The 72,089-nt window shown below is 37.7% G+C and overlaps 1 protein-coding gene across 1 annotated transcript; it reads left to right on the top strand.

The window, feature by feature from the left end:
• The first annotated feature begins 38,765 nt into the window (after positions 1–38,765).
• Positions 38,766–49,890, top strand: LOC107622415 (clathrin heavy chain 1). The gene is made up of 30 exons (XM_088508383.1): positions 38,766–39,145; positions 39,451–39,655; positions 40,881–40,969; positions 41,065–41,143; positions 41,265–41,392; positions 41,644–41,742; positions 41,867–41,975; positions 42,339–42,418; positions 42,494–42,721; positions 42,809–42,874; positions 43,327–43,443; positions 43,636–43,833; positions 43,993–44,109; positions 44,260–44,319; positions 44,463–44,549; positions 44,735–44,818; positions 44,927–45,061; positions 45,147–45,209; positions 45,290–45,394; positions 45,482–45,594; positions 45,714–45,966; positions 46,070–46,206; positions 46,283–46,561; positions 46,638–47,640; positions 47,805–48,290; positions 48,385–48,555; positions 48,646–48,831; positions 49,179–49,301; positions 49,401–49,511; positions 49,616–49,890. The coding sequence occupies exons 1-30, from the start codon at positions 39,098–39,100 to the stop codon at positions 49,763–49,765; spliced, it is 5,109 nt and encodes a 1,702-aa protein (XP_088364509.1). The 5' UTR covers positions 38,766–39,097; the 3' UTR covers positions 49,766–49,890.
• The last annotated feature ends 22,199 nt before the right edge of the window (positions 49,891–72,089 follow it).

Below are 72,089 nucleotides of genomic sequence, written 5' to 3'. Positions count from 1 at the left end.
GAGTTTTGTGAATTCAAAAGCAACAAAGTATCATGATCATAAACAAACAAGGCATTAAAGAAGATTTTAGCATGTGCATAAAAGTATTGGGAAGCTAGTATGTTTGATTGTTGCTTAATTGCATTAGATTTTATTTAATTGAAGTTTTCATCTAGCACGTTTTGTGAAATCTTTTAAAATCATGAAAACCTTGAAAGCAAATGCAAAATAAAGAAAGAAAAGAAAAAGGGAAAGAATGAGAAAGCTGAAGGCTCTGAGTACCAATGGAAATTTATTTGTTAAGTGCTTGTGGTGTTTATGTATCAAGCCAAATACTTGAAAACAAAACACTTAGAAGTCAAGGTTAGGCTCAAAGTGCAAAAGCACTCCCTCAAAGCTCAAGGCTCTGAGCATCAATGATTAGAGAATCAAGAAAAGAAAAGAAACAAATGAGCTTAATGAAGTCCTCTAATCAAATGCTTGTGGTGCTTATGTATCAAGTGGTAATACTTGAAAACAAAGCATTTAGAAGTCGTAGCTTTGTTATCAACTCATGGGGCAAAGCACCCATAAGGAGAAGCTAATAAAAAAATCAAAAGCTTGTTTCAAGGAAGAAATATAAGAGAAAGACTTCATAAATTGAGCTAGATGGAAGCATCAATCATTTACATTTCTTTTGTGATTGTAGCATGCTTAGAAAACTAGCTTACCATGAACATTGAGTTGCTATTCTTCTTACCTTGGATGGTCAATCTCTATTGCATGATTCTTTTCTTGCTTGGGGACAAGCAAGGTTTAAGTTTGGTGTTGTGATGACATGTCATCATGTCATGTTTTTCTATGCTTTTTCATACAAGAAATTTATGATTAGTACTTAAATATTGCATTCTTTGGTGCTTAAATGGTATATTTCTTTGATCTTTTGATTTGATAAACTTTGTAGGAAATAAGAAGAAAAAGAAGCAAAAAGAGCACAAAATAAGCTAAAAAGAAGAAAAGAGGAATTTTGGGCACACTTTGAAGTTGGAGCACACTTTGGAGGCTTAGGCCACGCTTCTAAAAGCGTGACCCATGACCAAATCAAGGAAGAGAAGCGTGGCCCAAAGGAAGAAAAGCGTGGCTCAAAACAAAGAGCAAGAGAGGACAAAAAAAGCTTGAGCTAAAGTTTGCCTCAAACTTTAGCTCAAACTTTTGGAGGAGCTTGACTACACCCTGGAGGGAGCAAAAGCTTGCGCCAACGTTTGCCTCAAGATTTTTGGCAAACGTTGGCGCCACACCAACACACCCAGGGGAGAAAAAGCTTGCGCCAACGTTTGCCTCAAGCTTTTTGGCAAACGTTGGCGCCACAAGGCATACAAGGGGTATACTTCCAACAAAAATAACTTGAGCTACAGAGCTCCAAATGAGGTGAATCAAAAAGCAATGGAAAGTAGGAATCGAGAGTTTTCCAAGCATATATGGCACTGCATGGTGGACACTAAAATTGAGGGAGAAAACTGCCCCGAAATGTGCATAAACGAACATGGTGGCAACTTGCAGTGAGGCCAACTGACCTCTGCACCTTCGACGGAGTATAACTCGAGCTGTGGAACTCCAAATGATGCGCTTCCAACGCATTGGAAAGTAGACATCCAGGGCTTTCCAATAATATATAATAGTATGGGGTGGACAATACGTTTGAACCTCCAAAACTGGCGTTTTCGACCACGTTTGAGGCAAACTTTACCTCAAACGTTGGGCACCAAAGCCAGCGACCCTGTCCTCTTCAAAGGTGCATAACTTGAGTTGTAGATGTCCAATTGAGGTGATTCCAATTGGGTTAGAAAGCTGACATTCAGAGCTTTCCAACCATATATAATAGTCTATAGTGGGCATAAAATTGGCAACGTTGACAAGAGGACAAATTAGCGCCACATATATGCACTAGGGGGCCAACGTTTGAGCAAAAGTTTGACCCCAAACTTTAGCTCAAACGTTGGTAGCAGCAAGAATGGGGCAGCTGGTGTAAAAATTTTGAGTAAAAGTTTGCCTCAAACTTTTACTCAAACTTTTACTCAAGCTTTTAAGATTCACAACCCGGTTCACATTGGTTCTCTCTCCAACTCCAAGAGCAATCAACAGAGACCATCTTCAACCCAATTCCATCAAGAGCAAGGGCCCAATTGACACCACTCAAAGGCACAAGAGATAGTTAGAATAGAAATTTCATTTTAATTATAATTTGTTTTGAATTTCATTTTCATTTTTGTAAAAATGCCTATAAATAGGTATCTGTTTCATTTTATAGAGAGGCGAGCTCCACTAGGGAGCATTAGGAATACAGAACTCTCTCTCTTTAGTTTTTCTTTTTGTTTTAAATCTTGGGTTGAGAATTGAAGAAATTCTGTTTCAATCTCACCTTGAGAATTCTCTCTGTTTTCTTCTTCTGCAAACTTTCAAGTGAATTGAGATTTGAATCAAAGTTCGTTTCATCGCTTTCATCTTTAATTTTCCTGCATCTTGTTTGCTAGCGGATCAAGGAAGGAATTGAGATCTAGACTTGTTTTCTAGTCTCATTGATTTCCTGAGATCTTCAACCTCTCATTTAGATTTTGCAATTGAGCTGCATTTCATTTTCTGTTCGGTTCCTCAATTCAATTTACATTAAACCTGCTGCATCTTTTACTTCTCTGTTTGATTGTTATTTACACTTCCGTGTTTGATTTCATGAATCCCAGTACCCAATTTCCTTTATTCTTCTTGCAATTTAACTTTTCAGTTACTTGATCTACTGCTTCCTTTTAATTTCCAGCACCTACTCCCCTTTAATTTCATGCAATTTACATTTCTTGCAATTTAAGATTCTTGCAATTTACATTTCTTGCCCCTTAAGTTACTTGCCAATTTACATTCTGCAACTTTAAATTCATTGTCCTTTACTTCCTGTTGGTTACAATTTCACCCAATCTCACTTAAATGATAGCTTGACTAAACTAATCACCCACTAAAGTTGCTTGATCCATCAATCCCTGTGGGATCGACCTCACTCCCGTGAGTTATTATTACTTGATGCGACTCGGTGCACTTGCCGGTTAGTTTTGTGTTGGATCGTTTTCCACACATCAAGTTTTTGGCGCCGTTATCGGGGATTGATTAGATTGACAATGATTAAGTGAGGTGGTGATCTAGATCAAGCACTTTTTCTTTATTTTTCTCTAATTTTGACTAACCCACTAACTGTTTGAATTTTTGCTTAAGCTAACTAAAACTTCATTCTAGCAGTAGATTGAAGTGTCACTTGTTTGAGTGTTTCTTATGTTCTGCTTGTATGTCAGGTACAAGAAGAACCACACCCACCTTTCATGAACAAGACGAAAGAACTCTCAGGAGGTTAAGAAGAGCTGAAAGAGGGAAAAATATTGTTGGAGAAGAGGAATTAGAAGAAGAATTCCAAGATATGGAGGAACATTCAACCAATCCACCTGGTGGAGCAGACAATAACAACAACAACCCACCCCAGAGGAGAGTTTTGGCCTCCTATACCTTTGCAAATGCTAGACATTGTGGAAGCAGCATTCTCACCCCTAATGTCAATGCAAATAACTTTGAATTGAAGCCACAACTCATTACATTGGTCCAAAACAACTGCTCGTTTGGGGAGGACCATTGGAGGATCCAAATCAACATCTATCTACCTTCTTAAGGATTTGTGACACTGTGGCTTAAAACTTTTCCTCAAGGAAGCATCACTAGCTGGGATGATTTGGTGACTAAATTTCTAGCCAAATTCTATCCACCTCAAAGAGTCATCAGGCTGAAAACTGAGGTGCAAACATTCACACAATTGGATGCTAAAAATCTGTATGAAACATAGGAGAGATACAAGGCTCTACTAAGGAAATTTCCACCAGAAATGTTCACTGAGTGGGACAAGCTACAGAACTTCTATGAAGGACTCACTCTAAAGGCTCAAGAATCACTTGACCACTCAGCTAGAGGATCATTGCAACTGATGAAAACAGCAGAAGAATCTCAAAATCTTATTGACATGGTGGCCAACAATCAATATTTCTTTGCTCACCAAAGAAATCGCCAACCATCACAGAGGAGAGGAGTAATGGAGCTAGAAGGAGTGGACTCAATCTTGGCTCAAAACAAGATGATGCAGCAGCAAATTCAACAACAATTTGAGCAAATGGCCAAGAGGATTGATAGCCTCCAAGTTGCAGCCGTTAACACAAGCCAACCATCATCCACATGGGGGCAAAATGAAGAAACTCAAGAAGAACAACAACAAGAGCAAGTACAGTATATGCACAACCAAGGACCAAATGAAGTGTATGGTGATATATACAATCCATCCTGGAAGAACCACCCAAACCTCAGATGGGGAGATAATCACACCCAAAACCAACAACCATGGCAGAGGAACTCGAACCAAAACAACCCAAGAAGCAACCAAAACCACAACCAGCAGTAAACTAACCAGAACCCCTACAGAAAACCTCAAAACAACTACCCCAACCCCAACCAGTACCAATCCAATAACCAACCCACCAACCAAAATGCCTACCATCCACCATACACATCTCATAACCCACCTCAAGTATCACCTGAATCTCAAAGACTCACTAACTTGGAGACCTTGATGGATAAAATGTTGAAACACCAGGAAATGACAACCAAGAACCATGAAGCCTCCATAAAGAGCCTAGAGAGGCAGATGGGGCAAATCTCCAAGCAGATCTCTATTGAGAGACCTTCAAGCTCTCTGCCGAGTGACACAATTCCAAATCCTAAGGAAGAATGCAAGGCAATACAAGTAAGGAGTGGGAGAACATTGATGAGCAATAATGACACTACAAAGAAGCAAGCAGAGAGCAGCAAAAGGCCAATAGAAGATGAGGAGCAAACAAAGGCAGATGAAACCAAGGATCAAGTTGTGATGCCAAACAAGAGCATTGAGAAACTCAAAGAGAAGGACAACCAACCACACGGTTCAAAAGAAGTAACTCAGGGACAGCAGCAAATAGGAAAGAGCATCACACCTCCACTGCCATATCCCCAGAGGTTCAACAAAGAAACTAAGGACCAACATTTTCATAAGTTCCTTGAGACTTTCAAAAAGCTGGAAATCAATATTCCCTTGGCTGAAGCACTTGAGCAAATGCCTCTGTATGCCAAGTTTTTGAAGGAGCTTATCAATAAGAAAAGAAGTTGGGATGAGAAAGAAACCATACTGCTTACTGAGGAATGCAGAGCCTTGATTCAAAAAGGGCTTCCTCCTAAGCTTGAGGACCCAGGGAGCTTTTTGCTACCTTGCACCATCGGGGAATTAACCATCACTAAAGCAATGTGCAATCTAGGAGCAAGTATCAACTTAATACCATCCTCCTTGGTAAAAAAGTTGCATATAGAGGAAGTTAAACCAGTACAGATATCTCTAGAGCTAGTAGATAAGTCAACGGTATACCCCAGGGGTATGATTGAAAACCTTCTGGTCAAGGTGGACAATTTCATATACCCTGCAGAATTTGTGGTTCTGGATTCAGATGGGGATGATGGTGATTCTATTATACTGGGAAGGCCATTCTTGGCCACTGCTAGAGCTATCATAGACATAGAGCAAGGAGAACTAACTCTCAGGATGCATGATAAGAGTGTCACTCTGAAGGTGTTACCAGAAGCACAGTTTGGTAATGAGAGGAAAAACTATATGGAACTTGACAAGGAAGAATCACAGTTAAAGGAAGAAAGCAACAAGGCGATTCACAACAACATCCCAAGGCAAAAGATTGTGCAAACTGATGAAGAAGTCCAAGAGAATATTGGAGTATTAGCCACTGAAAGAATGAAAGATCCCCAAGGAAAGCCTACGGCCAGAAAAGAAAGATCAACAAAAGAAAAGATGAAACGCAGAAACAAAACAAAAAGGGGTTGGAAGAACAGGAAGATTCCAACAGAGGGGCTTTCCAAAGGTGACAAAGTGCAACTGATATATCAACCGCTGGGAACAAGCCAACAGACTGATGACTATTACACTGTCAGCAACATACTCTCATTAGAGCATGCTGAAATTGAACACCAGAGAACAAAAAGGAGGATCACAGTCAGGGGAGACAAGTTGAGGCACTACAAGCACTAACCTCCATAAAAGAAAGCCCCAATGTCAAGCTAGTGACAATAAAAGAGCGCTTGTTGGGAGGCAACCCAACCTGAGGTAGTTTTCTTTTCATAGCTTTTTCAATAAAAATGTTGAATAATTAATATGTATTGCAAGGAGCTAAGTTTGGTGTTGCACACCAAAAAGTTAGGAGCTAACGTTGGCGCAAACTTTTGCTCTCCAGGGTATTGATTTGTGATGCCAAAAGTTTGCCAAAAAGTTTGAGGCAAACTTTTGCTCCAGCTTTTTGCCCCCTGGTTCATTTTCACTTATTCCAAAAGTTTGAGCGAAAGTTTGAGGCAAACTTTTGCTCAAACTTTTTGTCCTCTCTTCCTCCTAGCTATTCCTCCTTGCTTCAACCTTTCTCCAAGCTTTCTTCACCTATCATTAATCAACCAAACACATCAAAGCTATGCTCAAAATCATGAGATATTCATTCTTTCATAATATGTGACAATTATAGCATAAAACCTCATGAAATTGCATTAATTCATACATGGTTGATTAAATCAAAGGAAGCATGAAAATCTACCCAATTGGCTTGCTTATGGCTCAAGAAAGTGCATAATTCAATTGAAAACAAAAGAAAAAGGCTAGTGAAACTAGGCTAAGATGACTTGTCATCACAACACCAAACTTAAAGCTTGCTTGTCCCCAAGCAAGAAATGATTTATTGAGAAGAAAGAATGAAATGGAAGAGGATGTTCATGCTAGTAGAGTGTTATTGGTAGTTCATGGGGTTTTATGTGGATATGTAAACACTCACCTCTTATTGACTCTTAAGCCTAGAAAGTCTCCTTCAAGCTTCAAGTAACATACTGCTATGACCTCTCATTATTTCTTTATCCTTGGCTATTATTTTGTTCATAAGCTTTATTTGAGTGTCATGTGTAGCAAGTTCATTTCCTTTTCTTTATACTTGACACATTATTCACTATAGACACTTGGCTCACATTCCTTCTTAGAACATTGATGCCCAGCATCTCTTTGGGCTACTAAATGCCTTGTAGTTAGGTTGCTCTTGATAGTGGACTTTCAGCTGATGATCCCGGGTTAGTTAACCCAAGTCATCAAGTGTTGATGCACTCCAAAGAGCTTAATAATCCAAGCAGATCCTAATACAAAGACACCACAGGGATATGTTCTGAGGTTCAAGCTATTGGTGTCCAGCTTTGTTTCTTTTTGTTTTTCTTTTGTTCTGCCACTCTTTGGCTATTTCTTTTTCTCCCTTTTTTTTTCTTTCTCTTTTTGTTTTTCTTTCTAACCAAGGATTTTTATTTGATTGAGATTCATAGACAGTAGGCCACTTTCTACTTAGAGGGAGACATCCTAGTTCTCTTATTCACTAAAGTGAGCTATTATACAATCACACACACACACCACCACTTACTTTTATTGTACTTCTATCTAACAGAGAACTATCTCACTTCACATTCAAATATTTCTTTTATTGAATTGAAAATGCAGGGGACAAAGCATGCATTTTGTTCAGTGAAAGTAAACACACAAGCACACACATAGACTAGCTTACTTATTCTAAGAGTGATTCTACTTGTATTAGATGAACACTTTAACAAAACACAAGTCAAAACATTTTTCAACAGTAAGAGTTGAGTGTAAATACAACCTATTGGTTTGCAGTTCCTTTGTCCTTCCTTCTGTTGTGCCCTTTTGAGTTATGATGCATAGTGTCTTCAAATGGTGGTGAATTCCCTGCATAATTCTCAAAAGTTGCTTGCTTTTCAAGCCCTTAGATGACCAGTTAGTATGCATGAATTGATTGTGGCTTGTGGATTCAATTTGGTGTGGGAACACCAAACTTAATTTCTTGCCACTTTTCTGGATACAGCAGGTTAACTCTAGGCAAAATTTTGTGTCCTTGCTAAAGGTTATGAAGTTTTAAGACTAAAAAAAAAAGTTAAGTGGTTGAATAATCTGTTTGATTGCTTGGAACTAGTAGTGTGCAGGAAGTTAAAATGTGCTTTTGAATGAGGTTTTGGTGGAACACCAAACTTGGAATCCTCCATTCTCCCTTGAGTTGTTTTTGGTGTGCAACACCAAACTTAGCTCCTTGCAATACATATTAATTATTCAACATTTTTATTGAAAAAGCTATGAAAAGAAAACTACCTCAGGTTGGGTTGCCTCCCAACAAGCGCTCTTTTATTGTCACTAGCTTGACATTGGGGCTTTCTTTTATGGAGGTTGGTGCTTGTAGTGCCTCAACTTGTCTCCCCTGACTGTGATCCTCCTTTTTGTTCTCTGGTGTTCAATTTCAGCGTGCTCTAATGAGAGTATGTTGCTGACAGTGTAATAGTCATCAGTCTGTTGGCTTGTTCCCAGCGGTTGATATATCAGTTGCACTTTGTCACCTTTGGAAAGCCCCTCTGTTGGAATCTTCCTGTTCTTCCAACCCCTTTTTGTTTTGTTTCTGCGTTTCATCTTTTCTTTTGTTGATCTTTCTTTTCTGGCCGTAGGCTTACCTTGGGGATCTTTCATTCTTTCAGTGGCTAATACTCCAATATTCTCTTGGACTTCTTCATCAGTTTGCACAATCTTTTGCCTTGGGATGTTGTTGTGAATCGCCTTGTTGCTTTCTTCCTTTAACTGTGATTCTTCCTTGTCAAGTTCCATATAGTTTTTCTTCTCATTACCAAACTGTGCTTCTGGTAACACCTTCAGAGTGACACTCTTATCATGCATCCTGAGAGTTAGTTCTCCTTGCTTTATGTCTATGATAGCTCTAGCAGTGGCCAAGAATGGCCTTCCCAATATAATAGAATCACCATCATCCCCATCTGAATCCAGAACCACAAAATCTGCAGGGTATATGAAATTGTCCACCTTGACCAGAAGGTTTTCAATCATACCCCTAGGGTATACCGTTGACTTATCTACTAGCTCTAGAGATATCTGTACTGGTTTAACTTCCTCTATATGCAACTTTTTTACCAAGGAGGATGGTATTAAGTTGATACTTGCTCCTAGATCGCACATTGCTTTAGTGATGGTTAATTCCTCGATGGTGCAAGGAAGCAAAAAGCTCCCTGGGTCCTCAAGCTTAGGAGGAAGTCCTTTTTGAATCAAGGCTCTGCATTCCTCAGTAAGCAGTATGGTTTCTTTCTCATCCCAACTTCTTTTCTTATTGATAAGCTCCTTCAAAAACTTGGCATACAGAGGCATTTTCTCAAGTGCTTCAGCCAAGGGAATATTGATTTCCAGCTTTTTGAAAGTCTCAAGGAACTTATGAAAATGTTGGTCCTTAGTTTCTTTGTTGAACCTCTGGGGATATGGCAGTGGAGGTGTGATGCTCTTTCCTATTTGCTGCTGTCCCTGAGTTACTTCTTTTGAACCGTGTGGTTGGTTGTCCTTCTCTTTGAGTTTCTCAATGCTCTTGTTTGGCATCACAACTTGATCCTTGGTTTCATCTGCCTTTGTTTGCTCCTCATCTTCTATTGGCCTTTTGCTGCTCTCTGCTTGCTTCTTTGTAGTGTCATTATTGCTCATCAATGTTCTCCCACTCCTTACTTGTATTGCCTTGCATTCTTCCTTAGGATTTGGAATTGTGTCACTCGGCAGAGAGCTTGAAGGTCTCTCAATAGAGATCTGCTTGGAGATTTGCCCCATCTGCCTCTCTAGGCTCTTTATGGAGGCTTCATGGTTCTTGGTTGTCATTTCCTGGTGTTTCAACATTTTATCCATCAAGGTCTCCAAGTTAGTGAGTCTTTGAGATTCAGGTGATACTTGAGGTGGGTTATGAGATGTGGATGGTGGATGGTAGGCATTTTGGTTGGTGGGTTGGTTATTGGATTGGTACTGGTTGGGGTTGGGGTAGTTGTTTTGAGGTTTTCTGTAGGGAAACTGGTTAGTTTACTGCTGGTTGTGGTTTTGGTTGCTTCTTGGGTTGTTTTGGTTCGAGTTCCTCTGCCATGGTTGTTGGTTTTGGGTGTGATTATCTCCCCATCTGAGGTTTGGCTGGTTCTTCCAGGATGGATTGTATGTATCACCATACACTTCATTTGGTCCTTGGTTGTGCATATACTGTACTTGCTCTTGTTGTTGTTCTTCTTGAGTTTCTTCATTTTGCCCCCATGTGAATGATGGTTGGCTTGTGTTAACTGCTGCAACTTGGAGGCTATCAATCCTCTTGGCCATTTGCTCAAATTGTTGTTGAATTTGCTGCTGCATCATCTTGTTTTGAGCCAAGATTGAGTCCACTCCTTCTAGCTCCATTACTCCTCTCCTCTGTGATGGTTGTCGATTTCTTTGGTGAGCAAAGAAATATTGATTGTTGGCGACCATGTCAATAAGATTTTGAGCTTCTTCTGCTGTTTTCATCAGTTGCAATGATCCTCCAGCTGAGTGGTCAAGTGATTCTTGAGCCTTTAGAGTGAATCCTTCATAGAAGTTCTGTAGCTTGTCCCACTCAGTGAACATTTCTGGTGGACATTTCCTCAGCAGAGCCTTGTATCTCTCCCATGCTTCATACAGATTTTCAGCATCCAATTGTGTGAATGTTTGCACCTCAGTTTTCAGCCTGATAACTCTTTTGAGGTGGATAGAATTTGGCTAGAAATTTAGTCACCAAATCATCCCAGCTAGTGATGCTTCCTTGAGGAAAAGTCTCAAGCCATTGTGCGGCCTTGTCCCTTAATGAGAATGGGAACAGCAGAAGCTAGTAGGTCTCAGAATTCACGCCATTGGACTTGACAGTGTCACAAATCCTTAAGAAGGTTGATAGATGTTGATTTGGATCCTCTAATGGTCCTCCCCCAAACGAGCAGTTGTTTTGGACCAATGTAATGAGTTGTGGCTTCAATTCAAAGTTGTTTGCATTGACATTAGGGGTGAGAATGCTGCTTCCACAATGCCTAGCATTTGCAAAGGTGTAGGAGGCCAAAACTCTCCTCTGGGGTGGGTTATTGTTGTTATTGTCTGCTCCACCAGGTGGATTGGTTGAATGTTCCTCCATATCTTGGAATTCTTCTTCTAATTCCTCTTCTCCAACAATATTTTTCCCTCTTTCAGCTCTTCTTAACCTCCTGAGAGTTCTTTCGTCTTGTTCATGAAAAGTGGGTGTGGTTCTTCTTGTACCTGACATACACGCAGAACATAAGAAACACACAAACCAGTGACACTTCAATCTACTTGCTAGAATGAAGTTTTAGTTAGATTAAGCAAAAATTCAAACAGTTAGTGGGTTAGTTGAAAATTAGAGAAACAGAAAATAAAAATGCTAGATCTAGATCTCCACTTCACTTAATCATTGTCAATCTAATCAATCCCGGCAACGGCGCCAAAAACTTGATGAGTATTTTTGTGGAAAAACGAATTTCTCCAAAACACCCAAAACTAACCGGCAAGTGCACCGGGTCACATCAAGTAATAAAACTCATGGGAGTGAGGTCGATCCCACAGGGATTGATGGATCAAGCAACTTTAGTGGGTGATTAGTTTAGTCAAGCTATCACTTAAGTGAGATTGGGTGAAATTGTAACCAACAGGAAGTAAAGGACAATGAATTTAAAGTTTCAGAATGTAAATTGGCAAGTAACTTAAGGGGCAAGAAATGTAAATTGCAAGAATCTTAAATTGCAAGAAATGTAAATTGCATGAAATTAAAGGGGAGTAGGTGCTGGAAATTAAAAGGAAGCAGTAGATCAAGTAACTGAAAAGTTAAATTGCAAGAAGAATAAAGGAAATTGGGTACTGGGATTCATGAAATCAAACACGGAAGTGTAAATAACAATCAAATAGAGAAGTAAAAGATGCAGCAGGTTTAATGTAAATTGAATTGAGGAACCGAACAGAAAATGAAATGCTGCTCAATTGCAAAATCTAAATGAGAGGTTGAATATCTCAGAAAATCAATGAGACTAGAAAACAAGTCTAGATCTCAATTCCTTCCTTGATCCGCTAGCAAACAAGATGCAGGAAAATTAAAGATGAAAGCGATGAAACGAACTTTGATTCAAATCTCAATTCACTTGAAAGTTTGCAGAAGAAGAAAACAGAGAGAATTCTCAAGGTGAGATTGAAACAGAATTTCTTCAATTCTCAACCCAAGATTTAAAACAAAAAGAAAAACTAAAGAGAGAGAGTTCTGTATTCCTAATGCTCCCTAGTGGAGCTCGCCTCCCTAATAAAATGAAACAGATGCCTATTTATAGGCATTTTTACAAAAAATGAAAATGAAATTCAAAACAAATTACAATTAAAATGAAATTTCTATTCTAACTATCTCTTGTGCCTTTGAGTGGTGTCAATTGGGCCCTTGCTCTTGATGGAATTGGGTTGATAGAGGCCTTGGTTGATTGCTCTTGGAGTTGGAGAGAGAACCAATGTGAACCGGGTTGTGAATCTTAAAAGCTTGAGTAAAAGTACTTTTACTCAAACTTTTTACACCAGCTGCCCCATTCTTGCTGCTACCAACGTTTGAGCCAAAGTTTGGGGTCAAACTTTTGCTCAAACGTTGGCCCCCTAGTACATATATGTGGCACTAATTTGTCCTCTTGTCAACGTTGTCAATTTTATGCCCACTATAGACTATTATATATGGTTGGAAAGCTTTGAATGTCAGCTTTCTAACCCAATTGGAATCACCTCAATTGGACATCTACAACTCAAGTTATGCTCCTTTGAAGAGGACAGGGTTGCTGGCTTTGGTGCCCAATGTTTGAGGTAAAGTTTGCCTCAAACGTGGTTGAAAACGCCATTTTTGGAGGCTCAAACGTATTGTCCACCCCATACTATTATATATTGATGGAAATCCCTTGATGTCTACTTTCCAATGCCGTTGGGAGCACATCATTTGGAGCTCTACAGCTCGAGTTATACTCCGTCGAAGGTGTAGAGGTCAGTTGGCCTCACTGCAGGTTGCCACCATGTTCGTTTATGCTCATTGCGGGGCAGTTTTCTCCCTCAATTTTAGTGTCCACCATGCAGTGCCATATATGCTTGGAAAGCTCTCGATTCCTACTTTCCATTGCTTTTTGAATCACCTCATTTGGAGCTCTGTAGCTCAAGTTATTCTTGTTGGAAGTATACCCCTTGTATGCCTTGTGGCGCCAACGTTTGCCAAAAAGCTTGAGGCAAACGTTGGCGCAAGCTTTTCTCCCCTGGGTGTGTTGGTGTGGCGCCAACGTTTGCCAAAAAGTTTGAGGCAAACGTTGGCACAAACTTTTGCTCTCCAGGGTGTTGATTTGTGATGCCAAAAGTTTGCCAAAAAGTTTGAGGCAAACTTTTGCTCAAGCTTTTTGCCCAAAAGTTTGCACAAAAGTTTGAGGCAAACTTTTGGTGAAGCTTTTTGCTCCCTGGTTCGTTTTCACTTATTCCAAAAGTTTGAGCTAAAGTTTGAGGCAAACTTTTGCTCAAGCTTTTTGTTCTCTTTTCCTCCTAGCCATTCCTTCTTGCTTCAACCTTTCTCCAAGCTATCTTCACCTATCATTAATCAACCAAACACATCAAAGCTATGCTCAAAATCATGAGATATTTATTCTTTCATAATATATGACAATTATAGCATAAAACCTCATGAAATTCCATTAATTCATCTATGGTTGATTAAATCAAAGGAAACATGAAAATCTACCCAATTGGCTTGCTTATGGCTCAAGAAAGTGCATAAAACCTATTGAAAACAAATGAAAAAGCATAGAAAAACATGACATGGTGACATGTCATCACAACACCAAACTTAAACCTTGCTTGTCCCCAAGCAAGAAAAGAATCATGCAATAAAGATTGACAATCCAAGGCAAGAAGAATAGCAACTCAATGTTCATGGTAAGCTAGTTTTCTAAGCATGCTACAATCACAAAAGAAATGTAAATGATTGATGCTTCCATCTAGCGCAATTTATGAAATCTTTTTCTTATATTTCTTCCTTGAAACAAGCTTTTGATTTTCTTATTAGCTTCTCCTTTTGGGTGCTTTGCCACATGAGTTGATAACAAAGCTACGACTTCTAAATGCTTTGTTTTCAAGTATTACCACTTGATACATAAGCACCACAAGCATTTGATTAGAGGACTTTATTAAGCTCATTTTTCTTTTCTTTTCTTGACTTTCTAATCATTTATGCTCAGAGCCTTGAGCTTTGAGGGAGTGCTTTTGCACTTTGAGCCTAACCTTGACTTCTAAGTGTTTTGTTTTCAAGCATTTGGCTTGATACATAAACACCACAAGTACTTAACAAATGAATAGCCATTGGTACTCAGAGCCTTCAGCTTTCTCATTCTTTCCCTTTTTCTTTTCTTGCTTTATTTTGCATTTGCTTCTTCAAGGTTTTCATGATTTTAAAAGATTTCACAAAATGTTCTAGATGAAAACTTCAATTAAATAAAATCCAATGCAATTGAGCAACAATTAATCATACTAGCTTTCCAATACTTGTATGCACATGCTAAACTCTTCTTTAGTTCCTTGTTTGTTTATGATCATGATGCTTTACTGCTTTTGAATTCACAAAACTTAAGTTGGTAATCACAATGGCACGGCACCATGTTGCAATTTAAAAATCAAACTATGCCTTTTCATACACACATGCATACAGAGAAGGTAAAGACAATCATGCAGTTTATAGTGCTTGAAACAAATGAGAGGAAAAGGAACTTTACAACCTTGTAGTTCATCTTCTCTATTGTTGTCATTTTCCTCCCATTCTCCTCCTTCCCATACCAAACTCAGAATGCTTGCTCATCCTCAAGCAACTATTAGAACCGTAGCTATAGGGCTAAGATGGATCATGAATGTCTTACACAAGAAATGTTAGTAGTACATGTGTTTCAAGCAAGCAAAATTAAAGATAATAATCAAGGCACAAGAGACAGAGACATTGTGATTGCAAGCTTAAGAAGGTGAGCATAATACTTTGCATAAAGAATAAGTGGCACACCAAACTTAGTGTGACACTTTCACTTGGAATCAATGCAAGTATCCAGTAAAGATTTGAAGCAAATTGTGTTGCATAGCAACACCAAACTTAGAATGCAATCCTATGTCCATTTATTTGAATTAAAACCAAGCAAATGAAACTGTTCTTTATTAAATACAATCACTAAGCCAAGAATCTGTCATTAATAAAGCTCTCTTGGTGATGTATTAATAAACACAGCAAATAAGCAAACTAAAATGAAAGCATTAAAAACAAAGAATTAACTAAAGTAAACAGAATAACAAAATATCAAACCAAAAGAAAATTAACACTGCAAAGACATTATGATTATGCAGACAAGTGGTGTTGCTGAATGATTTGCATAGAAAAATAGGTGGCACACCAAACTTAGAATCTTGGTGTGTCACTTTCATTTTTGATTTGATACAATCATCCAAAAAGATTGAAAATAATTTGTTGCAAGGCAACACCAAACTTAGAATGTAACCATATGCCAATTTATTGAAATTTAAACAAAGCAAGGAAAGGAAATGTACCTACTGTCTACCTGTTCTTTACTTTCTTCCTCTTCTTCCAATTTGTTAAGAGAAATGACTTCAAAGGAGGAGAAGATTCAGCTATTACCCCCTGTCTTGGTCTCTCCTCAGCAAGCTTTCTTTTGTACATGGCTTGATTGAGCTTGCTTGCTATTGGTCCAGGGGTTGGATTGCTTGTGGTTGACCTCCTCTTGAATGTTGTCCTTGGTAGTTTAGTCACAATCCTCTTCTTGGTGCTTTTCTTAATTGCCTTCACTTCTTTGAATCTAAGTCTTTGGTAGTTTCTTGTATTGGTGGTTCCATGAACTCCTCCTTTATGTACTTCTCTGCCTCAGTTGAGTTTGGAATGACTTCTTCACTTTCTTGCTCCTCCACTTCCTCTTTTACACTCAAAATTTGTTTTAATAGCTCTTTTATGGAGGAGGTTTGTTGATCTTCCCAAGCTTTCTTCATCTCCTCTTCATACCTTTCAATCATGGATTCAAGTGTTGAGGTGTTTTGGTCCAGGGAAATTTGCGAGAGTTGTGATTCTTCATGTTCCTTTGTCATCTCAAGTGTAGTTTCATTTTTAACCACCTCATTCTTCATTAAAAATCCACTTGACTCAGTAGCCTCTTCCTCTTGTTTTTCCTCCTTCTTCATTGCACTTTCACTTGACATAAGGACCTTTTGTTCTTGTTTTTCCACTTCCTCTCCCACAGATTGATTTTTACTGTTTGATGGTTCTAAGTGTTTCCTTATGTTCTCCAGGTGCTCATTCGTCCTCTGACGGATGATTTCTTCCCTTTTCCAGGCTTTCATTGCCTCCTCCTCATTTTTTTGAACATGGACTCAAGTTCTGAAAGCCTTGAGTGGTTCATGGAAGTTTGTGTGGGTGGTGAGTTTTGAAAGGGGCTTTCGGTTGAAGTATGGTCAAGTGATGATATCTTTGGATGAATATCATATGGAGCACTAGAATTCCCTTCCCAGCCACCATTAGAATCATGACTTGCATCATTTTGTGGTGGAGGGAAATATCCCATATGATTTTCTTTCTCATCTTGTGGTTCTGAAGCATAGCTCCATGAATTGGAATGCCCAGAATTTGAAGTTTCTTGGTGATATTCCCAACCACCATTAGAGATTGGTGATGGTGGGTGATATCCCATAAAATTTTGTTTGACCATAAGATGAGTTGAACTCCATTTGTATTTTGTAAACATCAATGAAATTTGAAATTCATGTCATAGAGAAAGAATTTCTTAGTGAGGCAATAACTCAAACACCTTGGTTTCAACTTAGAACAGAGAACAAAAATAAAGAAAATGCTTGATCTAGACTTCTCACCCACTTAATCATTGTTGATCTAATCAATCCTCGGCAACGGCGCCAAAAACTTGATGAGTATTTTTGTGGAAAAACGAATTTCTCCAAAACACCCAAAACTAACCGGCAAGTGCACTAGGTCGCATCAAGTAATAATAACTCACGGGAGTGAGGTCGATCCCACAGGGATTGATGGATCAAGCAACTTTAGTGGGTGATTAGTTTAGTCAAGCTATCATTTAAGTGAGATTGGGTGAAATTGTAACCAACAGGAAGTAAAGGACAATGAATTTAAAGTTGCAGAATGTAAATTGGCAAGTAACTTAAAGAGCAAGAAAGTAAAATAGCTGAAACTTAAATTGCAAGAAATATAAATTGCATGAAAGTAAAGGGGACTGGGTGCAGGGAAATTAAATGAAAGCAGTAAATCAAAGCTTAGAACAATTGCAAGGAAATTAAAATTGCATGAAAAGTAAATTCAGATCACAGTGGCTCAAATGTAAAATGCAGAGGAACACACGTGCAGGAAAGTAAATGAGATTTGCAGCAGGCTTAATGTAAATTGAATTGAGGAACCGAACAGAAAATGAAATGCAGCTCAATTGCAAAATCTAAATGAGAGGTTGAAGATCTCAGGAAATCAATGAGACTAGAAAACAAGTCTAGATCTCAATTCCTTCCTTGATCCGCTAGCAGACAAGATGCAGGAAAATTAAAGATGAAAGCGATGAAACGAACTTTGATTCAAATCACAATTCACTTGAAAGTTTGCAGAAGAAGAAAACAAAGAGAATTCTCAAGGTGAGATTGAAATAGAATTTCTTCAATTCTCAACCCAAGATTCAAAACAAAAAGAAAAACTAAAGAGAGAGAGTTCTGTATTCCTAATGCTCCCTAGTGGAGCTCGCCCCCCCAAATAAAATGAAACAGATACCTATTTATAGGCATTTTTACAAAAATGAAATTCAAAACAAATTATAATTAAAATAAAATTTCTATTCTAACAATCTCTTGTGCCTTTGAGTGGTGTCAATTGGGCCCTTGCTCTTGATGGAATTGGGTTGATAGAGGCCTTGGTTGATTGCTCTTGGAGTTGGAGAGAGAACCAATGTGAACCGGGTTGTGAATCTTAAAAGCTTGAGTAAAAGTTTGAGTAAAAGTTTGAGGTAAACTTTTACTCAAACTTTTTACACCAGCTGCTCCATTCTTGCTGCTACCAACGTTTGAGCTAAAGTTTGGGTTGAAACTTTTGCTCAAACGTTGGCCCCCTTATGCACACTCATGGCGCTACTTTGTCCTCTTGTCAACGTTGTCAATTTTATGCCCACTATAAACTATTATATATGGTTGGAAAGCTCTAAATGTCAGCTTTCTAACCCAATTGGAATCACCTCAATTGGACATCTACAACTCAAGTTATGCTCCTTTGAATATGGAATTGGGTAAACTTGAGTCATTGAGTATGATGGAATTGGTGCATTGAGAACTCATGGTGATCAATTTGATACCCATTGATGCTAACCCACTACTAAGTTAATTAGTAGGTAGGTTAGGACTTAAGAGTTGATGTGATCAAACCTATTTGACGTACTTCAAGCTTAGGAGTAAATGTTACATACTCAAAGCTTTTGGAAAGTAGACTTAATAGGTTGGCCTCTCATAATTATCAATATTCGGTTTGTTGACAAGGATGGTGATCTCGATTACCTAAGTCTTAGCCAAGAGTTCTCTATTTTGCTTACTTTACTCACTTGCTTGATTTACTTTCTTGCCATCTCATGAACCAAAACCCCCCCCTTTTTACCCCTTCATAGCCAATAACTAAGCACTACATTGTTTCCTAGGGAGACGATCCGGAGTCTAAATACTTCGGTTAATTCTTATTGGGGTTTGTTCTTTGTGACAACCGATAATTTTTTGATAGTGAGAGTTGTTCGTTGGTTTGGAGGTATGTTTACAACGAAGTAATTCTTTTCTATAAGAAGAAATTCTAGACCATCGAGCAAACCTCGTTATCAGCGTGCCACACCTTCGATACCAAGTGGCACGCCATAGTGAAGGTTCCTCCTGGAGTGATGAGCTAGCGTGCCACGCCCCTTGGCTCAAGTGGCCCGCCCATAGTAGGTGATGGGTTAGGCGTGCCACGCCCAACCTGGTGTGCCACGCCCCTTAAGTGTCCTCCATTGTTGCTCTCTGGAACTTAGTACTAGCGTGCCATGCCCAGTCCCTGGCGTGCCATGCCATGTGAATGCTTGAGACTCCCTTCTGAATTTTAGTACTGGCGTGCCATGCCTAGCTCCTGGCGTGCCACGCCACTGCATTTTTTGTGACGTTTGCTCCAAGTGCCACGCCAGTTTCACACGACCAGCTTCTTTGTTGCTTTCTTCCCATTTTTTATGTCTTTTTCACCTGAAATTCAGCACAACTCATCTCAAAGCAATGTACCATAATATTCATCAAATAATGCATGAATTGCAATGATCAAATGAGATTTACGCTCTTTTATGGTCCTCTTTATACAAGAAAGAAGGGTAGATGATGCAAGTCATCAGAGGGGTTAATTTAGGGTTGCGCATTTTATACAAGTTGATAATGGCATTTTAAAACCACCAGAATCCAAAACAACCGCTGTTAATTACAAATTAATTACAGCAACAGTAAGAAATGACATAATATTCAAGTATTAGGACGTTTTTATAGAACCCCCATAATATTAATGCCATTTTATATCATTTTTTGTAGTGGAAAAGCTCAAAAATATGTCACTAGGTAAGTTTTCGATCCAATTCCACAATTCCAAAATCTTAATGCATGAAATAGGTGATGTAAATGAAGGGCAATCATAAACATGTATCATCACCTAACAAAAAAAATGCATTGATAATTCACAAATTGCCTCATCATAAATAATGAGATCAAATCACATGGTGGCCAAAACATGCAATTTAAAAGATTTAGAAAGCTTGAAGGCAGTGTACAAGTACTTGGTATGCTCAAAATTAAGCATTAAGAACTCAAAACCAAGTAACAAATTGTAACCTCAAAAAGAATCCAACAATAACTATTAACAAAAATGATGCCAAAATAACACCCTATAGTAATTAGCAGCAATAAACAGTAAACAAGATTAATAATGCAACACTTATAATGGAAATAGAAAATTAAACAGAAATTAAACTAACTAAATAACTAACTAACTAACTAACTAACTAACTAAAGGAGTTGGTGATAGATGGTGATTAGTAGTGTTGGATGATGGTTGAAGGAGGGAAAGAAAAGAAGAGAAGAGGGAAGAAGGAAAGAAATGGAAAGAAGAGAAGAAAAGGAGGTGGGTGAAACAGGGCAGGGGTCACGCGTACGCTTCATGTCACGCGTACGTGTGAATTGCAGAAGCGAGGTGCGACGCGTACGCATCGTCGACGCACACGCGTGAGTGAAGAGAGAGATAAATGACGCGTACATGTGGATCACGCGTACGCGTGGGTCCAAATTGTGCTAGACGCACAATTTCAGCACCCTACCCGCGTAACTCCCTGGTTTTTGGACTGCGCCTGAAAAATTTGGATGTGATGCATACGCGTGGGCGAGGCGTACGCGTGAGGGGTTGAAATTCTTGGGGTCATGCGTATGCGTGATTGACGCGTACGCGTGGCTGGGTGCCCTGTTTTTCAAAATTTTCCAAGTTCTAGCACCAAACCAAGCATTCCAGACCTCCAAATAGCTACCAAAACACCATAAAACCTTATTTAACATACTAGACTACTAAATAAACTTAACTAACTAAACAAAACATGAAATCAAACTAATTTTACCAACATTTACAAAAAAGAAAAATGAAAAGATGTTACCATGGTGGGGTGTCTCCCACCTAACACTTTTATTTATTGTCCTTAAGTTGGACTTATGGGGAGCTCTCATCAAGGTGGCTTGTGCTTGAATTCATCTTGGAACTTCCACCAATGCTTGAATTTCCAATAAGCTCCATCATTCAAAATTAATAGCTCCAAGCTTTGATAGAGTTCTTCACAAACCATGAGCTCCCAAAATTGATTATCTTTGTGTGATCTGGGATCCCACACTTTGTTTTAACACCCGTCTTCAAGTTGATAATCATGATTCCATCCGGGTGGTTTAGCCTTGGAATTCTCATTTAAGCTTCCAAACAACTTCCTAGACCCATTCAATGTAGCATGACTCCAACCCTTGCAATTCAACTTTGAGCATGCAACCATATTGAACCTAGAATGATATTTCCAACCACTAACCATCTCCCTTTTGCTCTTTAAGTCACAAAGAGCTCTAAGTTTCCCATCCGTCTCAAGTAAGCCATATTCAAGTGGAATCATAAAGTTTAGAGATAAGAGATTTACCCACTTGAGTGAAAGGATGGATGGTGATGGCTTGGGGAGAGGTGTCTCCCATGTCCTTGCAAGCTCTACTCCCTTGTGCTCTTCCTTGACAACTTCCACCTCTTTGCAAGCTTCTTCAATTTCAACCTCTTCCTCTTGGTAGCTTTCTTCTAATTCAATCTCTTCTTCATTGCTTACCAAGGGTATGGGAGGTTGTGCACATTCTTCTATGACCTCAATTTCATGTCCAACGGGAGAGGATTCAATTGTAGATAGAAACTCATCAATGATTGAATCCATCTCTTGATCAACCTCTTCAACCTTTGAGGGCTCTTTAACTTTTGGTTCCATGGACTTTCAACATCTCCTAGGTCTTCAACCACTTCTTCGTCTTTAACCTATACGGCTTCCTCCAATTGTTCTAATTCTTACTTTAACTCCTCTTCTTCATCTTGAAGCTCCAAGTTCACTCCCTCACTATGCTCCTTGGTTGATCCTCCACATTCGTCAATGGGAGTATGATAGAGAAGATTTGAGCCAGTTCGGAAATTAGATAAAATAATTCCGTTGTGAGTATAGTCCAAATCGACAATCTATCCTCTCAATCAAAGTTTGATCTTTTCCAATTCAAAACATATAAACCGAGAGTCTTTCAACCTCGAGTCGTTCTCCCTCATGGATGCAATTGAAGTGTTACGCTCTTGGTTGTGAGGACAAAGGGGTTTTGAAATCAAGAAATAAAAGATTAAAAGAACTAAGAAATAAAAGAACTAACAAATGATCAAAATTGATATAAATGCAAATAAAAAGGAAGCTAGATCAAAACTTAGAGAAAATGCTATTAATGCATGAAAAGCCTTGACTTGGGAATAAGAGGATCCAAGGAATCCTATCATCGTCATCACCACAACTATAACAACTATGATGAGTCAATCTCACTTAGTTAACCTCGAACATCGAGGAGTAGGTCAAGCAAGTATAATTGACCTTAATCCATAAGTCCTAGCTAACTTACCAAATTAATTGGTAAAAATCTAGCGTCAATAGAAACAAGAGTCAACTAACTACCCAAGAATTGCCACTAAATGTCGGACATTATGACTCTAGAATCCTAGGAACTCAAATTCCAAGTCAAGGTGTGAAAATCTACTCAAAATTACCAAGTGGCATTTTCACAAACACTTGGTGGGTTATAAAACCAAAATATAAGAAATTGCAAAGGAAAATGAAAACTATAACCAAAATATTCACAATATGAACAATAGACAATCAACCAAGCATAAAGAAAGCTTAAAACACTAAATTCATCAATCAAAACTTTAAGATACCAAAATTGCATATATAAACAAAGTAACTTGAACCATAAGAAAATAAAAGCAAAAGATGTAATTAAAGAGAAATTGAGAATACTTACAATAAAAGAAGCAAAATCTAAGATCAAAGCTTGAAACTATAAAATGCTACAATGGAAATAGAAATGAAACCCTAGGAGAGAATTTCTACACTACTCCTACTCTTATTCCTACTCTTAATTATGTTGTAAAACTACCTAATATGAAAGCTTATGTCTTCATATGGCTTCAATTTCCCTTGATATAACACTTCCCATTCAGCATCAAGCCTTCCAAAACTGGGCCAAAGGCCCCCAAAATCGCGGATCACATGTTTCATTAATGAAACCACGTGTAGGGATTTGTGCGTACGCACACTTTACTGAATGTTTGCCTGTGCGTACGCACAGAGGGTTGTGCGCACGCACACATCATAATTCCTTCTTGTGCGTACACATGGGAGATTGTGCGCACGCACACTTGACTGTGTATGCTTTTCCTTGTTTTCTTCATGTGTTCTTCCTTGTATATGCTTTCTTCCACTTTTACCAACCCATTCTTGCCTAAATGACGTGAAATCACTCATAAAACATATCACGGTATCGAATGGCATGAAAGTGGAATTAAAATCACTAACTTAAGCATAAAAACACATGTTTTCACATTTAAGTTTAATTTAGGGATCAAACATAAAAGTATGCTATTTTGGTGCTTAAGTGTGAGTTTATGTGATGAAATTTATCCAATTGAACGCAAAAATTTACCATCAAATATGGACTCATCAGAGTACTTGGGATGCATGAGCTTAGATGGGAGGCCATGTGGTTAATGGCTTCCGCCATGGTAGCAACCATGACTTCTAGCTTGTTTAGCTCCTTTTGCTTCTCTTCTTACCTTTGGATATAAGAGCTAATATCTCTTTGTTATTCTTGCAAGAAGGCATGAAAAGCTTCATCCCCTGAAGGCGGTGGTGGAAGAGAGGGTTCATTGTTTGGGAGAAAGGGTTCATAATTGGAAGGTGGTTCATCTTGGTAAGGGTATGGAGATGGTGTATATCGAGGTGATTCTTGGGAGTAATGGTGTTGGAATGATTGTGGTTCTATGTATGGTTCATATGGCTCATAAGGTGGTTGGTATGGTAGATAAGGATTAGGGTCATATGGAGGTGTTTGGTGGTAGGAGGCTTGTGAGTATAGTGCTTCAAAACTATGTTGAGAAGGTGGTTCACAAGCATATGGTGGTGGTTGTTGATAATCATAAGGCGGTCCACAATAGCCATTGGATTGGTATGCATCTTGGAATGACTCTTGCTCATAGTACATTGGTGGAGGTTGTTGCCATGAAGATTGATCATATGCTTGAGGCTCCTCCCACCTTTGACTGTTCCATCCTTGATGCATGTTCTCATTATAATTTCCATTCCCTACAACATAGTTAGAACCAAACTCATAGCCAAAGTGGTGAGAATTCATAGTAGTGATGTGCGGAAAACGATCCGACACAAAACTCACCGGCAAGTGCACCGGGTCGCATCAAGTAATAATAACTCACGGGAGTGAGGTCGATCCCACAGGGATTGAAGGATTGAGCAATTTTAGTTTAGTGGTTGATTTAGTCAAGCGAATCAAGATTTGGTTGAGAGATTTGTGATTTGCAGGATTTAAATTGCATGGAAAATAAAGGGAATGGGAAATTTGCATGAAATTAAAGAGAACTGAAATTTAAAGTGCTAGATCTTAGAGGGCAAGAAATTAAATGGCAGAAACTTAGAACGCAAGAAATGTAAATTGTAGAATCTTAAAGTGCAAGAAATGTAAATGGCTTGAATTGTAAAGGGAATTGGGAATTGGATTTGCAGAAATTAAACAAGGAAGAGTAAAATTCAACACACAGAAGAGTAGAAGATGCCTTGGGTTGAATCGGATCTAAAACAGAAATATAAAAGAGCTTGAAAAGCAGTAAACAAAGAAATTGAGAATGGGAATCCAGATCTCAGGACTCAAGAGACTAGATAACCAAGTCTAGATCTCAATGCCTTCCTAGATCCAACAAGAACAATTGCAAAGGAAATGAAGAAATGTAAATTGCAGAGAAAGTAGAAGTAGAAGCAATTAACAGAAACTGAAATTTAATGATGCGGAAAATTAAACAAGATCCCAAGGTGAGATTGAAACAGAATTTCTTCAATTCTCCACCCAAGATCCGAAGCAAGAAAAGTAAAGAGTATTCAAGCAAGAACAAGGAAGAAGAGAGATCAATTCTTCTCCTCAAATTCTCTTGAATTAAGACAACAATGCCAAAAATGTAAAGGTGAGCTCTCTACAAAACTACCTAATCAAAACCGAAAAGAAAAGCTCCTTAAAAACTTAAATCTTAAGCTATTTATACACTTTCTTCAAATGGTCTTCAAGCCTTGAATTGGGCCTTTGCTCTTAATGGAATTGGGTTGATAGAGGCCTTGGTTGATTGCTCTTGGAGTTGGAGAGAGAACCGAAGTGAACCGGGTTGGGAATTATAAAAGCTTGAGTAAAAGTTTGAGTAAAAGTTTGAGGCAAACTTTTTACACCAGCTGCCCCATTCTTGCTGCTACCAACGTTTGAGCTAAAGTTTGGGGTCAAACTTTTGCTCAAACGTTGGCCCCCTTATGCACACTCATGGCGCCAACGTTTGCGAAAAAGTTTGAGGCAAACGTTGGCGCAAACTTTTTGTCTCCAGGGTGTGTTGCTGATGGCGCCAATGTTTGCCAAAAAGTTTGAGGCAAACGTTGGCGCAAACTTTTGTCCTCCAGGGTATTGATTTGTGATGCCAACGTTTGCCAAAAAGTTTGAGGCAAACGTTGGCTCAAGCTTTTCTCCCAAAAGTTTGAGCTAAAGTTTGAGGCAAACTTTTGCTCAAGCTTTTTGTTCCCTGGTGTGTTTTCACTTATTCTGAAAGTTTGAGCTAAAGTTTGAGGCAAACTTTTGCTCAAACTTTTTGTTCTCTCTTGCTCCTAGCTATTCCTTCTTGCTTCAACCTTTCTCCAAGCTTTCTTCACCTATCATCAATCAACCAAACACATCAAAGCTATGCTCAAAATCACGAGTTTATCATTCTTTCATAATATGTGGCAATTATAGCATAAATCCTCATGAAATTGCATTAATTCATCTATGGTTGATTAAATCAAAGGAAACATGGAAATCTACCCAATTGGCTTGCTTATGGCTCAAGAAAGTGCATAAATCAATTGAAAACAAAAGAAAAAGGCTAGTGAAACTAGGCTAAGATGACTTGACATCACAACACCAAACTTAAAGCTTGCTTGTCCCCAAGCAAGAAATGAATTATTGAGAAGAAAGAATGAAATGGAAGATGATGTTCATGCTAGCAGAGTATTATTGGTAGTTCATGGGGTTTTATGTGGATATGTAAACACTCACTTCTTATTGACTCTTAGGCCTAGAAAGTCTTCTTCAAGCATCAAGCAACACACTGCTATGACCTCTCATTATTCCTTTATCCTTGGCTATTATTTTGTTCATAAGCTTTATTTGAGTGTCATGTGTAACAAGTTCATTGATTTTTTTATACTTGACACATTATTCACTATAGACACTTGGCTCACATTCCTTCTTAAAACATTGATGCCCATCACCTCTTTGGGTTACTAAATGCCTTGTAGTTAGGTTGCTCTTGATAGTGGATTTTCAGCTGATGATCCCGGGTTAGTTAACCCAAGTCACCAAGTGTTGATGCACTCCAAAGAGCTTAATAATCCAAGCAGATCCTAGTACAAAGACACCACAGGCATATATTCTAAGGTTCAAGCTATTGGTGTCTAGCTTTGTTTCTTTTTGTTTTTCTTTTGTTCTGTTGCCATTTTTGGCTTTTTCTTTTCTCTCTTTTTTTTTGTTTTTCTTTTTAACCAAGGACTTTTATTTGATTGAGATTCATAGACAGTAGGCCACTTTCTACTTAAGAGGAGACATCCTAGTTCTCTTATTCATTAAAAGTGAGCTATTATGCAATCACACATTCATACCACCACTTACTTTTATTGTACTTCTATCTAACAGAGAACTATCTCACTTCACATTCAAACATTTCTTTTATTGAATTAAAGATGCAGGGGACAAAGCATGCTTTTTGTTCAGTGAAAGTAAACACACAAGCACACACATAGGCTAGCTTACTTATTTTAAGAGAAACAAACATAATGCAAAGACTACTAAACTAACAGTTACTGTTAAGATGGGCATATTCACACTTCCAATTTAAAGCAATTCAATGCTGATGGAGTTAAGTGACAATACAACCTCTTGGTGGCTTCTTCTTCTTTTCTCTCAGCTAATGGTGTGTAGCCTTCCCAAGAGAGTAATTGAATTCCTGCAGTGTTAATGGAAGTTGCTTGTTTCTCAAGCCCTTAGGTGACTGATTAGTGTGTAAGACTTTCTTGTAGGCGTTTGAACTTACATTGGTGTGTGAACACCAAACTTAATCCCTTGTCATGTTTCTCATGCATTAAAATATCCATATGTGAAAGCTTAAGTCTTTGCTAAAGGTAATAAAACTAAAAAAAACAATGATTAAATGATTTATCAGATTGCTTGGAGCTAGTAACCCTTTGTGCAGAAGGTGAGAATGTGCTTTGAAATGAGATTTTTGTGGAACACCAAACTTAGAATCCTTTATTCTCCCTTAAATTGTTTTGGTGTAAAACACCAAACTTAGCTCCTTGCAATACATACCAATCATTCAACCTTTTTATTGAAATAGCTATAAAACGAAAATTACCTCAGGTTGGGTTGCCTCCCAACAAGCGCTTCTTTATTGTCATTAGCTTGACATTCTTCAATTCTTTTCAAGAAGGTTGTAGGTTCTGAACCTCTTTTTCCTTATCCCATTGTCCTCCCAAGTACAGCTTTGCTCTGTGACCGTTTGCTGTAAATTGACTCTTTGTTGCTTCATCTAGCAATTCAATACTCCCATAAGGAAAAACCTTTGTCACCAAGTACGGGCCAGTCCACTTAGACTTAAGTTTGCCAGGGAAGATCTTAAGCCTTGAGTTATACAGGAGCACTTGTTGTCCTGGCTTGAACTCCTTCTTTGTGATCTTCTTATCATGCCACCTCTTAGCTCTTTCCTTGTATATCTTAGCACTCTCATAGGCTTCTAGCCTGAATTCATCTAACTCATTTAGTTGTAACAACCTTTTCTCTCCTGCAGCTTGGGAATCAAGGTTGAGGAGTTTAGTGGCCCAAAAAGCTCTGTGTTCCAGCTCTACAGGGAGGTGACAGGATTTGCCATATAATAACTGAAAGGGTGACTTGCCAATAGGGGTTTTGTAAGCTGTCCTATATGCCCATAAGGCATCTTCTAACTTCCTATCCCAATCCTTTCTCGTGCTTCCCACTGTTTTCTCTAAGATCTTCTTCAGTTCCCTATTTGCGAGTTCAGCCTGGCCATTAGTCTGAGGGTGGTAAGGTGTGGCTACTTTATGGATTACTCCATATTTGTGGAGGAGTTTCTCCATCTGTTTGTTGCAAAAGTGACCACCACCATCACTAACTAGCCCCTTGGGCACTCCATATCTTGTGAAAATGTGCTTTTTAAGGAATTGGAGGACAATCTGTGCATCACAGGTGGTTGTGGCTATTGCTTCCACCCACTTTGATACATACTCTACTGCCACCAGGATATATCTGAAAGAGTAGGAAGGAGGAAAAGGTCCCATGAAATCAATGCCCCATAAGTCAAACACCTCCACTTCCAGGATGAAATTTTGAGGCATCTCATTTCTCTTTGTCAATCCTCCAGTTCTTTGACATTCATTGCATTGGTGAACAAACTCTCTGGCATCCTTGAAGATGGTTGGCCAATAAAACCCACTCTGTAATACCTTTGCAGCTGTTCTCTCTGGTCCAGAGTGTCCACCATATGCTGAGCCATGGCAATGCCATAGTATGTCCTTCATTTCACTTTCAGGGACACACCTCCTAATCATTCCATCAGAGCATCTCTTGAATAGAAAAGGTTCATCCCACAAGAACTTCCTTGCTTCATTGAGTAATTTCTTCATTTGTTGCTTGGAAAATTCTTGAGGTATCTTCCTTCCTACCTTGTAGTTTGCTATGTCAGCAAACCAAGGTGTTTGTTGAATTTGGAAAAGATATTCATCAGGGAAGTTCTCATTTACTTGATGTGGTTTGTCTTGCTTAGCTTCTTGTGGCACTCTTGATAGATGATCTGCTACTTGATTTTCACTTCCCTTCCTATCCCTCACTTCAATATCAAATTCTTGTAGCAGCAACACCCACCTAATAAGCCTTGGCTTTGAATCCTGTTTAGACATTAAATACTTGAGAGCAGAATGGTCAGTGTATACTATAACTTTTGAGCCGATCAAGTATTGTCTAAACTTATCAAATGCATATACAATTGCTAAAAGTTCTTTTTCAGTGGTGGTATAATTTTTCTGTGTTTCATTCAACACTTTGCTAGCATAATATATGACATGATGTAATTTGTCCTTCTTTTGTCCCAGTACAGCACCGATAGCAAGGTTGCTTGCATCACACATAAGTTCAAAAGGTAAATTCCAATCAGGGAGTGTGATGATTGGTGCTGTAATGAGCTTTCTCTTGAGAGTTTCAAAGGCATGTCTACAGTTATCATCAAAAATGAAGGGAACATCATTCATTAGTAAATTGCTCAATGGTTTTGTTATTTTTGAAAAGTCCTTGATGAACCTTCTGTAGAAGCCAGCATGCCCAAGAAAACTTCTTACTGCTTTCACATTAACAGGTATAGGGAGTTTTTCAATAACTTCTATTTTAGCTTTATCAACTTCTATACCTCTACATGACACTTTATGCCCAAGAACTATTCCTTCCGGAACCATGAAATGGCATTTTTCCCAATTCAACACCAAATTAGTTTCTTGGCATCTTTTCAAAACAAGAGTTAAGTTATGCAAGCAAGTGTTAAATGAATTTCCAAAAACAGAAAAGTCATCCATGAAGACTTCTAAAAATTTTTCCACCATATCAGAAAAAATAGAAAGCATACACCTTTGAAAAGTGGCTGGGGCGTTGCACAGCCCAAAGGGCATCCTTCTATAGGCAAAAACTCCAAATGGGCATGTGAAGGAGGTCTTCTCTTGATCCTTGGGGTCCACCACTATTTGATTGTAACCAGAATACCCATCCAGGAAGCAATAATAAGCATGGCCTGCTAGTCTTTCCAACATTTGATCGATGAATGGCAAAGGAAAATGATCTTTTCTTGTTGCATCATTCAATCTCCTGTAGTCTATGCACATTCTCCACCCAGTCACTGTCCTAGTGGGGATCAACTCATTCTTTTCATTGGTGATGACTGTCATTCCTCCCTTTTTTGGCACAACTTGAACCGGACTCATCCAAGAGCTGTCTGAGATTGGGAAGATTATCTCTGCATTCCATAGCTTCATCACTTCTTTTTGAATCACCTCTTTCATGGTTGGTTTGAGTATTCTTTGAGGTTGAACCACAGGTTTTGATTCTTCCTCCAATAAAATTTTATGCATGCAAATAGCAGGGCTGATGCCTTTGATGTCCTCAATTGTCCACCCCAAGGCTGTTTTGTGAGTTTTTAATACTTCAATCAACCTTGCTTCCTCATCCATGTTCAAAGAGGAATTTATAATCACTGGTAATGCCTCTGCTTCCCCAAGAAACACGTATTTGAGGTGAGGAGGGAGAGGTTTCAACTCCTGTTTTGGTTTATCCTCTTTCTTGTCTTCAATGAGTATTTCTATCACTTCCTCTCTTTGTTCTTTCTGATGCTCCAAATAGTCGTCTTCAAACATTTCTTCTACCATCCCTTCTATCATATCCACATTCATGTAGTTTTCTTGCTCTGAGGGGTGTTGCATTGATTTGAAGACATTGATTACCATTTGTTCATTATGCACCCTGAAGGTCATTTCTCCCTTCTCCACATCAATAGTGGTTCTTGCTGTGGCTAGAAATGGTCTCCCCAAGATGATTGAGCTGCTTCCTTCCCCTTCTGTGTCTAAGATTATGAAGTCTGCGGGAAAGATAAACTTTCCAACCTTCACTAGTAAATTATCCACAATACCATTAGGTGTCTTGATTGATCTATCAGCCATGACTAGTGACATCCTGGTGGGTTTAATTTCTTCTATGGCAAGCTTTCTCATCAATGATAGAGGCATCAAATTGATGCTGGCACCTAGATCACACAGGGCGTTTTCCAATGTTATCTTGCCTATGGTGCATGAGACTACAAAACTCCCTGGATCTTTGAGCTTTGGTGGGATACCCATCTGGATCACAACGCTACATTCTTCAGTGAGCATGATAGTTTCCTTTTCTTGCCAACTTCTCTTCTTGCTGATTAGCTCCTTCATGAACTTGGCATATAAGGGCATCTGCTCCAGTACCTCAGCCAAGGGAATATTTATCTCCAACTTCTTGAAAGTCTCAAGGAACTTGTGAAATTGTTGGTCCTTTACCTCCTTGTTGAATCTCTGGGGATATGGCAGTGGAGGTACAAAGGTCTTCTCTGCTTGTTGCTTTTGATTCTTTGTTGGCTCTTCAATTGCTTCATTCCCCTTTTTTGGAATTTTTGATTGTTCCTCCTTTTCTTGAGTTTGCTTTGAAGCTTGCTTGCTTGCCATTGCATCATCATCATTGGCTTCCTTTGTGTGTGTTGGCTGTTCCTCTTCTAGTGGTCTCTTGCTGCTCTTCAATGTTCTCCCACTCCTTAATTGTATTGCCTTGCATTCTTCCTTAGGATTTGGGATTGTGTCACTCGGCAGTGAGCTTGAAGGTCTCTCAATAAAAATCTGTTTGGAGATCTGCCCAATCTGCCTCTCTAGGCTCTTCATGGAGGCTTCATGGTTCTTGGTTGTTATTTCCTGGTGTTTCAACATTTTGTCTATCAAGGTCTCCAAGTTAGTGAGTCTTTGAGATTCAGGTGATGCTTGTGGTGGGTTGTGAGATGTGGGTGGTGGATGGTAGGCATTTTGGTTGGTAGATTGGTTATTGGATTGGTACTGGTTGGGGTTGGGGTAATTATTTTGAGGTTTTCTGTAGGGGTTCTGGTTAGTTTGCTGCTGGTTGTGGTTTTGGTTGTTTCTTGAAGTGTTTTGGTTTGAGTTCCTCTGCCATGGTTGTTGGTTTTGGGTGTGATTATCTCCCCATCTGAGGTTTGGGTGGTTCTTCCAGGATGGATTGTATGTATCACCATACACTTCATTTGGTCCTTGGTTGTGCATATACTGTACTTGCTCTTGTTGTTGTTCTTCTTGAGTTTCTTCATTTTGCCCCCATGTGGATGATGGTTGGCTTGTGTTAACTGCTGCAACTTGGAGGCTATCAATCCTCTTGGTCATTTGCTCAAATTGTTGTTGAATTTGCTGCTGCATCATCTTGTTTTGAGCCAAGATTGAGTCCACCCCTTCTAGCTCCATTACTCCTCTCCTTTGTGATGGTTGACGATTTCTTTGATGAGCAAAGAAATATTGATTGTTGGCCACCATGTCAATAAGATTTTGAGCTTCTTCTGCTGTTTTCATCAGTTGCAATGATCCTCAAGCTGAGTGGTCAAGTGATTCTTGAGCCTTTAGAGTGAGTCCTTCATAGAAGTTCTGTAGCTTGTCCCACTCAGTGAACATTTCTGGTGGACATTTCCTCAGCAGAGCCTTGTATCTCTCCCATGCTTCATACAGATTTTCAGCATCCAATTGCGTGAATGTTTGCACCTCAGTCTTCAGCCTGATGACTCTTTGAGGTGGATAGAATTTGGCTAGAAATTTAGTCACCAAATCATCCCAGCTAGTGATGCTTCCTTGAGGAAAAGTTTCAAGCCATTGTGCGGCCTTGTCCCTTAATGAGAAAGGGAACAGCAGAAGCTTGTAAGTTTCAGGATTCACGCCATTGGACTTGACAGTGTCACAAATCCTTAAGAAGGTAGATAGATGCTGATTTGGATCCTCCAATGGTTCTCCCCCAAACGAGCAGTTGTTTTGGACCAATGTAATGAGTTATGGCTTCAATTCAAAGTTATTTGCATTGCCATTAGGGGTGAGAATGCTGCTTCCACAATGTCTAGCATTTGCAAAGGTATAGGAGGCCAATACTCTCCTCTGCTGTGGGTTATTGTTAACCCCTCCTCCTGGATTAGATGGATCTCCTTCCATCTCGTGATATTCTTCCTCAGATTCTTCCTCTCCAACAATATTTTTCCCTCTTTCAGCTCTTTTCAACCTTCTAAGAGTTCTCTGGTCAGTTTCAGATAAAACAGGAATGGATCTCCCTGTACCTGACATACAAACAAAACAAAAGAAACACCACCAATAACTCTTCAGTCTATTGCTAGAACGAAGTTTAGTTTAAGCAAAATTTCAAACAGTTAGCGTGTTAGTCAAAGATTAGAGAAACAGAAAATAAAAATGCTAGATCTAGATCACCACCTCACTTAATCATTGTCAATCTAATCAATCCCCGGCAACGGCGCCAAAAACTTGATGTGCGGAAAACGATCCGACACAAAACTCACCGGCAAGTGCACCGGGTCGCATCAAGTAATAATAACTCACGGGAGTGAGGTCGATCCCACAGGGATTGAAGGATTGAGCAATTTTGGTTTAGTGGTTGATTTAGTCAAGCAAATCAAGATTTGGTTGAGAGATTTGTGATTTGCAGGATTTAAATTGCATGGAAAATAAAGGAATGGGAAATTTGCATGAAATTAAAGAGAACTGAAATTTAAAGTGCTAAATCTTAGAGGGCAAGAAATTAAATGGCAGAAACTTAGAACGCAAGAAATGTAAATTGCAGAATCTTAAAGTGCAAGAAATGTAAATGGCTTGAATTGTAAAGGGAATTGGGAATTGGATTTGCAGAAATTAAACAAGGAAGAGTAAAATTCAACACACAGAAGAGTAGAAGATGCCTTGGGTTGAATCGGATCTAAAACAGAAATATAAAAGAGCTTGAAAAGCAGTAAACAGAGAAATTGAGAATGGGAATCCAGATCTCAGAACTCAAGAGACTAGATAACCAAGTCTAGATCTCAATGCCTTCCTAGATCCAACAAGAACAATTGCAAAGGAAATGAAGAAATGTAAATTGCAGAGAAAGTAGAAGTAGAAGCAATTAACAGAAACTGAAATTTAATGATGCGGAAAATTAAACAAGATCCCAAGGTGAGATTGAAACAGAATTTCTTCAATTCTCCACCCAAGATCCGAAGCAAGAAAAGTAAAGAGTATTCAAGCAAGAACAAGGAAGAAGAGAGATCAATTCTCCTCCCCAAATTCTCTTGAATTAAGACAACAATGCCAAAAATGTAAAGGTGAGCTCTCTACAAAACTACCTAATCAAAACCGAAAAGAAAAGCTCCTTAAAAACTTAAATCTTAAGCTATTTATACACTTTCTTCAAATGGTCTTCAAGCCTTGAATTGGGCCTTTGCTCTTGATGGAATTGGGTTGATAGAGGCCTTGGTTGATTGCTCTTGGAGTTGGAGAGAGAACCGAAGTGAACCGGGTTGGGAATTATAAAAGCTTGAGTAAAAGTTTGAGTAAAAGTTTGAGGCAAACTTTTACTCAAACTTTTTACACCAGCTGCCCCATTCTTGCTGCTACCAACGTTTGAGCTAAAGTTTGGGGTCAAACTTTTGCTCAAACGTTGGCCCCCTTATGCACACTCATGGCGCCAACGTTTGCCAAAACGTTTGAGGCAAACGTTGGCGCAAACTTTTTGTCTCCAGGGTGTGTTGCTGATGGCGCCAACGTTTGCCAAAAAGTTTGAGGCAAACGTTGGCGCAAACTTTTGTCCTCCAGGGTATTGATTTGTGATGCCAACGTTTGCCAAAAAGTTTGAGGCAAACTTTTGCTCAAGCTTTTTGTTCCCTGGTGTGTTTTCACTTATTCCGAAAGTTTGAGCTAAAGTTTGAGGCAAACTTTTGCTCAAACTTTTTGTTCTCTCTTGCTCCTAGCTATTCCTTCTTGCTTCAACCTTTCTCCAAGCTTTCTTCACCTATCATCAATCAACCAAACACATCAAAGTTATGCTCAAAATCATGAGTTTGTCATTCTTTCATAATATGTGGAAATTATAGCATAAATCCTCATGAAATTGCATTAATTCATCTATGGTTAATTAAATCAAAGGAAACATGGAAATCTACCTAATTGGCTTGCTTATGGCTCAAGAAAGTGCATAAATCAATTGAAAACAAAAGAAAAAGGCTAGTGAAACTAGGTTAAGATGACTTGTCATCATGTAGTAAGAGCAAATGAAAACAAAATCTAATAAGAAACAAAGAAAACCAAATCCTAAAACTAGCAAAAACTAACAAACAAACCAAAATCAAGCTATTCACAATATTAACATATATACAATATCCAATAACAAGCACAAATTGTAATTCCCCGGCAACGGCGCCAAAAACTTGATGTGAAAATTTTTACTGGTTCAGAATTTAACAAAATAATTTCGTTGTGAGCATAGCCCAAACCAACAATCGATCCTCAAATCAAAGTTTAATTTTGGTTGTCACAAGTCCAACCCAATAAAAATAACCGAGAGTATTAGTCCCAGGTCGTTCTCCCTAGGAATTGCAATCGAATGCCAAATTATTGGTTATGAGGTCAAAGGGGGTTGGTTGATAAAAGGGTAAGAAAATAAATGGCAAGAAAGTAAAGCAACAATTAAAGATAAAAAATACTAAAAAGAGGCATTCATGGCAAGGCTTGAGAATCTAGGTTTTCTATCCTAGTTATTAATTATCATGCAATAATTAACAAGAGCTAATCATATTTAGTCATCTCCAACATTGAAAGAAGGTACAATGTTATCTTCAACATAGGAAAAGTCAAATAAGACTAGTTAATCTTAATCCAAAAGTCCTAATCAACTTACTAATTGAATTAGCAAGAGATTAGAGTCAATGGAAATAATATTAACTAACAACTCTAGATCACCAACTTGAGTTGGGTATTAATGACTCAAGATTACCCAATTTCTATTTCCAAGCCAAGAATGCTCAAAAAGCTACTCTAACATCCAACCAATCATTTTGTCAAATATTTGGAAGGCATAAAAGAAAAGCATCATAAAATTGCAAGAATAATAAATCTACAACTACCCAAAGCAAGAAAATAACAATAAAAGCTCAATTAAACATCAATGACATGAAAACATAAAATTGCATTAAAGAAAATCCAAATTAACAAGAGTGCTCATAAACATAAAAGTAACCAAACTGAGAAATTAACAAGAAGAAATAGGGAAATCAAGACAATAGAACAAGAAATTGTAAAGAAAACAAGATGAAAGCAAGAATTAAACCCTAAATCTAAGAGAAAAATTAACCTCAAGAGAAAAATAGTTTCAGAAATGAGTTGGATTTGGGTCTGGAAAGCTCAGAAATTGCCCCCAGCGAATTCACTTTAATGAGGTCACGTGATCAGCGTCACGCGTGCGCGTCGTCGACGCGTGCGCGTCGGTGGCAAATTTTCTCCTCACACGTACGCATGGGTGACGCGTGCCACAAATGTCCTTTTCACGCGTACGCGTGGATGACGCGTGCGCGTGGCCCTGAGTTCTCCAAATGCTCATTTCTTCATAAATTCTCCACTTTGCATGCTTTTCTCTTCACTTCTTCCATCCAATACTTGCCTTATGAACCTGAAATCACTCAACAAACATATCAAGTTATCGAATGGAATTAAAGTAAATTAAAATTAGCAATTTTAAGGCCTAAGAAGCATGTTTTCACTTTTAAGAACAAATTTAGGGAGAATTACAAAAGCATACTATTTCATTGAATAAATGTGAGATAAGTTGATAAAATTCCCTAAATTCAGCACAAGATAAAGCACAAAATTGGGATTTATCACATGGACAGAGACATTGTATCCAGAGACACTAAGTTATTGTATTTTGTGTTCATCCAACCAAGAAAGATGCAGAAATACTAACAAGAGGCACAACTTATTTTTTATTTTTCTTTCATTATCTTGTTAATTTTTTATAATTATAACTCTTTTTATTATATTTTTCTTCCAAAATTTTTTGAATGAAAAAAAAATGATCAAAACCAAACGCAGCCCAAAAGTCTTAATTGACTATTAACATCATAAATGTATGAAATTAGATCAAATCAAAGTCTAATTGAGGAAAGAATTTGAGGTATTGAAATTCCTCAATTTGGAATTCATTTGATCTAATTTTATTAACTAATAATGTTGAATTTGGATCCTCTAAATTTTGAATTTTCACTTTAGAGAGTAAAGTGTGATCGCTCACAATTTATTTCATAGATAGGACCAAGAGAAAATATGAGAGAGAAACTATTCAAGGGTGAGAGATAACACTTTACCCTCTAAAGCGAAATTCAAAATTTAGAGGATTCAAATGCAATAATGTTAATAGTCAATTAGGACTACTAGGTATGTATTGTTATGTTATTTAATGTACTACATCAACAAACTCTGACGCCGTTAACAATAAAAGTGACGGAATCACTATCATGATTAATTTAAAATCTTTAAAGGATGGATTATTTGAAATTCTTTTATTACATTAAAAATTAAAAGTATTAATTTAATATTAAAATAGAATTAATCTTAAAAAAAATTAAAATACCCTTTTAGAATAAAAATAAAAATACTCTTTGAGAATAAATATTTTTTAATTATATTAGAAATTATAAATTTAAACTTTAAATAAAAACTAAAATATCCTTGTAATTAATTTTTATAAGAACACAATAACTTTTGAATGTTGCTAAAAATACTAAAGTAAGTTTATAAGAACCAATTCGTATTATTTAATTGTATTAGAAATTAAAAATTTAAAATAATTTTAAAAACATTAAAATACTCTTATATTTAATTTTTAAGATATTAAAAATAGTCTTTTAGGATTAATCATGAAATAATAAAATACTCCTTTAAAATTAAGGTTGTTTAATTATATTTAAAATTTTATATTATAATTTTGAAATATTATAATATTCCTTAAAAAATATATATTTAATTATTTTTGTTTGTTTTAGGTTTTATATTTATCCTAAATAAAAAATATATTGAAACATAACTTAATCTTATACACTTTATACTAAATACAATACAAAGAATTACTCTCTCTCTCCCTCTTCCTCTCTCTCCTCTCCTTCTCTTTCTCTTTCTCCCTCTCCCTCTCCCTCTCCCTCTCCCTCTCCCTCCCTTGCTTTTTATGTAAGTATATATGTTTTTTTAATTAAATTTATATAATATACAAAATAAAATTATTATATGTTTGTTTGTTTTTTAGTGAGTATTTATATCTTTTAATTAAATTTATATAATACAAAATCTTTTATTATTGTGTTCATATTTAATATTATAATTTTGTTTCGCACAAAATAAAATTATTTAAATTTAATATTATATACATAATATATATTTAATATTATTTTTTCTAAGATTCTAATATATATATTTTTTTGGTTTGGTGCATGAATTTTTAACTTATTTTTTATGTATTATTTATTTTAATTTTAAAACTCAGTTATTCTTTTTTGTACAGATATGTTATTTTTAATATTTATATACTATTTTATTTTTGTTTTAGACTTCAATTCGATTTTAATATTTACAAAAAAATTTAAATTTTATAAAAAAAATAGCTAACTTAATTAACATATTATTATTTTAATAATAAGATATGCAGCACTTTATAGTTTAATTTAATAAGGAACGTTTAAGAATTAGTGTGTGTTTGGGTGCCATTATTTTGTTAAAAAAGATCTTTTTTTAATGAAAAAAGATCTTTTTTTATTTTTTAACGTGTTTGGCAAATTTCTAGTAGTAAAAGTAAAAGTACTAGTAAAATCAAAAAAAGATTTTTTTTGAGAAGCTGTAATTTACATCTTTTTTTAAAAGATCTTTTTTTCTTAAAAAAAAAGATATTTTTCATGTAATAAATAAATAAAAAAGTATTTTTATATTGTTATACCCAAACATAATTGATTGATAAAAAGACCTTTTTACATGAGATACCAAAACATAAAATTACTTTTACTTTTTTATAAAATCTTTTAAAAAAAGATAACTCAAAAAAAGATATTTTCTTAAAAGCTCACCCAAACAAGCTCTTAAACGTATAACCATGTTATTTTATTTGTGTGTAATTGTAGTAAGTAGTAACTAGCAACGGATATTTTATCTCTCGTATGTTTCTTTTTGCCACTCCTAATTTGCTTTACAATGCTTAGCTAGCGCATAATAAGACGAGATTATTGCTTCTCGGTCATTTCAATTTCAATTCTTAACAAATTCCATTTGCTTTTTCCCTTCTTCCCTCCTATAAGCTTTTTTATTAGTAGTCTCTGAAGTCTGAACCACATTCTCTTCTTTTTCTTCCCCGTAGATCTCTCTCTTCTTTCTCTTTTCTCTCTCTACAGGGTCCAAGTTGCTTCCACCAGATCTCGCAGCGATTTGGATCCTGTGCTCCGCAACCACACTACTCTTCCCTACACTCGCCGCCGCAGTAGATCCAACTCCTCCGATCTAAGCCACCATGGCGGCCGCCGCCAGCGCTCCCGTCTCCATGAGAGAAGCTCTCACTGTAAGCACTTCTTTTCACGCACTCTTTCCTGAGCTCAATTATTCACTGTGAGCAGTAGCTACTTGCTTTGTTCAGCATCGTTGTTCGATGATTCTACGAATCATGCGTTTCGCTGCGGTTTTTGCTCCATAGCTTCATGAATTTACTTCGCTGCTTTACTTTTCAGTGCTGCTGAGCTTACTTTTACGTAGATCTGATTTTTTTTTTCTTTCTGTTTTCCTGTGCGTTGATTTTTTGTGTTGTGCTGAATTTGCTATTTGAGCGATGTGATTTACTTTTTCTTTTTCTTCTGTGATTGCTTGCAGTTGCCGAGCATTGGTATAAATCCGCAGTTGATCACGTTCACGCACGTGACGATGGAGTCCGATAAGTACATATGCGTTCGCGAAACTGCTCCACAGAACAGCGTGGTGATCATTGATATGAACATGCCGATGCAGCCTTTGAGAAGGCCTATTACTGCAGATTCCGCTCTTATGAATCCGAATTCAAGGATCCTTGCATTGAAAGGTAGGCTTTAGCTGTTGTACCTCTGTGTTGTTGTCTTGAACTCGTGCCTTGCGTTTCAGGCTAGTGATGTCGTGGATCATTTATCTAATCTAGTAGCGTTTTGGTATTGATATGAGATTGGCGTGTCATTGTTGAGATGGTGATCTGTTAGGAGCTTCAGTTTCTTGATTTTATTACCTTTTTGGCGGATAGAAGCTTTAAATTCCTTTGCCACCTTTTGTTGTATTTTTGGAAACTTACTATCAAGTGAAAGAAACTAGCTAATTTTGGAGTTGGGGTATATTATTAATACAAAAATGGCAAAAGTGCACCATTGTGAAACACAATCGGTAAGATTCCTACGAAATTCTGGTTGAACCATGAAGCATTGATGTCAGTAATAACGTGTCTATAAATCCCCACTTCATCCTGGTAATATGACTTAGTTGCCATTTTTTGGTTTGAGTCCTTAGTTGCGTCTGGGTTCTGATGCATTAGTACTGCTTACTAGATTGTCTTTAGCAAATTCAAGTAGATATATATGTTTGGTACATCTTGATCACCAACGGATTGTGAAGCATGGATCTTTGAATTTTGATTGATTCGAGAATATGAATCAATTGGCTTTTTTTTCTCTCTATTTTAAAAATACTATAATTATGTCTTTAAATGATAGAATATCATGAGTAGAAGAAAAGAATATTTACTTTAAATTTCAATCTCCCATTTTGTGGGTGGGTAAAAAGATTATTATATTATGCATGCAACATGGAAGGGAGAATTCGTGCTTTTTTATTTTAAGCTATGAATTAATTGGAGTTAATTTTCCAGAAGATATATGAACTTAACTATGTAATGTTTCTTTTCATTTAAAAAGAATAAAAGATTAATTACGTAATGCAGCCAATGAGTCTGGTAAACATTTTTCTAAGTGCTTTCTTATTTTACTAATTAGCTAATATAAATTACCAATCCCAATTCAATTTACCATCTGGTTTGCTCTATTAAATGTTCTACTGTTATATATTATTTAAGTAACCATCATTTGAGACACTTAATACTTGATACTCATTTTATTTTTCTAATAAAAAAATTCCACATAAAAAGGAAACAAACCAATTCTAAGATGGGTTCCAACCGTTTGGTGAAAAGTTATTGGTTATATCATGTTATTTTGTTTGTTGTGCACCTCAATTATTGTTTGCTTTTGAAGTATGCACTTATATACTACATTCTTCTCTTTAAGCTCAACTCCAAGGAACAACTCAGGATCACCTTCAAATATTTAATATTGAGATGAAAGCAAAGGTGAAATCATATCAGATGCCAGAGCAGGTAATTGTCATGTACGAGAATGCTTTTACTTTAACACGATGGTTGACAGGGACAACTTTGTTAATCCTTGTGGAATGTGATTTTTTTATGTACAGGTAGTTTTTTGGAAGTGGATTAGCCCCAAGTTGTTGGGTCTTGTGACACAGACCTCTGTATACCATTGGTCAATTGAAGGTAAGACATAATTCTGCTAATTCAGTTATGTTTTCCATCTTATGCATTTTGGTTGATGTGCTTGTAGCTTGTATGGAAATTGTTAAATGGCTTGTTGGTCTGTGATATATGTATTATGTAGGTGATTCTGAACCTGTGAAGATGTTTGAAAGAACAGCAAATTTGGCAAATAATCAAATCATTAATTATCGATGTGACCCTACAGAAAAATGGTTGGTCTTGATTGGTATTGCTCCTGGTTCCCCTGAGGTATGTCTCTGGTGCCTTGCCTGTGTCATAATAAGTAGGCAGCTTGGTTAATTACATTCAAACTATGCTTATGTCTTTTAATTTAACTCATATTTCTTTGTCTTAATATAGCTTATTGTAATTGTTAGATATAAAACCAGTTAACCTAAGTAATTAAGCTATTGGGACAGGTGGTCCTTTAAAAATAATGATGATCTATTTACTATGGATTTCATTCATGAGTCTGATCTGATTACTGTTCTGCAATTTAGAGACCACAATTGGTTAAAGGAAACATGCAACTATTCTCAGTGGATCAACAGCGTAGTCAGGCTCTTGAAGCTCACGCCGCATCATTTGCTCAATTTAAAGTTTGTCCCTTTACGATTTTGTTTCTTTTTCTTCATTTCTTTATTTACTTTGAACTTGAATAATTTTAAACTATTATGTGATGTTGCTATGTGCCAGCTAAGTTGAATTGCACTTATTGGACAGGTTCCTGGAAACGAAAATCCTTCTGTTTTGATTTCTTTTGCCACAAAGACACTTAATGCTGGTCAAATTATATCTAAGTTGCATGTTATTGAGCTGGGTGCGCAGCCAGGTCTGTATATCCTTCTCTTAAATCACATTTACCTCGTGAGACGTGAGTAATTAATCTCTGGCAATATCTATTCAAACAAATCTCAATTTAAAATTTGTAAACTGAACTTTCATTCAACCATTTTCTTTTTCAAATAATGCACCTTTGTCACGGTTTAGACTTGAACACAAAATAGCTATTTCATATACTTAAAATTGTGGATGTATGAATTATAGTGATCTTCTTGCAATAGAGGTTACTAGGCATTGTATTGGCTTTTAAACATAGATAGGGATGTTGTGTTATAACTAAATCATTTGTATGACTTCATGATCTTTGATGTCATTGATCATCCTATGTTTGACTCTTTAAATTTGTTTGCAGGGAAGCCATCGTTTACGAAGAAACAAGCAGATCTTTTTTTTCCCCCAGATTTTGCAGATGACTTTCCAGTTGCCATGCAGGTATGCAAGTTGCTGGTGCTGTTTGTTCATTTTAAAACTCTGCAGATATTTGACTCATGGTTTAATTTTTGGCAGATATCCCACAAATACAGTTTGATTTATGTGATAACAAAACTTGGTCTCCTATTTGTATATGATTTGGAGACAGCTACAGCTGTATATCGGAACAGAATTAGTCCAGATCCTATATTTTTGACATCAGAAGCTACATCAGTGGGAGGCTTTTATGCCATTAACAGGAGAGGCCAGGTGTTATTGGCTACTGTCAATGAACAAACCATTGTAAATTTTGTCAGCGGCCAAGTATGTTTCTAATCTTGTGATTACTTTTATGAAGTAAATTGGGAAACAAGTGCGTTTTAACAAATTTCATTTTCGTATTTGTTTTAGTTAAACAATCTGGAGCTAGCAGTTAATCTTGCCAAGAGAGGAAATCTTCCTGGTGCTGAGAAGCTGGTATGTCAATCTCTCTTTTTCCTTTGGTAATGTAATATTTATTCCTAGGGTGTTGTCGGAAAGTTTTGAAGAAATTGGACATTATCTATGTTTAGTTTGATGATGTTTGATTTAATTTTTAAATGCTAGCTTGCATCAAGTGTGGTTGTATGTGTTGCATTACTGTATATGTGCTAATCTTAGTTTTAGGCATTGATCAGGCCAAGTTATAAGTTATTGCCCTTTCCTTATTGTTTATTTTGTTGTGTCTGTTATTGTACTGTCAATATCATATGCTTGTACATGATCGTTCTTAGTAACTGAGGGAGTTGTGTGAGTGATTTGGATGTTGTGTTGCCAAAAATATTCTCCTATTATTGTCTTGTAACGAAATCCTGGATCGGATTGTCTATGAAGCCTCCGGTTTACATATTGTAATTGCATTTATTTATCTTTTTTGGTCAACATTACAGGTAGTGGAACGTTTCCATGAACTCTTTGCTCAAACAAAGTATAAAGAAGCAGCTGAGCTTGCTGCTGAGTCTCCACAAGGAATTCTTCGTACCCCTGATACAGTTGCCAAATTTCAGGTTTTTTAATTAGATACCACAGAATTTACCTAGATAGTCATCTTTGCTTGCTTTGGGTGATAAAGGAAATGTACTATATTTGTTTATTGTCTCTTTTTTTTTGTTTTTTGTTTTTTGTTTTTGTTTTTGTTTTTTGTTTTTGGGTGACTCATTCAACTTAAATGGTTAACAGTAATGTGTTATATGTGGCAGAGTGTTCCTGTGCAAGCTGGGCAAACTCCTCCTCTTTTGCAGTATTTTGGGACACTGCTAACAAGAGGAAAGCTGAATCCCTTTGAGTCGTTAGAACTGTCACGGCTGGTCGTGAACCAGAACAAAAAAAATCTTTTGGAGAATTGGTTGGCAGAGGACAAGCTTGAATGCAGTGAGGAGCTAGGAGATCTTGTAAAGGTTGGGTTACATTGAAAACTTTGAAATTATTTGTTATTCATTGTTTATTTCTTATTTTCTTTTCCCCCCTTATGCTTTATTTTGAAATTTTGGCTGTTTTGTGCTACTTGTTGGATTGCTTATACTTGACTTAATTATGATGAGTGTGTTTGATTGCAGACTGTAGACAATGATCTTGCTTTAAAAATATATATCAAAGCCAGAGCTACTCCAAAAGTTGTTGCTTCTTTTGCCGAGCGAAGAGAGTTTGACAAAATTCTTATATACTCCAAGCAAGTAGGTGTTTTTTCTTTTTTTGACCAAAGAATATTGAAATTTCTTCTATTAGATTTTTATTTAATTCTTTGATTCCATGGCCTTTGTGTATTTTACCTTGGCTGTAAGGTGAACATTGCATATACTTATTTTACTTATTTATCTCCATAGGTTGGGTACACACCTGACTACTTGTTCCTGTTGCAAACAATTCTACGGACAGATCCTCAGGTATGAGGAAACACTTAGTTCTTTAATTTAATTGAGTTTTATCTTATCACCCATGACACAGAAATTCTGTGTTTAGTTTAGTCTTGGTTTGAAGAAAACAATCCATAGTAGTGCAACTCAACTGTGTACATTTTGATTTGCAGGGTGCTGTCAATTTTGCACTAATGATGTCTCAAATGGAGGGAGGCTGCCCAGTTGATTACAACACCATAACTGATCTGTTTCTTCAGGTTAATTATTAAAAGAGATTAAACAATGGTTGTGATTCATAATTTAATAATTTAGTGTTAGGATCATTACACAGTACATGCTACTTTAAGTAGTGTAGAAACAGTTACTGTGTTGTTTCCCCCTTATTTTGGAATGCATTGCTGGACAATCCATTTATTAGCTTCTGGTTACATTTTCTTCTCAGAGAAACCTGATCCGTGAGGCAACAGCCTTTCTCCTTGATGTTTTGAAGCCCAATCTTCCAGAACATGGATACCTTCAGACAAAGGTTTCAATCTTTTATTTTATTGTCATAGGTATCCTATTCCTGTAGTTCTTTTTTTTTTTCCCTTTTGCAGTGATGCTAATACTATCATCTTGTGAATTTTTTGTTCAGGTTTTGGAGATAAATTTGGTAACTTTCCCCAATGTTGCTGATGCAATTTTGGCAAACGGAATGTTCAGCCATTATGACCGTCCTCGCATTGCTCAACTTTGTGAAAAAGCTGGTCTTTACGTTCGAGCACTGCAAGTAATGACTCACCAGATGTGTTTTGCTATTCTGTTCCTAGTTCAACCTGGAGGTACTTTTGCTGATTGCATTGTTCTTTTTGCAGCATTACTCAGAGTTGCCGGATATAAAGCGTGTTATTGTAAACACACATGCAATTGAGCCACAGGTATGCTCTCCATTTCTGTTGTTTCTTGATCAACATTATTTTAGTCTTAAAATTACTTACTCATTATAAGGTTATTGCAGTCTTTGGTAGAGTATTTCGGTACTCTCTCACGAGAATGGGCATTGGAATGCATGAAAGACCTGTTGCTGGTCAATCTTAGAGGCAACCTACAGATAATTGTGCAGGTATAAAAGTCTCATTATTTCTTTCCCATAACTTCTAGTTCTTAATAATAGTCAATTGACCCTTGAAGTTTGCTCATGTCTGATCAGGTTGCTAAAGAATATTGTGAACAACTGGGTGTTGATGCTTGCATAAAGCTCTTCGAGCAGTTCAGGTCGTACGAAGGACTGTATTTTTTCCTTGGATCATATTTGAGCTCCAGGTAAATCTTTCATTTGGAATGAAATTATTTTGGCTAGTGGATCAACAGTCCCATCTGTGCTGGGGGTATTTCCCATTGCATATCTGTTAACATATGCTTCTCTGAATAACATGGGGCAGTGAGGATCCTGAAATTCACTTTAAGTACATTGAGGCTGCAGCAAAGACTGGACAAATTAAAGAGGTCGAGCGTGTGACTAGAGAATCAACTTTCTATGATCCTGAGAAAACGAAGAACTTTCTAATGGAAGCTAAGCTTCCAGATGCACGGCCTTTGATTAATGTTTGTGACCGTTTTGGATTTGTTCCAGATTTAACTCACTATCTGTACACAAACAACATGCTTCGCTACATTGAAGGCTATGTGCAGAAGGTATAGTTTGCATTGCTGCTTTTATAACCTTGCTCATTTTATGAGTGATTACCTCCCTCCCTCTCTTTCTCTCTCTAAATTAGAACTTTGCACTCCTTTATAGGTGAACCCAGGGAATGCTCCTTTAGTTGTTGGGCAGCTGCTTGACGACGAATGCCCAGAAGATTTTATCAAAGGCTTGATTCTTTCAGTTCGTTCATTACTGCCAGTGGAGCCCCTTGTGGAGGAATGTGAGAAGAGGTGGTATCTGTTCTCTAGTCAATTTTTCGTTGTGTTCATGTTTCTGATTTTTCTTCGGTCTTGTTTTTAAATGCAGGAATCGTCTTCGTTTGCTCACTCAGTTCTTGGAGCATCTTGTAAGTGAGGGAAGCCAGGATGTACATGTTCACAATGCATTGGGTAAAATTATCATTGACAGCAACAACAACCCAGAGCATTTTCTCACTACCAACCCCTACTATGATTCTCGAGTTGTGGGAAAATATTGTGAGAAGCGTGATCCCACATTGGCCGTTGTAGCTTACAGGAGAGGACAATGTGATGAAGAACTTATCAATGTCACAAATAAAAATTCTTTGTTCAAACTACAAGCAAGGTTTGTGGTATATTATCTGTCTTTCTTTTATTGAATAATAGCTGGCTGCAATTCTTACCTAACGATGTTATTACAGATATGTTGTCGAGAGAATGGATGGTGATCTTTGGGAAAAGGTTCTTATCCCCGAAAATGCATACAGAAGGCAACTTATTGATCAGGTTGTGTCTACTGCTCTACCTGAAAGCAAGAGCCCTGAGCAAGTTTCTGCAGCTGTTAAGGCCTTCATGACTGCCGATCTACCTCATGAACTGATTGAACTTCTTGAGAAGATTGTCCTTCAGAATTCGGCATTCAGTGGGAACTTTAATCTACAGAATCTGCTCATTTTGACAGCAATAAAGGCTGATCAATCCAGAGTTATGGATTACATTAATAGACTGGATAATTTTGATGGGCCTGCAGTTGGAGAAATGGCTGTCGAAGCTCAGTTGTATGAGGAAGCATTTGCAATTTTCAAGAAGTTCAACTTAAATGTTCAAGCTGTCAATGTCTTGCTAGATAATATTCATAGCATTGATAGAGCTGTGGAGTTTGCTTTCCGTGTTGAAGAGGATGCTGTTTGGAGTCAAGTGGCCAAGGCTCAACTCAGGGAAGGGCTAGTTAGTGATGCAATTGAGTCATTCATACGAGCAGACGATGCCACACAATTTTTGGATGTTATCCATGCTGCTGAAGATGCTGATGTTTACCATGATTTGGTGAAATACTTGCTGATGGTAAGGCAGAAGGCAAAAGAACCCAAGGTGGACAGTGAGCTCATTTATGCATATGCAAAGATTGATAGGCTCAGTGACATTGAGGAGTTCATTCTTATGCCAAATGTGGCCAATCTTCAAAATGTTGGTGACCGATTATATGATGAAGAACTATATGAGGCTGCAAAAATTATATATGCTTTTATATCTAACTGGGCCAAGTTAGCTGTCACACTTGTCAAGTTGAAACAGTTCCAAGGTGCTGTAGATGCAGCAAGGAAAGCTAACAGCGCCAAAACATGGAAAGAAGTTTGCTTTGCATGTATTGATGCAGAGGAGTTCCGTTTGGCCCAAATATGTGGACTCAACATTATTGTTCAGGTAGTATGTTGTTTTCTGTCAATATTTTAACTGGCTCAGTTTGGAAAGTTCATAATAATGAGCTTTCAGATTGTAATGGGAAAATGATATTTGTTTAAGTTCTGTTAATGAGTTTATTGTATTTCCTATGCTTAATATGTTGATTGTTCTTGTGAATTTCATAGGTGGATGACTTGGAAGAAGTTAGTGAATATTACCAAAATAGAGGTTGCTTCAATGAGCTAATCTCTCTCATGGAGAGTGGTTTAGGGTTAGAACGGGCACATATGGGCATCTTCACCGAGTTGGGAGTTTTGTATGCTAGATACCGTTATGAGAAGCTTATGGAGCATATCAAACTATTTGCAACGCGACTCAATATTCCAAAACTCATAAGAGCTTGTGATGAGCAACAACATTGGAAGGAACTGACCTATTTGTATATCCAATATGATGAGTTTGATAATGCTGCAACCACCATCATGAACCATTCGCCTGAAGCATGGGATCATATGCAGTTCAAAGATGTTATTGTCAAAGTTGCAAATGTGGAGTTGTATTACAAGGCTGTTCACTTCTATTCGCAAGAGCATCCCGATCTTATCAATGATGTTCTGAATGTCCTTGCACTTCGTGTTGACCATGCTCGTGTTGTTGACATCATGCGGAAGGTAGCATCAGTAATGGAAAAACTTTCATTAAATCTTATTGTATAACCTGTTTTATATAGCACTCAAGAAATTTTTTTCTTTTAATGTTCCATAGGCGGGTCACCTTCGTCTTGTCAAGCCTTACATGGTTGCAGTGCAGAGCAACAATGTCTCTACAGTTAATGAAGCCTTGAATGAGATATATGTTGAGGAGGAAGATTATGATAGGTTGCGCGAGTCAATTGATTTTCATGATAACTTTGATCAAATAGGCCTTGCACAGAAGGTGATCCACATTTAATCTTCACTAATTATTTTCTGATTTCTGTTCTAGAAACCTGATAGATAATTGTAATATTGTTATATATTTATGCAGATTGAAAAGCATGAGCTTCTTGAAATGAGACGTGTTGCAGCTTATATTTACAAGAAGGCAGGTAGGTGGAAGCAGTCTATTGCCCTGTCAAAGAAGGATAACCTCTACAAAGATGCCATGGAGACAGCCTCACAATCTGGCGAGCGTGAACTTGCTGAGGAGTTGCTTGTTTATTTCATTGATCAGGTATCAAATTCTATTTCATACCACAAATAAAAAGTTGTTTTTTTTTTTTTTTTTTTTTTTTTTTTTTTTTTTTTTTTTTTATAAGATGCTAAATCGCCATGTCTTGTTTATTGCATGTTGTTGCCTATGGTGTCTTTAGCATTTGTTGTAGTTCACAGAGAGTAACGATTTGTAACTAGCATTATTAGTACTTCATTTGTCGTCATGATTTAATTTTCATACCTTATGTTCTGAATTTTTAATCTTTGAAATGTTATTAATTTTATTGAGGCGTATCCAATTGAATGAGGGTGATAATATATATATATATATATATATATTTTTTTTTTTTCATCTGGTTTATACAGGGAAAGAAGGAATGCTTTGCCTCTTGTTTGTTTGTTTGCTATGATCTGATCCGGGCAGACATTGCCCTTGAACTGGCTTGGGTAAACAATATGATCGACTTTGCCTTCCCATATCTTCTACAGGTTTGTGTTTCATATAAGTTATCATATAAACATATAATGCCGCTCATGTTCATCCTTTTCTATCATCTTACCTTCATACTTGTCTTGTTGCTGTTGTAGTTTATCCGTGAGTACACGGGCAAAGTTGATGAACTTGTGAAGGACAGAATTGAAGCACAGAACCAGGTGAAAGCTAAAGAACAAGAAGAAAAGGAAGTAATTGCACAACAGGTAATTCATTTGGCCATTTCATTACTCACTCCAATAACATGGCCATAATTTCTTAAAGTTATAGTACTATATACTGAATGTATGAAATATGTCTTGTGTTACAGAACATGTATGCTCAATTGCTACCTCTTGCTTTGCCTGCACCACCAATGCCTGGAATGGGAGGTGGGTTTGCCCCTCCCCCTCCAATGGGTGGTTTGGGGATGCCTCCAATGCCTCCTTTCGGCATGCCACCAATGGGCAGCACCTACTGATTTTCAAACAATTGTGGTAAGTTCAGCAATGATCGGTCTGTAATCTGTATAAAGAACAATGTGCTTCCGTTTGGGAGAGTTCAAGATTTTCTTGCGGAATTTTAATGCATTATTCTTTCCTTATGATGGAGGTCGAGTTCAAGTTGAAAAAATATATTCTTTCTGTTTTTTTTTTTTTTTGGGGGGGGGGGGGGTGTTGTGTCATTTTTGTTTCTGTTTTGGTAGTTGAGGCATTTTTTTGGGCTGCTGCTACTACAGCTAGCCGAGGATTTTCTGTATTTTATAATTTTTCTTTGTATTCAATGAATTATTTTAAAGTATATGTATGAAAAACGCTGGCTTTTGATATATTCCAAATTTTCTCGAATCTTGACCAAAAAAAAAATGCATGTTGGCATGCTACTATGTTGTCCTTGTCCACTAAAAAATAAGGGTTTAAGCTAATATGTGTTTTAAGGATATATGATAAATTTATTAGTGGGAGATTTTAAATTTTTTTATTTAGTAGATACAAAATAAATCCATTAAAAGTTTAAATTTTTTGTATTATTTTAATGATGATGATGATAAATTGATAATACGGGTTTATTTTATAAGGGTTTGTGGAGAATTTGTGCCAATGAAAAAAGAGTCGCTCCTCACTGGCAGCTGATTATAGCGGTGAAGATTTTGAGTTTTTGACAATCGCGAAAATTCACTTGCCAGTGACAATTAATTAACACCCATGAGCACTTAAGACGGAGATTTAAAACATGCTGAGAGTTTTCATTTGTAAAATCAGCCAAGTGTTGACAGCAAGATGTCTTTTAAGGTGGAAATAGATTTTCTCAATTTTTTTAACAATTGAGAGAATAAAGTGTGATCTCTCACTATTAATTATTATAAGTGGAACTAAAAGAAAACATAAGAGAAAGTGCATTGAAGGGTTATAGATGACATTTTACTCCTTCAATTTTTTTCAATAATTAAGAGGGTCCATTTCCCTTTCAAGGTCGGGTTTGACTCTCCGGTTTCCAATCAGTTACTCATATTTAGGCGTTAACATTTTATTTTGTTTTCTCATATGATAATAATCTCAGATTTTGCGCCTATGTTAATTCAAACAAATTATAACCTCTAGAGGAATTTAACCATAATAATAATAATAAATTAATAATGATAATATAACCTCGAGGAATTTAATAATAATAATAATAATAATAATAATAATAATAATAATAATAATAATAATAATAATAATAATAATAATAACTGTAAGAGCTTATGGGGAGTTTCCGCCAATAAAAAAAAGTTTGTTATTAAGTTACAGATAACAATGATCAACTTTGCAGCTGATTTAAGTCGTTAAAATTTTGACAATTTCGAAAATTCACACACACAATCAAATACATATTGAATATACATATCATATAAATAGCAACAAATTATATCGATTTTATTCTATTTTTAAATTAATTCAAATTAAACTATACTACAAATATGTTTTTATCTCATTAATCGTATAAACGAGATATTAATACAAATTTTATTATCACTCCCAATAAGATATAATTAAGATACAAAGCTATTTTATTTTTGCCAAGAAATATAATTTTTTAATTGCTCTGTTAAAGCTTTTGCTGTGCCCAAGAGTTTTTCTTTTTTTTTCTTTCTTTTCAACTTTAATTCTTTAATTCTTCTTTCTATTCTTTCAAATCCATTTTTTTATTTGAACCTATTCCTTACAACTTTCTCTCATTCTTCTATTCTTTTTATTCTTCTTATCTTTTTCTCATTCTATCATCATCACACCCTCATTCGTATCATAAACTCAAAAGAGGAGAAAAATCACATCTGAATCCAAGGAGTATGGAAGAAGAGGAGAAATTGGTGTTTGTGACAGAGGAAGACTTTTCTAAGGGACTGGAGGCATGTACTAAGAGTCTATTTGGTCGTGTGTTTGCTGATAAGATCTTTTCAATAGAAACTGTTCATACCCTGGCCCAACAGATAAAAGCCAGGCCCAATAACAAAAAAAGGTCCACTAGTAAAGGTGGACTTCACTATAAACCCGACCTCCTTATGGAGGTCGGACACCAACATAGAGGTCCAGCTCTACTTGACTTAACAAGTAACTGCCTCCTTAAATCTCTCCTACTATCTCTACCTCATCTAGAAGGTAGATTCCAACAAACTCCCAAGATAAAGGGAACGTTTATCCATAAAAAAAGATGGAACTGCTCCAACAAAGGTGGTCATCAACTCTTATAAATACATTGGAACCCCCAGGTATAACACAGGTTTCAATCTACTAAAAACCTGGCTAAAACCCTTGCTAACTTAAGTATCGGAGTCTCTTGCAGGTACCACCCCCCACCTCCTCACGAGGAACTCGGATAGGCAGCACCTTGGAATAAACAAGTCGGTCGCTACCCTTCAAAGGGATCTGGACCTCACGTTCAGGTCCAAATCACCGTTTCAAGTAACCCTTGGAACATTGGCGCCTACCGGGGACCTGGAATTCTCCCTCTGACAAATAGCGGACCACGAGCACGAAAATGGCCACACGACATCTGAATCTGAGCAAGAAGCTCAGCCAGAAAACCAAGCCCTCTTGCTTCCTCCTCTACCACTACACCAAGGCCCTCATGGGGAAGGAACCTCTGGAAATCCTCAACCAAGGAGGATCCATTCCGAGGTCTACCATCCCGAGGATGAAGACCGCCCTCATACAACCGAGATCCTGAACCTGGTTCATGGTTAGGGGGATCGACTGCAACAGCTCAAACACAAGGCTGAATGACAACGGGAAGCAGAACGAAAATTACGAAGAGAACTAAGACGATAAAAGGAGCTAGAAGATAAGCTCCGAAAACTGGAAGCTAATCAACAAAGAAGGAATAATCGGGCAGAGCGTGACGCATGAGCATCTTATACCCATTTTTTGCTTATTTTCTAGTTGAATTTAATTAGAATTTAGTAAACAAGGAACATGATTGGAGAATAATTAGTTCACTTTTTCAAGAAAGAAACCTTAGACAAAACTTTAAGACAAATCATGGTGAAACAAGATACATAGCTGAGCAACCCCGAGACGTAACTTCTAACATTTCCATAACCCACGATTTGCGTTAGCTATTACTTCTATTTCGTCCATAACAACCCATTAGTGTTCCTATATACATAACTCATTAGTATTAAGTTGGCCAGACTTAATACCATGAGGAATGCAATGGTAAGATAACAGTATTAATCAACAGTCAGTCACACATATAAAATCTAAACTTTTGTCATTAAGACAAGTCCTATCACATGAGAGACACTCAGAGTGCAGTGAAGTATAGTCAGTCCATTCCCAAGGCTCTAACAGCAAAGACTGCTCTGATACCATAATGTAATACCCTAACTTTTAGCACCTCATGATCATACTAAAAGTCTGAGCGCTACTTACCTCTATTCCTTTAATTTCATACTATATTTATTTAATATTGAGCCTTCACGAATACCAACCGAAGTTTTATTTCAGAAAACAATGAGTTTGTACTTTAAACTATTTAATCAAAAAAATATATATATTCACATAGCAATAAATACATAGACTTATTTCAAGATTCTCAAAAACAAATCCTACCCCTCTAAAAACTAAAAACAATAAATGATGAGGAAAAAGTAAATTCTAACAACTCAACTCGTGAACATAATCTTCTATGCTCCTGTAGCTCCGCACTAAACCTTCACACCTGTAGCTGAAAGGGGTGAAAATAGGGGGTAAGAACTGGAGAGTTCTTAATAGGGTCAGGGTGTATAGTTATACTCATTTATTACCATAGCCAACAACAACGGACAATCAAATACATTGAGACTTCACAATCAAAGGTCACAGAAATCAAGCAATCATATAGAACAGCCACAATCACAAGAAAAACACTCACAAACAAATATGCACAAACAGGTGTGATGCATGTCTATCCCTAGTGCAGGTAATGTCATTTGTCAGTTTCGACCCGCACCCGACACAATCCAACTTGCAAGGCATTCCAGTGACATAACCTCTGCAAGTTTCTACTTCTTGCAGGCGCTGATTCTCCAGCTGAAGTATGTCGAGCATGACTTCTGCAAGTACTTGCAGGTGCTGATTCTCTAGCTGAAGCATGTGACCCATGTTCCTGGAAGCCATTCCATATTTACAGGCATCCCTGTACAGTCATTCACATACAAAGCCCACGACGTAACATTTTCATATTGGAACCATGACTATACTTTCCATCACCCTCTCGTGACCTTTTAATCATTCTCATATCCTGTGGTAGACAGTCTTTTTAAGATTTTTCTTTATCTTTGCCCTCTGCTCTCTTATGGCAGAGATCCCTTTAGTTAATACATTCTTTTCTTTTGTGTTCTGCTCTCCTGTGGTAGGGATTCTTTTAGTTTTTTCATTCTTTTAATTCTTTTATCCTCTGTTATTTATTGAATTTCACGCTGAAACATACAAGGAAAAAGAAGAAAGGTTCTTAAACCCTTGTTTTCCATTCAAATCCCCATATCTTCCAACTCCGAGCTTCGATCACTGCACCGTTTATGGCCACGTGACTACAACGTCGAGCTCTACAAAGCCCGGTGCATAATTTGGTAAGGAACCTTCATTTTTATTCTCAGCCTCACCTTCTCCTAATTTTCAAAAACTGAATGAATTGAGTGTTGAGATTTTGGTTCTTTGATGTTATAGGATCCGATTAGCTTAGGAAAAATGTTTAATCTTGTTCCATTGGTGCTTAGATAAGGTGAGAATCCTTGAACCTAGTGGATTTCTTTGTTTATTGTGTTTGGGTATTAAATTAGTATACTAGAATGTGGCAATGTGAATTAGGTAGTGGTTTGGTGATTGATGTTTGTGATGAAAATGGAATGCTAAATGATGATTTTAATGATAATATATAAGGTGATGTGAATGAATATGTATGAGGTGGTATGTTGATGCACATGTTTGGATAGTTGAGGAATTCTTATATGAGATTGTTTAAAATTGAGGTATGAATGGTTGTGGTAGGATGTGGGGCTGTGTTGCTGTAATATGGCATGTTATGGTGCTGATTATAAGCATAGAAAGTTGGTTTTGAGTTATATTTTGTGAAAATAGGGGTTTGGAAGATTTTGTAAAAATCTTATTTTTGGCCGAACTTCGGTGAGTCATAACTTGGCTTCCAAACTCCCAATCTTTTTCAAACTTGTCTCATATCAAATTGGGTCCATGAAATTTACGCCGTTCAAAAAACGAATGAAATTCTGCAACACTTAGCATTTTTCCACTCTACAGAATTCGCGTACACGACCACCTGCACGCGACGCGACCAACCCTTTCGGGTTTGGTATCTCGCGTACGCGAGCAAGGTGCATGCATAACGAGCAGTGAATTTGAGAGGTTGCGTACGCGAGCACTTGCACACGACGCGGCCATTCCTTTCGGGTTTAGTTCCTCGCATATGTGAGCAAGGGGTTTGCGTATGCGAGTAAGTAAAAACACGCCCCGTGTCGCGAGATTGTCCACACGTATGCGATGCCCCTGTTTCCAGCAAAGCAAATTTTATGTTTTAAAACCTAGTTTTAAACCTTTAAACCTATATTTTTACTCTTTTAGCCCATAGACCTTAGTGGTATGCCTAGTGATGAGATGAAGCTATGAAGGGATGGTACCTTGGGGGTGGAGTAATCTTGAAAAATGATGAATCATGAATGAAAAGTGTGAAGGTATGATGTATATGTGATGCCATAGCTATAATGAATGATTATGCAATGATTATGAATGAATATGAATGCTTATGTGGCTTATGCTCTATAGTTGTGAACTGCAGTGGGTGCAAATGCGAGGGTGTTGTACTATTGGTGGCAAATGTGTCGGGTGAGGAACGAAGCTTAGAGCAAATTTCGGTTATATGTAAATTTTCTGAAGTATTTCCGGATGACATTCCTAAATTCCCTCCTGCTCAAGAAAGCAAGTTTGCAATTGAGTTGGTGTCGGGAGCCGGGCCAATCTCGATTGCTCCTTATCGAATGTTACCACTGGAATTGACTGAACTCAAATCTCAGCTGGAAGAACTAATGAGTAAAAGTTTCATCCGGCTGAGTGTTTCTCCATGGGAAGCTCCAGTACTACTGGTAAGGAAGAATGATGGGAGTATGTGTCTGTGTGTATATTACCGTCAGCTGAACAAAGTCATCATAAAGAATAAATATCCGTTAAGGATCGACGATCTAATGGACCAGCTACAGGGAGCCGGAGTATTTTCCAAGATTGACATGTGATCCGGTTATCACCAGATAAGGGTAAGGGACGAAGACATCCCTATGGCTACCTTCAAAACTTGTTATGGTCATTACGAGTACACTGTAATGTCTTTTGGGCTAACGAACGCTCCTGCAGTGTTCATGGACTACATGAACAAAATTTTTCGTCCATTTCTGGATACGTTTGTTGTCATCTTCATTGATGACATTCTCATTTACTACAAGACTGATGAAGAACAACCGGATCAGTGATACGCACAAAACTTGTCTCTCAACAAATTTTCTTCGGCAAGTGTACCGAATTTGTCGTCAAGTAAAAACTCACAATAGAGTGAGGTCAAATCCCACAGAGATTGATTGATCAAGCAACTTTAATTAGAGGGATGTTCTAGTTGAGCGAACCAGAATTTTATTTGAGATTTGCAGAAAATTAAATGGCGGGAAAGTAAATAGCAGAAACAGTAAATGCTAGAAATAAAGAGTTGAATGTAAATGGCGGAAAGTAAATTGCAGAATCTTAAACGGGAATGGGGTAATTGCTCATAAAAGTAAATGGTAGAAATTAAAGAGAATGGGTAAGATCAGAAATGGGAGTTCATTGGGCTCAAGAGATGTTGCATTCTCCGGATCAAGTTCATTTTCATCTCTTCCTCAATCAATGCATTCATTAATCTCCTTGGCAATCTTAAGTGATCGAATTCCAATTTCTTGGTAATTCAATCTCTCAAATCTTGATCAATAGTCAATTCCTTGGTCAATTGCTCATGAGAAGAGATGAAGTATGGTCACTGATTATACCACATGCATTTTCTAAATCAGGTGTTGGTGGGATTACAGTCACATATCCATCCATATCCAATTTGGTCCAGCATGAGAAAGCATTTCTAGCATGATCTCTTCATTCCTCTTTCAAGGTTCAGAAGAGATCCAAGTATGAATAGCTTCTTTTCCAAGATAACTATCCAATTGGATGAAGATCAAAAGATTTCAAGTAAAATCAAGAGAAAAGATAGAAGAAGGAGAATGAAAACTAATATTGATCCATCAAATTACAACAGAGCTTCCTAACCCAATGAAAGGGGTTTAGTTGTTCATAGCTCTGGAAGATGAAACTAAAGATGGAGAATACATGATGAAAGTAAAACTAGAAGTGCAGAGAAAGTAAAATACAGAGAGTAGTTCTATGTCAAAGGCCCCCTAAAGTTTCCAAATCCCCAAACTAATTCAAAGCAACTCCTATATATACTACTCTTCTGATCTTCTAGTTGGCTCTTCAAGTCCTGGGTATGGGCCTCTGGATCTTGAGTTTGAAGTAGTTATCCTTTTCCTTGGTCTTAGCTTTGCTTGCAGAGAGAAAAGGTGAAGTGGGCAGAGACTTTGGCTTAGGACGTTAGTGGTATCAACGTTAAGTGAAAGTGTGGGTTCAAGAACGTTAGTGACAATCACCTTTTTCACTAACGTTCCTAACCAAAATATGATCCCGTTGACTTCAACGTTAGTGGTACTAACGTGACCACTAACGTTACCTCTTGGTCCTTCGCACACGTTATTGGGACTTACCTTTCCCAATAACGTGGACAGTCCTCCCTTGTCCCTACGTTAGCATCCACATTAACTCGGTTAATGTGGCTTCTAATGTAGTAATGCCAATCCTTCGAGAACGTTAGTGACACTTACCTTTGTCACTAACGTTCCAATGTGCCCCTATTTCCCACGTTAGAGTCCACGTTAACTAAGTTAACGTGGCTTCTAACGTAGTTATGCTAGCCATCTCCAACGTTAGTGACAAAGGTGAGTGTCACTAACGTTGGCTCATCATCTCTTTATCCACGTTAGCTTCCACGTTAACTAAGTTAACGTGGGAGTTAACGTTGCTCATGGTGGCTCTTGGTGGTTCACCCCAACGTTAGTGACAAAGGTTAGTGTCACTAACGTTGGCTATCAATTGCTCTCTCCACGTTAGCTTCCACGTTAACTAAGTTAACGTGGGAGTTAACGTGGCTTATGGAGGCTTGGCCAACGTTAGTGACAAAGGTGAATGTCACTAACGTTGGCTTCTCTTTTGCTTCTTAACGTTAGAGTCCACGTTAACTAAGTTAGCGTGGCTCTTAACGTGGCCACTTATGAGCTTGGTCCAACGTTAGTGACAAAGGTAAGTGTCACTAACGTTGGCTCCATTTTCTTTCTTCCACGTTAGAGTTCACGTTAACTTAGTTAACGTGACTCTTAACGTGGGTTATGATGGCTTCGAGGGCATTATTGGCGATTACTTTTCTCATTAACGTTGCAAGATAGCTCCCATTCCACGTTAGTGGTCACGTTAGTTAGACTAACGTGGCTGCTAACGTGGTTCTTCCTTGCTTCCTTTGTCCTGAAATCAAACAATAAAGTGCATCAAAGTTCTAATCTAAATCATGAGACATGCATCCTCTAATTTGTCATATAATTCATGCAAAATTCTCATGAAATCATGTAAAGTGCACAATGTATGCTTGAATCAAGATGTAAGTGAATATTTACCCAAAACTAGCTTATTTTCTAAGAAAATGCATGAAACTACCTTAAAAACAGTAAAGAAAAGGTCAGTGAAACTGGCCAAAATGCCCTGGCATCACAACACCAAACTTAAAGCTTGCTTGTCCCTAAGCAAGTATTGGAACAAGAGAATGATGAATGGAATGCCAAGAGAAAATGAGTCATTCTTGTGGAAGTCATGTCACTGGTTTTATGGTGGTTTCATGCATAGCAACTTAGGTTCATTCATTCACTGTCTTTCAGACCTTTATCATGTCCTAGAATACTCACTTTGCTTGCATCCCATGAGACTTTTATTTATTGATCCTTTTGTTGTCATTTCAGGGCTTATTTGTGTTCTTAGGCTAAGTGCTCTGTAAGGGGGCAACTCTTTAAAATAAGCTTTCAGCCAACACTCCCGAACCAGTTGGTTCAAGGTGCTAGGTATTGAAGCATCCCTAAGGACTTACTTTCTCTAGTCTCTCCCCCATACATACACACCACAGGCACATGGTTTGTTTATTTTCTTTCCTTGAGGTCTTGGTGTCCAGCACCTCTTTGGGCTACTAAATGTTCTGTAGCAAAGATTGCTCTTGATAGTGGACTTTCAGCTGATAATCCTGGGTTAGTTAACCTAAGTTACCAGGTGATAAAGCACCCCTGAGAGCTTAGTAATCCAAGCAGATCCTTGGTACAAGAACACCACAGACACATCCCTCAAATCTCAAACCCTTGGTGCCCAGCCTCTTTTCTTGCTATTTTTCTCTTATTCTTCACTTTAATTGTTTCTTTCCTTTTTTCTTATTAGGATCTTGTTATTTAGCTAGTCTCATGGGGTGTGTTCAAAGTATATGATTTAGGACAGATAGTTGTCTTCCCACCTTCTTGGTGAACCAACTTAGCTAACTTATGACTACACCACAAACTTAGGAACTTACTCCATAGTATGAACTCCCCTCTGGTCTTTGATAACACACATTCCCTTTTCATTTGATTCAAAAGGACAAGCACACAAGTAAGCAAGAAAATGATGCAGTAATGACATTCAGACTAGCAATCCTAGACCTACGCAACAAAAAGTTTAAAAGATAGAATTGAAAAGGGTTCAAACTAACATGTAACTATTAATCAAAAGTGCATTCGGGCTTCCAACTTTCAACATTCTAAGTACATGGAATTAAGTAACAATACAACCTTCGGGTGATGGTTTCTAGTTGCCCTCTTTTTGTCATCATCCTAGTCTTTGCTACCTCACTTCCTTGGGTGAAGGTGCACCATTTCCTCATAAGATTCCTGCAAAGTTATTGGAAGTTGCTTGTTCCCAAAGCACTTGAGAAATAGTTAGCTTGCATGTATGCTTGTGACTTCTGAACTTAATTTGGTGTGTGAACACCAAATTTAGTTCTTTGCCCAGTACAAAACCTTGCATATATGCAGAGAACCTCATATCTTGTTATTAACAAAACAATTATTAACTAAAGTCTAACTACATCTATGTGGTTTTTCTTGATTGGTTGAAGCTAGCAATGTGCTTTGGGAGTCGGGTGTGATTCTAACTAATATCCTTTGGTGGAACACCAAACTTAGAATTACACTTTTACTCTTGGATTGTTTTGGTGTGGAACACCAAACTTAGCTCCTCGCAATACAGGGGAAACAACTTGTGACCTTTATTGAAATAAAGATGAAAAGGAAACTACCTGAGGTTGGGTTGCCTCCCAACAGAGCGCTCTTTTATCGTCGCTAGCTCGACGATTCCTCAATTACTTGAGATGATACTTTACTCTGGGGTTTTGTATGAAATAAGCACAAGGATCCTCATCTTTATGAGGGAGATTGGTTCGGTCTTCAAGGGTCTCGTTCCTTCAATGTTGCATGGCAACATTTTCCAATGCATCCCCCCTTGGGGCACGTGTGTTGTACCCTCCTTTTGTGGTGTCCGAACCTTCCTCATTTAATTGTCCAATCAATCCCCTTCAATGCTCCTTTCCCTTTTCCTATAAAATAAAATAAGAAAAATTAATATCATTGAGAAATTTTATGGCTAGAATAATAAAGAAAAAGAACTAGATTGTTTATTCATGAACACCAACTAACTAACTAACTGTGTATCCTTATATGCACATTGGTGGCACCTTGGGTGACACCAAACTTAGTTTGTAGCACTGTGATGAAAAAGTTTTGTTCAAGGCTCCAAGACTAGCATGCTCTGAATTGCATTCATGTTTTCTTGGCAAGTCTTGAACACCAAACTTATTCTTCACTATATACTGCCTAATAAGGATTTCACCAAGTGTTTGTCAAGTTTGGGTTGGAATTCATGAATATTGACTTATTCACTATTTTCTAAAAGCATATAAAATATGGGTTGCCTCCCATGAAGCGCTTCTTTAGCGTCACTAGCTTGACGTTTCTCCTTCATCAGGGAGGTTGATAATGCTTCAAGTCCTCCCCTCTTCCTGTGGACCTATATCCATTGGTTGTATCAATGATCTCTACATGTTCCAAGGAGAGAACTCTGTTGATAGTGAAGACCTTAGGTAACTGAGATGGTACAGTGGGGAGATCAGGGGGGATATCTGGGAAGTAAGCTGAGATCACTTTATCCCCTGGAGAGAGGTCCTCGGTAGGGATCTTCTTGTTCCTCCACCTCCTTGGTACCTTCTTCTTTGTTCCTTGTGATATTGTCTTACTCTTTGTGACCTCTTCCTCTAAGGAAATGTGGTTACTGGTCTCATATGATTCTGGTGGTTTGGGTTCCTTCTGATTTTCTTTGAGCTGTGGCAATTGCTGTTTGCCTTGTTCATCAATCAAGGGAGTTCCCAGATGTGCTGGTTGTGCTTCAGTGCTTGTTTCTTCCTTCAGTATCTCACTGTGATTCTTCCTTGGTTCCTTGTTCTCTTGATCTGTTTCTTGTGAGAGTTTGAAGACATTAAAACTGAGTTGTTCATCATGGATCCTCAAAATTAGCTCCCCTCGCTCTACATCTATGAGTGCTCTGGCTGTAGCTAGGAATGGTCTTCCCAATATAATTGGGTGAGTGTGGCTCTCTTCCATGTCCAATATGACAAAGTCTGTTGGGAGAAAGTATTTCCCAACCTTTACCAACACATTTTCCACCATTCCTATTGCTTATTTTTGAGTTTTATCAGCCAGCCTGATGACTACATCTGTGGGCATTATCTCATTGATCTGCAGCCTCTTCATAAGGGATAAGGGCATTAAGTTGATGCTTGCTCCCAAATCGCAGAGTCCCTTATCAAACATAGTTTCTCCGATGGCACAAGGAATGTAGAAACTCCTTGGGTCCTTTCTTTTTGTAGGAAACTCTGGTTGAATGAGGGCGTTGCACTCCTTGTTCATCACTATAGTTTGGCCTCCCTTGAGTGAGCTTTTCCTGGGAAGCAGTTTCTTCATATACTTGATGTATGCAGGCATTTGTTGGATGGCCTTGATGAATGGTATGTTTACATGCAGAGATGCAAACAAGTCAAGAAATCTTGAGTATATTCTCTTCTCCACAGCACCATTGAGTAGTTGGGGAAAGGGTGCATAGAGTCTCAGCAGCTCCTGTTGTGAGATTTTTAGTTCTTGGTGATCTTTTTCCTTCTTCTCTGCTGAGGTATCTCCAGGTTGTTCTGGCGGCTTGTTTGGCTTGTCCTCAGTCTCCTTATCACTTGTAGTGACCATCTTGCAATCTTCCCATCTTACTTTCTTTGTTTCACCTCTTGGATTTTTCTCTGTGTCACTTGGGAATCCATCTGTAGGTTTGGGAATCTACTCAGAGAGATACCCGACTTGAGATTCCAACCTCTTGATGGTGTCTCCCTGGTTCTTAAAATTTGCTCGCACTTCCTCCTTGAACACCTTGTTGTCTTGAATCTCTTTGCATATGCCTTCAAGCAGGTTCTCAATCCTTGAGAGTCTGTCATCAGATGATGGTAGGTTGGGATTGGAGGTAGAAGGATGAGGAGTGTTATTTTGGTTTTGATATGGATGTGGAGAGGTGTTGTTATGGTGGTGTTGATATGTTCTCTGTGTGAATTGTTGGTGAGCTGCATTGTTGTTGGGGTTGTGACGTCTCTGATCTTGTCCTTGATCTTGTTGATTGCCCCACCCAAAGTTTGGGTGATTCCTCCAACCAGGGTTGTAGGTCTTGGAGTATGGGTCATGATTTTGTCTAGGTGAATTCCCAATGTAGTTGGCTTGCTCCTGCTCATTCTCTGCCTCTGCATTCACTCCCTCTTGGGTAGTTGATGAGGTGGTGATTGCTGCTACTTGGTTCCTCTCCATCTTCTTGGTGAGGTCAGCTAATTGCTTGGTAATGAGCTTGTTTTGGGCCAGCAGAGCATCTACATTGTTTAGCTCCATCACTCCTCTAGTGTTCCCTCTTTCGGAGGCATAGAAGTAGTCATTCTCTGCTATAGTTTCAATGACATCTATGGCCTCCTCAATGGTTTTCTTCTTGTTCAGAGATCCCCCGGATGAGTGGTCTACTACTTTCTTTGATTCATAAGAAAGGCCTTCATAGAAAATGTGCAGCTGCACCCATTCATTGAACATATCTGGTTGACACCTCCTTGTTAGGTCCTTAAACCTCTCCCATGCTTCATATAGAGTCTCACCATCCTGCTGCCTGAATGTTTGCACCTCAGCTCTCAGCCTGTTAATTCGTTGAGGAGGATAGAATCTTGCCAAGAATTTGTTCACCACATCTTCCCAGGTTGCCAAACTTTCTTTTGAGAAGGACTCCAGCCATTTAGATGCTTTGTCCTTGAGTGAAAAAGGGAACAAAAGTAGTCTATAGGTGTCAGAATGAACACCATTAGACTTCACAGTGTCACATATCCTCAGGAAGGTGGTTAGATGTTGATTGGGATCTTCTTGGACACTCCCTCCGAATAAACAGTTGTTCTGAACAAGGGTGATGAGCTGTGGTTTTAGTTCAAAGTTGTTGGCATGTATGGTTGGCCTTTGGATGCTACTCCCACAGTTTCCTGGGTTTGGGTTGATGTAAGAACCCAGAACTCTTCTCTCTTGCCCAGCATGATTTGCTAGACCTTCTCTGTCATGGTTGTGAGCTTCTTCTTCATGATGGTTTTTCATATTCTCTTCCATGTTTGGTTCAAAGTATTCCTCCTCTTCCTCAGCACCAACTACTCTTTTTCCTCTTGCTTCCCTCCTTAATCTAAGAAAGGTCCTCTCTGGTTCAGAATCAAAGGAAGTTGAAGCCCCGCTTCTCCTTCCTGTCATACAACCAACAAGGTGCAAGCAAGGAAATAGATCCAGAAACTATTCTAAAAAAAATGCTGTTAGTGTGAGTGATGCAATATATCAAACAGTTAGTGGGTGAGTGAAACAGAGTGTAAACAACTGGAATAAAGGGGTTAAAGGGATGGGAATAAAAACAACTAAAACCGAAAGTAAATTGCTCAAACAGAAATTTAAATCAACAGAATAAAAAATGTTCAATCTAGTGATCCTCCAACTTAATAATTGTTGATACAAAATCAATCCCCGGCAACGGCGCCATAAACTTTAATTATCTAATCCAATCACATTTAACCCTACCTGACTGAGATTTGCAAGGTGACCATAGCTTGCTTCATACTAACAATCTTCGTGGGATTCGACCCTTACTCACGTAAGGTATTACTTGGACGACCCAGTGCACTTGCTGGTTAGTTGTGCGAAGTTGTGAACCATGGTATTGGCATCATGTTTTTGGTGCCATTACCAGGGAAAGAAAGAGCAATGAATTTCACATAATCAAAGTGTAATCACAATTTCTGTGCACCAGTCGTCAAGTAAAAACTCACAATAGAGTGAGGTCGAATCCCACAGGGATTGATTGGTCAAGAAACTTTAATCAGAGGAATGTTCTAGTTGAGCTAAGCAGAAATTGAGTTGAGATTTGCAGAAAAGTGAATGGCGGAGAAGTAAATAACAGAAAATGTAATTGCTGGAAGTTAATGGCAGAATGTAAATGACGAAAAGTAAATTGCAGAATCTTAAACAGGAATGGGGTAATTGCTCATAAAAGTAAATGGCAGAAATTAAAGAGAATAGGTAAAGTCAGAAATGGGAGTTCATTGGGCTCAGGAGATGTTGCATTCTCCGGATCAAGTACATTTTCATCTCTTCCTCAATCAATGCATTCATTGATCTCCTTGGCAATCTTAAGTGATCGAATTCCAATTTCTTGGTAATTCAATCTCTCAAATCTTGATCAATAGCCAATTCCTTGGTCAATTGCTCATGAGAAGAGATGAAGTATGGTCACTGATTATACCACATGCATTTCCCAAATCAGGTGTTGGTGGGATTACAGTCACATATCCATCCATACCCAATTTGGTCCAGCATGAGAAAGCATTTCTAGCATGATCTCTTCATTCCTCTTTCAAGGTTCAGAAGAGATCCAAGTATGAATAGCTTCTTCTCCAAGATAACTATCCAATTGGATGAAGATCAAAAGCTTTCAAGTAAAATCAAGAGAAAAGATAGAAGAAGGAGAATGAAAACTAATATTGATCCATCAAATTACAACAAAGCTTCCTAACCCAATGAAAGGGATTTAATGTTCATAGCTCTGGAATATGAAAACAAAGATGAAGAATACATGATGAAAGTAAAACTAGAAGTGTAGAGAAAGTAAAATATAGAGAGTAGTTCTATGCCAAAGGCCCCCTAAAGTTTCCAACTCCCCAAACTAATTCAAAGTTACTCCTATATATACTACTCTTCTGATCTTCTAGTTGGCTCTTCAAGTCCTGGGTATGGGCCTCTGGATCTTGAGTTTGAAGCAGTTATCCTTTTCCTTGGGCTTAGCTTTGCTTGCTGAGAGAAAAGCTAAAGTGGGCAGAGACTTTGGCTTAGGACGTTAGTGGTGTCAACGTTAAGTGAAAGTGTGGGTTCGAGAACGTTAGTGACAATTACCTTTTTCACTAACGTTCCTAACCAAAATATGATCACGTTGACTTCAACGTTAGTGGCACTAACGTGACCACTAACGTTGCCTCTTGGTCCTTCGCACACGTTATTGGGACTTACCTTTCCCAATAACCTGGACAGTCCTCCCTTGTCCCTACGTTAGCATCCACGTTAACTCGGTTAACGTGGCTTCTAACGTAGTAATGCCAATCCTTCGAGAACGTTAGTGACACTTACCTTTGTCACTAACGTTCCAATGTGCCCCTATTTCCCACGTTAGAGTCCATGTTAACTAAGTTAACGTGGCTTCTAACGTAGTCATGCTAGCCATCTCCAACGTTAGTGACAAAGGTGAGTGTCACTAACATTGGCTCATCATCTCTTTATCCACGTTAGCTTCCACATTAACTAAGTTAACGTGGGAGTTAATGTTGCTCATGGTGGCTCTTGGTGGTTCACCCCAACGTTAGTGACAAAGGTAAGTGTCACTAACGTTGGCTATCAATTGCTCTCTCCACGTTAGCTTCCACGTTAACTAAGTTAACGTGGGAGTTAACGTGGCTTATGGAGGCTTGGCCAACATTAGTGACAAAGGTGAATGTTACTAACATTGGCTTCTCTTTTGCTTCTTAACGTTAGAGTCCACGTTAACTAAGTTAACGTGGCTCTTAACGTGGCCACTTATGAGCTTGGTCCAACGTTAGTGACAAAGGTAAGTGTCACTAATGTTGGCTCCATTTTCTTTCTTCCACGTTAGAGTTCATGTTAACTTAGTTAACGTGACTCTTAACGTGGGTTATGATGGCTTCAAGGGCGTTATTGGCGATTACTTTTCTCATTAACGTTGCAAGATAGCTCCCATTCCACGTTAGTGGTCACGTTAGTTAGACTAACGTGGCTGCTAACGTGGTTCTTCCTTTCTTTCTTTGTCCTGAAATCAAACAATAAAGTGCATCAAAGTTCTAATCTAAATCATGAGACATGCATCCTCTAATTTGTCATATAATTCATGCAAAATTCTCATGAAATCATGTAAAGTGCACAATGTATGCTTGAATCAAGATGTAAGTGAATATCTACCAAAAACTAGCTTATTTTCTAAGAAAATGCATGAAACTACCTTAAAAACAGTAAAGAAAAGGTCAGTGAAACTGGCCAAAATGCCCTGGCATCAATCACTTGCGGAATGTGTTACAAATCTTGAAGGAGAGAAAATTGTATGCCAAGTTATCTAAATGCAAATTTTGGAAAATTGAGGAGAAGTTTCTTGGTCATGTGGTAAGTCAACAAAGGATTGCTGTGGATCCTGCTAAAGTTGAGGTGGTAATGGATTGGGGGCGACCAACTTCTGTGACCGAGATTAGGAGTTTTCTTGGTTTGACGGGTTATTACCGAAGGTTCATCAAAATATTTTCGCAACTCGCTTTGCCTTTGACTAAGCTGACAAGAAAAGATGCACTATTTGTTTGGACTTCTGAATGTGAGGAAAGTTTTCAAGCATTGAAGCAGAAGTTGACCATTGCACATGTATTGGTGTTGCCTGAGCCAAATGAATCGTTTGATGTGTACTGTGACGCATCATTGAAGTGTTTGGGATGCGTGCTGATGCAACACCGTAATGTCGTGGCATACGCCTCACGGCAGTTAAGGCCGCACGAGATAAATTACCCGACTCATGATTTAGAGCTTGCTACCGTTGTGTTTGCCCTAAAGGTTTGGAGAAATTATCTCTATGGTGTCAAGTTTCAAGTTTTCTCAGATCACTAAAGCTTAAAGTACTTTTTTGATCAGAAAGAACTGAATAAGTGTTAGAGGAGGTGGATGGAGCTATTAAAGGATGATGACTTCGAATTGAGCTACCACCCGGGAAAAGAAAATGTTGTGGAAGATGCCCTAAGCCGAAAATCATTGTTTGTTGCTTGGATGATGCTTTGAGAAGAGGGATTGCTAAAGGCATTCAAGAGCCCGAACTTGGGTTTCCAAGAAGTATCCGGAACTCTGTGCCTAAGTCAATTGCAAATTTTGAGTGATTTTATGTTCGAGATCGAAAAAGCTCAGCAAGACGATAAAGAATTGCAGAAGGTGTTGCCGGCTATTGAGCAAGGAATGCAGTAGAGAGTATCATTGGACAAAGACGGATTATGGAGATTTAACGGTAGGATCATTGTACCGGATGTTGGAACCTTGTGACGGGATATCTTAAAGGAGGCGCACAAAAGCGGATTCTATATTCACCCGGAAAGTACTAAGAAGTATCACGATCTAAAAGCAATGTTCTGGTGGCCGGGAATGAAGAATGACGTAGCGTTGCATGTATGCAAGTGTTTAACTTGTCAGAAAGTTAAAATTGAACATCAGAAACCATCAAGAACCCTTCAACCCTCAGAAATTTTGCAATGGAAATGGGAGAGTATTGCAATGGACTTTGTATCGTGTTTACCAAGAACTCGAGCTGGATATGACGCTGTTTGGGTAATTGTGGATCGACTGACAATGCCGGCTCACTTTCTACCCATTCGGACGAGTTGTACATTGGAGGGGCTAGCACATTTTTATATTAAAGATGTTGTGAGATTGCATGGCGTGCCTACCATCATTATATTCGACAGAGATACTCGTTTCACCTCAAGGTTCTGGGGATCTTTCCAGTGAGAATTTGGAACTCAGTTAAGATTGAGCACTGCGTATTATCCTCAAATTGATGGTCAGTCAGAGAGGACAATCCAAACCTCGGAGGATATGCTGAGGGCTTGTATTTTGGACAAGCCGGCGAGCCAGGATCAATATATGCCACTAGTGGAGTTTGCATATAATTACAGCTACCATGTGAGCATCGAGATGGCTCCGTATGAGGCTCTATATGGGAAGAAGTGTCAATCTCCGATATGCTGGTATGAAGCTGGGGAGAAAAGCTTGTTACGGCCTGAAATGATAGCCAAGACCACTAAGTAGATAAAGAAAATCCGAAATTAAATGCTTGCCGCTCAAAGCCCTCTGATAAACCACTATTTCATGGTTTATCTTGTGCTCAATTGAGTGGTTTTTATCAACTCTTTACCCACTTATTCATACTATTTGTATGGTTTTACATTTGCCTTCCTAATTATGTGCTTTGATTGAAAACATGCTTCTTTGGCCTTAAGTTCCCTATGTTTAATCCTCTCTTATTACCATTAGATGCCTTGATATGTGTGTTAAGTGATTTTAGAGATTACAGGGCAAGAATGGCTCAGAGGATGGAAAGGAAGCATGCAAAAATGGAAGGAATACAGGAAACTGAAGGAACTGCTAAACCTGTCCAGCCTGACCTCCTGGCACTCAAATGACCATAACTTGAGCTACAGAGGTCCAAACGATGCGGTTTTAGTTGCATTTGAAAGCTAACATCCGGGGCTTCTCAACGCATATAATTTGCCATATCTGCCCCAAAGTTAGGTGATGAGAGGATAATTTATACGCTATTTGGCATTGTTTTTAGTATGTTTTTAGTAGAATCTGGTTACTTTTAGGGATGTTTTCATTAGTTTTTATGTTAAATTCACATTTCTGGACTTTACTATGAGTTTGTGTATTTTTCTGTAATTTCAGGTATTTTCTGGCTGAAATTGAGGGACTTGAGCAAAAATCAGATTCAGAGGTAGAAGAAGGACTCCTGATGCTGTTGGATTCTGACCTCCCTGCACTCAACGTGGATTTTCTGAAGCTACAGAACTCAAACTGGCGCGCTTCCAATTGATTTGGAAAGTGGACATCCAGGGCTTTCCATCAATATATAATAGTCTATACTTTGGCCGAGTTTAGATGACGCAAAAGGGCGTTGAACTCCAGTTCTACGCTGTAGTCTAGAGTTAAACGCCAGAAACACGTCACGAACCAGAGTTGAACGCCAAAAACATGTTACAACTTGGCGTTCAACTCCAGAAGAAAGCCTCTGTACGTGTAAACTTCAAGCTCAGCCCAGGCACACACCAAGTAGGTCCCGGAAGTGGATTTATGCATCAATTACTTACTTCTGTAAACCCTAGTAACTAGTTTAGTATAAATAGGACTTTTTACTATTGTATTAGACATCTTATGATTTTTAGTTCATCTTCGGATCATATTGATCACGTTGGGGGGCTGGCCATTCGGCCATTCCTGAACCTTTCACTTATGTATTTTTAACAGTAGAGTTTCTACACTCCATAGATTAAGGTGTAGAGCTCTACTGTTCCTCATGAATTAATGCAAAGTACTACTGTTTTTTATTCAATTCAACTTATTCCGCTTCTAAGATATTCATTCGTACTCCAACATGAATGTGATGAACGTGACGATCATCATCATTCCCCCACGAACGCGTGCCTGACAACCACTTCCGTTCCACCTTAGATTGAATGAATATCTCTTGGATCTCTTAATCAGAATCTTCGTGGTATAAGCTAGATTGATGGTGGCATTCATGAGAGTCCGGAAAGTCTAAACCTTGTCTGTGGTATTCCGAGTAGGATTCAGGGATTGAATGACTGTGACGAACTTCAAACTCGCAAGTGCTGGGCGTAGTGACAGACGCAAAAGGAGGGTGAATCCTATTCCAGTATGACCGAGAACCTCAGATGATTAGCCGTGCTGTCACAGAGCATTTGGACCTTTTTCACAAGAGGATGGGATGTAACCATTGACAATGATGATGCCCTTACAGAAAGCTTACCATGGAAAGGGGTAGGACTGATTGGATGAAGACAGCAGGAAAGCAAAAGTTCAGAAGAACGAAAGTATCTCTATACGCTTATCTGAAACTCCCACCAATGAATTACATAAGTGTTTCTATCTTTATTTTCTATTTATTTATTATTTATTTTCGAAAACTCCATAACTATTTGATATCTGCCTGACTGAGATTTACAAGGTGACCATAGCTTGCTTTATACCGACAATCTCCGTGGGATCGACCATTACTCACGTAAGGTTTTATTACTTGGACGACCCAGTGCACTTGCTGGTTAGTTGTGCGAAGTTGTGAAGTTATGTTTGGACCATGGTATTGTGCACCAGTTATTGGCGCCATTACCAGGGAGAGAACGAACAACAAATTTTACAACGTCAGTAACAATTTCGCATACCAAGTTTTTGGCGCCGTTGTTGGGGATTGTTCGAGTTTGGACAACTGACGGTTCATCTTGTTGCTCAGATTAGGTAATTTTCTTTTTGTTTTATTTTCAAAAATATTTCTTCAAAAATATTTCAAAAAAATTTTTCCTTTTGTTTTCGAAAATTATTCAAAATTTTTAAGAATGGATTCTAGTGTTTCATGAAGCATATAGAAGCCTGGCTGGCTGTAAAGCCATGTCTAATTCTTTTAGACTGAGGCTTCCACTTGTAAGTATATGAATTTGGATGAAGTTTCAGCTGTTGTATGCTTAATTTGTATCTTCTAAAGCTTGGCTGGCTATTAAGCCATGTCTAACCCTCAGATTGGAGCTTTAGACTAAAGAGCACAAGATTCTTGGAATTCATATTAAAAAATTTTGGAATCCTTATTTTTCTTTTTCACATTAATTTTCGAAAAATCTAAAAAAAATCATAAAATCATAAAAATCAAAAATATTTTGTGTTTCTTGTTTGAGTCTTGAGTCAATTTTTAAGTTTGGTATCAATTGCATTTTTTCTAAAATTTTTTATGCATTTTTCGAAAATTCATGCATTCATAGTGTTCTTCATGATCTTCAAGTTGTTCTTGGCTAGTCTTCTTGTTTGATCTTCATATTTTCTTGTTTTGTGTCTTTTCTTGTTTCTCATATGCATTCTTGCATTCATAGTGTCTATACATGAAAAATTTTTAAGTTTAGTGTCTTGCATGTTTTCTTTGCATATAAAAATTTTCAAAAATATGTTCTTGATGTTCATCATGATCTTCAAAGTGTTCTTGGTGTTCATCTTGACATTCATAGCATTCTTGCATTCATCACATGTTTTGATCCAAAATTTTCATGCATTGAGTCAATTTTGTGTTTTTCTCTTTCATCATTAAAAATTCAAAAATAAAAAAAATATCTTTCCTTTTTTCTCTCATAAATTTCGAAAATTTGGATTGACTTTTTCAAAAATTTTTAAAATTCAATTGTTTCTTATGAGTCAAATCAAATTTTCAATTTAAAAATCTTATCTTTTTCAAAATCTTTTTCAAAAATTAAATCTTTTTCATTTTTCTTATTTATTTTCGAAAATTTCAAAAATATTTTTCAAAAATATTTTTCTTAATTTTACATCATATTTTCGAAAATATCATCAACAATTAATGTTTTGATTCAAAAATTTCAAGTTTGTTACTTACTTGTTAAGAAAGATTCAAACTTTAAGTTCTAGAATCATATCTTGTGATTTCTTGTGGGTCAAGTCATTAATTGTGATTTTAAAAATCAAATCTTTTTCAAAACTAATTTCAATCATATCTTTTCAAAAATATCTTCTTATCTTATCTTTTTTTTCATATCTTTTTAATCATATCTTTTTAAAACATATCTTTTTTAAAAAAATTGATTTTAAAATATCTTTTCTAACTTCTTATCTTCTTATCTTTTAAAAATTGATTTTCAAAATTTGTTTCAACTAACTAATTAACTTTTTGTTTGTTTCT

Source organism: Arachis ipaensis, chromosome B10 (assembly GCF_059453495.1).
Source record: "Arachis ipaensis isolate K30076 ecotype BB chromosome B10, ASM5945349v1, whole genome shotgun sequence".
NCBI classification, from domain to species: domain Eukaryota; kingdom Viridiplantae; phylum Streptophyta; class Magnoliopsida; order Fabales; family Fabaceae; genus Arachis; species Arachis ipaensis.
The sequence above is the reverse complement of the archived record's forward strand: the minus strand, read 5'-3'. Positions and strand labels throughout refer to the sequence as shown.

Excerpts from the sequence above, each read along its gene's own strand:
- LOC107622415 (XM_088508383.1), top strand. The coding sequence starts at position 39,098 with ATGGCGGCCGCCGCCAGCGCTCCCGTCTCCATGAGAGAAGCTCTCACT. Across the intron at positions 42,419-42,493 it reads ACTTTCCAGTTGCCATGCAG|ATATCCCACAAATACAGTTT; the intron begins GTATGCAAGTTG and ends AATTTTTGGCAG. Across the intron at positions 49,302-49,400 it reads CCTTCCCATATCTTCTACAG|TTTATCCGTGAGTACACGGG; the intron begins GTTTGTGTTTCA and ends TTGCTGTTGTAG.